General features: G+C 38.5%; 4 protein-coding genes across 5 annotated transcripts; 2 read left to right on the plus strand and 2 right to left on the minus strand.

The window, feature by feature from the left end:
• The first annotated feature begins 2,771 nt into the window (after positions 1-2,771).
• On the plus strand, positions 2,772-11,485 carry LOC121970333 (YTH domain-containing protein ECT4-like). Its single transcript, XM_042520971.1, has 9 exons — positions 2,772-2,992; positions 7,576-7,652; positions 7,845-8,019; positions 8,285-8,361; positions 8,439-8,775; positions 8,858-8,973; positions 9,614-10,141; positions 10,282-10,494; positions 10,714-11,485. Exons 1-9 carry the CDS (start codon positions 2,959-2,961, stop codon positions 11,083-11,085), a joined length of 1,929 nt encoding a protein of 642 aa, XP_042376905.1. The 5' UTR covers positions 2,772-2,958; the 3' UTR covers positions 11,086-11,485.
• Positions 11,486-11,704: 219 nt separating this feature from the next.
• On the minus strand, positions 11,705-16,719 carry LOC121970331 (TORTIFOLIA1-like protein 2). The gene is made up of 7 exons (XM_042520970.1): positions 15,715-16,719; positions 15,111-15,305; positions 14,940-15,042; positions 13,935-14,599; positions 13,120-13,803; positions 12,843-13,024; positions 11,705-11,896 (listed from the first exon to the last, which is right to left on the minus strand). Exons 1-7 carry the CDS (start codon positions 16,363-16,365, stop codon positions 11,872-11,874), a joined length of 2,505 nt encoding a protein of 834 aa, XP_042376904.1. The 5' UTR covers positions 16,366-16,719; the 3' UTR covers positions 11,705-11,871.
• Positions 16,720-17,370: 651 nt separating this feature from the next.
• Positions 17,371-33,737, plus strand: LOC121970334 (transcription termination factor MTERF6, chloroplastic/mitochondrial-like). 2 transcript variants are annotated; one of them, XM_042520973.1, is made up of 8 exons: positions 17,786-17,924; positions 18,020-18,059; positions 28,332-28,469; positions 29,212-29,457; positions 30,187-30,300; positions 31,067-31,249; positions 32,153-32,370; positions 32,951-33,737. In XM_042520973.1, the coding sequence occupies exons 2-8, from the start codon at positions 18,030-18,032 to the stop codon at positions 33,297-33,299; spliced, it is 1,278 nt and encodes a 425-aa protein (XP_042376907.1). In that variant the 5' UTR covers positions 17,786-17,924; positions 18,020-18,029; the 3' UTR covers positions 33,300-33,737. The 2 variants fall into 2 exon arrangements, with proteins under 2 accessions (XP_042376906.1, XP_042376907.1); XM_042520972.1 differs by having other exon boundaries at positions 17,371-18,059.
• A 1,201-nt stretch (positions 33,738-34,938) lies between these two features.
• On the minus strand, positions 34,939-36,136 carry LOC121970335 (geranylgeranyl pyrophosphate synthase 7, chloroplastic-like). The gene has a single exon (XM_042520974.1). It carries the CDS (start codon positions 36,078-36,080, stop codon positions 35,043-35,045), a length of 1,038 nt encoding a protein of 345 aa, XP_042376908.1. The 5' UTR covers positions 36,081-36,136; the 3' UTR covers positions 34,939-35,042.
• Positions 36,137-72,089: the final 35,953 nt, after the last annotated feature.

A 72,089-nucleotide genomic window follows, 5' to 3' on the forward strand; every position in this document is an offset into this window, starting at 1 on the left:
GCACATAAGGGAGACATATACCTCGGCTTTGCCGAGATTCAAATCCCAAACCTCATGGTGGCAACACCTCATGCGCTAGCTACTAGACTCATCCGAGGGGACAGAAAATGAGGAGAGAATGGTAAGAGAGATTGAGGAGAGAGAAAGTATGATGAAAAAATGAGGAGAGTGTGTAATGGGAGAGAAAGTGTCGTGGAAGAGAATGAAAAGAGAGAAAATGAGGAGAGAGAGCGTGTGATGGGAGAGAGTATGGAGAGAAGATGATAGAGAATGTGTGATGAGAGAGAATGATTAGAGAGAAAATATGTTGAGAGAGAAAGTGTGATTATAGAATAAGGAGAGAGAAAATATGATGAGAGAGAATAATGAGAAAGTGTGAAATGAAAGAAAAATTGAATAAATATACTAAGGATATTTTTGTCCAAAACTTAATTCACATTCCTATTCCATCAAAACCCAAGGGAGGGGGTGAGTTTCATTCATACCTAAGTTTTTGGGTTTCATTCCAAAATCTTGATTCCATTTCTATAAACCAAACACAAGGTTTGGGAATGAATCCATTCCCTCATTCCTAAACCCCTAAACCAAACGCCACCACACTTTCTTTGCCGTGACGAACACGACAGCTGGAGCGATCGAAAGTTGTCGGCTCTTGAAAGTTGTTGCCGACATTCTCCGGTGCCAGACCCTGGTCGCCAATGGCTGGACGTGGTCGTCGGCACGGACAACACATAGGAAAAAAAACGTAAAAAGCTGTTGGCTGGCCTTTTGCGCGTCGTCGGCTATAGGTGCGTTGCTGCCCTCCCGGGTTGCTATCACCAACCCCGGAATGTCGTTGCCGATGCCCCTGTGATGCGATTTTGCTTTGATGTAGTTGCCGGCGACGACAATTGATTTAGCATCAAACAAAGGTTTTATTCATGCTTTTACCATAAATCTAGCTCTGATACCATTGTAGCATCTATTTAATACGAATTTCAACATCAAATGTAAACATTTACTTTGAATCTATGTCGACGACAGATCTTTAGTTTCATGCTTACCGTTGGAAGGGTAATCACAGACGAACTAAAAAACCCTTCAAATTTCATGAGCCAAATTGGATCCTTTTCCAATTGTTACTATCACTTCCCTCTCTGGTGCCTTTTGATTGCTCTTGGACACATAGATATATAATAAGATTGCATCGATTTATAACCTATGCTTTAATGGTCTTTCATTGCAATAAATGAAAGCCTCAACGTTTAACATTATAAATTTTCTACAAAATTTCGAATTGTCCAATAAAATCTTACCATAAGGGACTTAGAATAAATAATTTATTTTTTCCGCCTTTTCTCCATATTAAATATTCAGTTAAAATTTAATCGAACTAAATCAAATTAATTGAGACTAGATAAATTTAAATTTTTTAAACAAATTAAACAATTAAATTTTTTAATAAAAATTAAACAAATCAAATTAATAAAATATCGATTAATTTAATTTTTTTTACCAAATTAATTAAATTTTTTAACAATCATATGATTATGGGATATTTACTGATTAATTAGGAATTCAAATGTTCACTTATTTAGGAATTTATTTGTTAAATTTTTTGTTTAAATTTATTCAGAAATAAAAATTTTAAGAACCGAATTAATGAGTATAATTATTTTAAAACAACTAAAATTCTAATATAATCTAATTAAAATTTTAAAATCGTTCGATGTATTTGATTTAATCAATTTTTTTCACCTCTAATCTTGAATACTGCCACAGACGGAGATCGAACAACTAATGCATCGTAGATACCGGCGAGGTTGGCTCGGGGATTTTAACAGTGCCTATTCGGAAAATCAACATATTTCATCCCAAAATCAATTATGTGTGCCATTAGTTAATTCTAATAACTAAACTCTTCACAAATTAGGCTGGATGGATGGGGTTCTACACAAACAACCCATCCCATCATTTACTTATCCGAGCCATTCGTGGCACATGTCAACTTGGTCCACCACTTTCTTAAATCTCAATTAAAGCCCTCTTATTTGAGTTGACCCACTATCTTCCTTTTCTCCTCCACTTTCTTGATCCCTTTTTCTTGTTTTTTTGCAATTAGCCCTTTAAGTTCCCCATTTTACAGACCGCTCCTCTCTTCACCAAATTGCACATAGCCCCAGTATAACTAAGATTTTACAAAGTTAACCCTATTTATTTTAACTTAACCGTCTTTAGTCTATGTATAAATATTTCTTACCTAAATTAATAGCTAGAAAAACTTAGTTTAGATCCTTTGTCTTAAAATCATATTTCCCAATTTTTTTTATCAATCAGATGATCATGACATCTTTGAAATATGTACAATATCTTAAAGATATAATTTAATCTATCTAATCAATAAGGGAAATAGAAGAAATACATAATTTCGAGACGAAGAATCCGAACTCAGTAGAAAGAGAAGGGAAAAAACCTTCCCTTATTATTGTGAATATTTTTTTTTTGATTTGTGAATTTGTATTTACTCAAAATTTAAAATTTATTTTATGAAAAAAAAACTATGTGAAAATGATGAATATTGGATCAATATTGAAAAGTTAAAATTTAATTTTATCTTTGAGAACTATAATTTTTAAAATTAAACTATTAACAAATATATAATAGATTGAGGGGATGCGTGGTAAATTCAAATTTGAGGTCTTATATGGTATTAAATTGCAAAGTCAAGGATACATGTGAGAAAAATGCGTTCATAATTTTAATATATAAAATGAGCAATAAATAATATGGGCGGTGTCTGTCTCGTTCTCTTCCTTTTCTTCACCCAATCCAAGTTGCATCTGGGAGTATCCCCTTCCTCTCGATCTTAAACCTCTTGCCGCCCGTACTGCGAGATCGCAAGGAAGGGATCGTGGAGGCAGCTTATTTGTCTTGCCTCTCTTGTTTGGAAGAGGACCGGACTGGAGATCTGGGCACGAGATGGCGGCGACGCAGCAGGCGCCGGATCGCATCGGTATGCCGTATTCTTTGACCAGATTCATGCGTTCCAGTTCATGTTCTTCCATCAAATTAGCTCCTTTTTCCTGTTTGAATCACAAAGGTGATTGTTGTAGGATTTGATTGGAAGGATGGGAAAAACATGATCTTTTTTGCTTTTGCTTTTATGATTTTATTTCCTGCGTTTTCGTAAAATGAGGGTCGAGAATTCAGGTGATTGATCTTTAGGTGTTTTTGTCAGATCTCGTTTTGACGTTTTTATAACCCCGTAATTTGTATTTACTAGGGCAATTGGAACAATGGATTTCATATTAATCTGTTAGGGGTTGATCTACGACCACAGTAATGGTACGGTGAAGCTATGACTTGGGTATATGGTTATGTAATCTGAGAATCTGGTTTCTACATCTACTCTATTTTATGGCCTTATCTTATTTAGATCAAGTATACTGAAAATCTTCATTTTAGATTGCATAGGTTTCAAATGCCAATTTTCGTGCTATGTCTCAGTACTAGATAGTGTTGGTTGGCATCTATTAAAAGATGAAACAAGAGGACCAGGAAGGAGAAGAGGAGGAAAGAATAGTTGAGCTCTTAAACTACCTCATGTATCTCCCATCATACCAAAATTTCTCTTCGTTGCAACCTAGTTTGTCGCCATATGTAATAGCTTTGTTGTCCACATGTGACATGGAGCCTAAGCTTCATTGTCCACCTCTCCCTCTAGTTCTTCAGATCCCGGAGCTTGTTTTATTTGCCGATGTTTTTATGGGTTTTAATGCTAGTCTCTATGACCTCACTAAGGGGGACAAACATAATTTAAAACCATGTTACATTGGAGTTTCACATTGCAGTGAGTAATTCGGAAAGGCAGTTTGCAATGAGTCCGATGAATTTTTATTATTATATATGAGGCTTAAAGGTGAGGGAAGTGGCCACATGGAATGATGCTTAACCTATAAATAAGAGATGATAGGCATGTACGATAGCTGAGATATAATAATATATAAGTTGATGGTTGTAGTGACATAGTAAAAGATGCAGAATACCGCGTTATACAGTTAGATATTATAAAAATTATTATGATAGTTAGCTAATCAATTTTAAGAATTTTGTGATCCTTACTATATCTTACAACTGCATCTTTACTTTTTTACTTAGGTTTTTCCTTCACTTTTTCCTATACTTTCCTTCACTTTCTCCTGAGAAAGTACCGGAGAAAGTGAAGGAAAAAACGAATAGTCTATAAGGAATTATATATCTGTAAGAATGAGAAAAACTTAAAAAAATATACAATAGCCAAGAAAGAAGCTAAGAAAGCAATGAATAAAGCAAATAATGAAACTTTTGAATGATTATATCGAAAATTAGATAAAAATGGGAAAGAGACATTTATAGATAGCTAAAGTGAGAGAGAGGAAAATAAGAGATCTTATCAAAATAATATATTAAATATGAATGCAATATAAAAAAGGATAGTCCGGTGCACGAAGCTCCCGCTATGCGTGGTCCCGAGAAAGGATTCATTGTACGTAGCCTTATCTGCTTTTTTGCAAGAGGTTGTTTCCAGGATTTGAACCTGTGACCTTTTGGTCACAAAGCAACAAGTTTACCGTTGCGCCAAGCCTCCTTTACTAGTAAATAATGGAGAAATAAAAGAGTGGTGGAAGTTATATTTTCATTAATTTTTTAATGAAAGTTTAGGTGACCAACTTAACATACGTAATTTAAATAGGTCAAATGAGTATAAAAATTTAAATTTTTATCGTACAATTCAAAACAATATAGGGTAAGTACTTTAGTTTCCTTATATAAGAACAAGCGAGATTTACAAAATTGTACAAACTATATGAGTATTAAACTAATAAGTTATACCATAAACTTTGGGAAAGAGTAATAGAAAAAAGATAAAGGAAGGAAAGCACGGTGCCCGAAAATTAATTTGAGTTTATGCATGAAAGGTCGATAATAGAAGCTATACATCTTCTCAGATAACTAATTGAAAAGTATAGGGAGCAAAAGTTCTACACACGGTGTTCATTAACTTAGAAAAAAGCTTATGACACACTCTAGAAATTATATAGAGAATATTAGAAAAAAGAGGTGTTAATGTAGCATATATTAAACTAATTAAGGATGTGTATGAGGATGTAACGATCAGTGAAGATTTCAGATGGATTAATTGAAGCATTTCCAATAAAGATAGAGTTATATTAAGAATTAGCTCTGAGTTCTTATCTTTTTACACTAATCATGGATGAACTCACGGGACACATTCAAGACATAGTATCATAGTGCATGTTGTTTACGAATGATATTGTTTTGGTAGATGAGACACGTGAAGGAGTAAATGCTAAACTAGAATTTCGGCAGAAAACAATAGAAGTGAAAGGTTTAAGGCTTAGTAGAGTAAAGACAGGATATATGGAATTTAAGTTTAGTAATATTCGATGTAATGAGACAATTGTTAAGATAGGAGATAATGAGTTATCTAGAACTAAGAGCTTTAAGCATTTAGGATAAAAAAAAAGGGCAGCCCGGTGCACGAAGCTTCCGCCATGCGGGGTCTCGGGGAAGGATCCATTGTACGCAGCCTTACCCTGCTTTTTTGCAAGAGGCTGTTTCCAGGATTCGAACCCGTGACCTTTTGGTCACATGGCAACAACTTTACCGTTGCGCCAAGGCTCCCCTTCTTTAAGCATTTAGGATCATTTTTGTAAAATAATAGAGTGATTGAGTGATGTCTTACATAGAATACAACATGATAGTTGAAATGAAGGAGAGCGTCGGTTGTATTATGTGATCCTAAAGTACCTTTAAAATTTAAAGAGAAGTTTTACAAAATGGCGGTTAGACCTGCTATGTTATATGACGTTGAATGTCGGGCTATGGCTCGAGTACATGAGCAGAAAATGAGAGTTGTAGAGATGAAAATGTTAAGGTGGATGTGTGGACATATGCGAATGGACAAAATAAGAAATGAGAATTAAAGAGAAAGTCGGAGTTGCATCTATTGAGGGAAAAGACACGCTTAAGATGGTACAATCATGTACTTAGATGGTCAATAAATGCTCTAATTAGGCGATGCGAAACTATGACAAATACGCACATCAAACGAGGAAGAGGATGATAAAAAAGACTTGGTTAATATCAATAAAACAAGATAAAATTTATTTAAGCATAGACTTGGTGAACCTTTGTGACTAAAAGGTCACGAGTTCGAATCCAGAAAATAGTCTCTTTCAAAAAGCAGGGTAAGGCTGTGTACAATGAATTCTTCCCTGGGACCCCGCATGGCGGGAGCTTCGTGCATCGGACTATCTTTTTTTTTTATAGATGATGATATCGTACTAGATAGAGCTCAATGACATAGGAGGATTCATATAGTCAACTCCACCGAATGGGATAAGGCTTTCTTGTTGTTGTATATTCTAAAAAGATATAACTTATGGATTGTGTTGGTTATCCTGATTTCTCAGATGGAAGTGAAAAATTGCATGTAAATTTAGGAAATATGTATTTAGGCAGAAAAACAATTCTGTGGCAACATGGCCTTCAAGAAAATGATTTATTCTGAAGGATGCTAGTGTACAATATTGAGATTGTTTGGTACTATTTACTTTATGTGGGAGGGTCGATCCCCATTTTAGTTAATCCGAGGGATTCAATGATGGGAGCTGTAAACATGAAGCATTACTACTTTGCAACGATAGAGCATCTATATTCTTTTGCCAATTGGTTTGCAGTAATTATTTGATTGTAGTCAATATCTTGAACGTTAATCCATTATACCTTTATGCACTCAATTCATTTACTCAAGTAACATAAGTTCTTAAGTCTATTGATGTTGTTTTTGACCAACTACAGTTAGTTTCTAACCTTTATACGTAGATTTTAATTTTAATTTGATCATCAAGCTCTTGACTTTCGATTATCAAGATTTAATTACTTAACTTATTTTAAGTCAATTTTTTAAACTAATATATTTTACCATGTCTCATTAATTATGCCACCGGATTCTGAGCTTTTAGTTTTGTCTCTTTTAATGAAAATTTGGGAATTTGGATACTACTCACTGTTTTTTTGTAATTTTCTGTATGATGTTCACTAAATAATTTGTCATGGTGTTGCCGAGTTTAATATAATGATTAGGTCTTAAATCTTCATATGCATCTAATTTGTCTAAAGTTTAATTATTATTTTCTCCTATAATATGATCACATATTGTATATCAATTATCTCCATTGTTAATCTATTAGCTTGCTACAAGAATTTTGATATGCATCTTCATTTAGTCACGTCTCTGTATCTTTGAATAATGCATCTTGATAATTGATGCAATGAGTCACAGTTGTACTTTGTATCATACAGTTGCATGCATGATTTTGCATTTATGAGGAATTCATAAATGACATTTAGGTTTACTTATTTCTAACTACTATTCACATGTGTACACACATTCATATAATTGTGGTAACTTTCCTTAATTTGTGGAACATCTACATGCATGTACTTGCACTTTTTCTTTTTGTTTGAGTTTGGCTTTTGCGATACCCTGCTATAGTTGGATTAACAAGTTGCTCTGTGTTTCTCTAATAGATTCAGCAGAACCATTGACATCATCATTGTCAAACACTGAGCAGAAAACAGTTGATATTGACAATTCAAGCAAACAGGTATCTTTTCCATTAGCATTTTTTTTCCTCGTTCACATCTTATATTTATTGATATACCCCTTACATTATTAACCACAAACACCAAGCATAAACCAGTCAATGTTGATAATACAAGGAAACAACTAACTCTTCATTAGCACCTGCTTTGTCTGATGTATAATATAATCACAGAGTTTTTTTCCCTTCTATCAGCCACCATCTACCAAAAATGAGAAAGCGGCAATCTCTGATGCTTCACATGGTCCAAGTGACATGGATCACACGAGAGATGTCCAAGGGAATTTAAGTTCATCTGATCCAGTTCATGTGGATAACATGGTGTATCCACAACATTCGTTTGCACCTCAGGCACAATCCTTTTATGGAGGTCAGATTTACTTTACCATAGCACTTTAAGTGTCTTGCTAATATTCATGAAAGACTGATTACAAGCTCTACCTTTTACATGTTCATATTTGTGACATTGCTGTTTTTTATAGAATATTTTTTTGCCCCAACGTACTCTAGGGTATTTGACTATGAATTTGAATTTTGATACAAACACAATATTTATCCCAATATAATTTTACATGATTTGATTATGAATTTGAAATGAGGCAGAAAGATGTTTGATCATTTTGCTATTTTTTCAGGATACGAGAACTCAATTAATGATTGGGAAGGTCAATCTCAGTTTCTAAATCTTGAAAACCTGGAAGTTGGTCAAACTGTGAGTATGAATATTTATATGACAGCTGTGTCTCTGTTTTATTTCTGTGATAAAATTTTATGATACTTTTCTTGTAGGGCATCTATGAGAATCCTTCACTGGTCTACACCGGCTATGGTTACAGTCCTCAGATGCCATATGGCCCATATTCACCTGTCACAACACCTCTACCTTCGATTAATGGAGATGGCCATCTTTACTCCACTCAGCAATTCCAGTTCCCAGGCACATATTACCAGCAGCCATCTGCCACCAACATTCCATATATCTCTTCTGCGACTCCTATTCCACAAGCTGATTGGAGATTTCCAATTGATCAACAGGGTGCATTTCCTGCTGATAACACAAATTTCAATGCCCAGCTATTCAGTCCAAGACCTGGGTATCAACTATCATATGGTTCTTTTGGTGGAGGTATATTATTGATGCTTGTAATAATACTTGCGTTTTGGTTTGCCCAAAGATTGATGGTCTTTTTTCTCTTGCATTTTTTCAGACTGGTTGAGATCCCCGGATGTAACAAGGTCTGCAACTCCGTTATTATCACCTGCTGCTTCGCCACAACCTATTGGCGCTCACTCTTTTGGGCAAAGCACAGTTCCTTTTGGAATGGTAGTTTCTCATTCCTTATTTGTTATCTTATTTTATGAAATGGAAATTGTGTAAATATGTGGTTTCAAAATTCCTATTTTTCTTATGCTATTGCAACTTGAATTTTTTTTTTTCAATTTGATCTAATACCTTTTATTTGTTAGGAAAGAGACAAATGAACATTTCATTTGCGTGAAAGATATTAATCCTAGATGAAATTTGAAACTAATTTACTATTTACAAATTTCCTTGCTGCAAGTTAATATTGGTTGTGGTCACCGCACTTAGTTCTTTCTCTTCTTTTAATCATGGTACAATCACTAAATTGCATGCATTAATATTGTACCACAATATTGAGATTGTCAGAAAGCTTATTTCCATACTAGGACAAGACTCCATTGTTCATGACTGGACTTTTTTTAATGTTTTTTGTTCTGCATTTTATTAATGAGCACTGGTCAAGTCGGAATCTTAGTATTTTAGGATTTGAATTGTCATTATTGCCACTTAGTTATGTTTTAGCTAATTTGGGTGTGATTGTCATCAATTCTGTTTCCATCCTTTTAAAATATACAGAGATTGAGTTTATACTATCTTACAACTAGTTATTTATGCAGAAGAATTTTAAAGTGTATTCACTTTATTATTCTATTGATTTCAGGGTTCACAGCAGCAGCGATCCTCATATGGTTTTGGATCTTCTATAGGTTCTGTTGATAGAGGATATCCTCATGCTGGTGTATATCACGGTAATACATTTGGAACACCTTTTATGAACTCGGGAATTAAGGATTGGGGAGCAGTTACTACAGAGAAAGGTAGGAGGCAAGGAATCGGAAGTGCTCTGTTATGTAATTGCAATGGCACTCTTGATTTCCTTAATGAACAAAACCGAGGGCCACGAGCAAATAGGGCAAAGAATCAGATGAATGAAAAGAATCCTTCTGTGGACAATCCAAATAATAGTTCTGCAAGGGTTGATCATAGTCTTTATAATAGCCCCGATTTTATGACAGATTATAAGGATGTCAGATTTTTCATAATTAAATCGTACACTGAGGATAATGTTCATAAGAGCATCAAATATGGTGTTTGGGCTAGCACTTCCAATGGAAATCGTAAGTTAGATTCTGCATACCATGAAGCAAAGAAGAAAGAAGATCCTTGCCCAGTTTTCTTATTTTTCTCGGTAACTCCTTGCACTCTCCTCTTTGCTCTATCAAATTTCAATACTAAATTTGGTGATTTTTTTTTGTAACTGTTTTTTTGTGGTTTATTTATACTTGCATATTACTAATTGCTGTTCAAAATATTGGTAACCATAAACAGGTAAATGCAAGTGCGCAATTCTGCGGGGTAGCTGAAATGATTGGACCGGTTGATTTTGAAAAAAGTGTGGATTATTGGCAGCAAGACAAGTGGAATGGCCAATTCCCTGTCAAATGGCATATAGTGAAAGATGTTCCCAACAATTTGTTTCGACATATTATTCTTGAAAATAATGATAATAAACCTGTCACCAATAGTAGAGACACCCAAGAGGTATGTTTCTCCAATCCTGCAAATTTTGATCCAAAGTATATTTGAAATCATTCAATTTTGAACTGGTTTGACTGAATTTTTGTTGGCCCCTCTTTTTTGTCAAGTAAACATGACAATCGAAGAAAATTTAGTTTTTCTCTTGCACTGAACTGATTGTTTACATAGACAATTCATTTTGCACAACATTTGCTGGTCTGCTAATATTATTTTATTACACAGGTGAAATTAGAGCAGGGACTGGAGATGCTTAACATATTTAGGAAGCATGAATATGAAGTATCAATCCTTGATGATTTCGAGTTCTATGAGGAGAGGGAGAAGGCCATGCAAGAGAGGAAGGCCATCCAGCATCAGCTATCCAACTCAGCAGGGCCTATCCCAGCGGCGTTTCGAGAAGACCAAAGGAGCCCAGCCCCCACGTTCTCTGGCAGCCTTATCGAACAGATTTCAAAGAACTTTGCCCATACGATGAGATTGGATGAAATTGGCGACCCTGGCCTATCAAATGAGAAAACTAACTCCTCGAGCAGTGCTGCGGCCTCCAAGCCCGATGATACGATTAAACCAGCAACTTTGACTCCGAGTAGCTAGAAAGAAGTATGAACCTCTTGCCAACTTTAGTACAGTGTAGTAGTCATTGATGGGCTGCTGAATAGCCTGAGTTCTGGTATTGCAGAAGCAGTTGTACATTTTGTTGGCCACCATAACTAAAAAGAAAAAAAAAGAAGGAAAAATCACATCTCTCCATTTTGTTCCTTTTCCTGTAATTTAATTTCCTCTTTTACTGGCAACTTGAGCAGATGTCAACCAGCTTCAGCTTCCCTAAAGTCATTCTAATGAGAGATGAATAATTTGGCCTTTTGTTTTACTCCCAATCCCCAAGTCTTAGCATAGCAATATCTGTACCTCATTAATCACTCTGAAGAACATGAGATGTTGGAGTACAGACACTAACATTTATTTATTTAAGGGATTCTTGCTGCTTCTTAAATATTTCCTTTTTCTCTTTAACACATCTTGATCTTGTTGTGGTAAGCAATACTTAGTTTATTGTTTTCATATCCACTCAAACTCCTTTAATTTCATCTATGATTCAAGCAAAATAGGCGACTACTTTTCATTTTCTCTCAACTTTTTTTCAGTAGTATTGAGCTTCAAGTTATGTCTGTTTTTGAGCTTCTCTTGTTCTTATCAAGCATAGTACTGCAAATAAGAGTTTAAACTATGAGACAATAAATTATTAGAACAAAATGACATTTTGTTTGAGAAACAGCATGTTCCAAAGTTCTCAAGGACACATTTGGAAAACTTGACATAATGCAAAAGAAGAGATCAATCCCACAGGACTAGAAAACACATCCCTTGCTCCATTGTGATTTATCCTCTTGGTGGAAGGTTCCTCCTGCAGCACCAAGTAACATCAGTGAGCAAAATTGATTTCACTTGTTGCACTGCAATTTGCAAATAAATTTTGGCTTCAATGAATGCAAAAAGAAAAAAAAAACAAGAGATTTCACCATCGATCAGAGCATCAGGATAGCAAGATTGGAATTATTAAATTATATCATCAAGATAGCAAGACTGTATAGAATGATACAACACAAAAAAATATTCATATCTTTTATTTATATCCATTTTAGTTTCAGTTGTACCTATTTAAGTTATTTAACTGAGTTCTAAGAGAACCATTTGACCTAATCTAAAATAATTATAGAATTCTTCTCATTCAAGCAATTTCTATTATTTTGATATTAGATAGGTATACCTATTAATTCAGATGTATATTTATTTTTATATTTTAGTGTCCTAAAATTTTAATTTAGTTGATCTTTTGATTGCTATAAATTTATATTTGAAGGTAAATCAACAAAGTAGAAAGGATTATAAACTTAAAAAATATATTTAAGTTATTTCTAGATTTTTTGAAGTGTATCATGTATGGAAATGGCATGAGATTGAAATGGTACTACTATCTCAGTCGAAAATGAAAGCCCCAACATCAATCCATACTTTAATCCTTGCTACAATCTATCTCTTTTAATCAGCTTCAAAAACAATAAACACTTATCAAGTATAATGAGAGTACTAGTCTTGTTTCATCTCGGACAACAGGTCAAGTGGGTTCAAAAATTATGTTTGAGTGACCTTGAGTACTCAATTCACTTCATCACTGACATGATCAATAAAAATTGAATGTCATAGAAGAGGAAAAGGTCTGTTCGATTCACTCTATCACTATCAAGAAAATTGAATGTTATCGAAGAGGAAAAGGTCCATCAATATAAATCCTTCAATATCTTGTAATAGAGAAGTTTGTAACACTTTTGAAAGGGGAAAAGCTTACTTACCTGCATGGAGTCTCAAGCCACAGATGATGCAATTTTGCTACAAAAGGAGAAATAGACATTCTCAGTGCTGGATCAGCTGTCACTCTAGTTGCTGCTTCCTGTAATGCAAATAAGAACTCTGTCTGTGCTTTTGTAGACAGAAAAAGTTGCCTCAACCCATTTGCCTTGCTCAGTTCAACAACCTACAATGCATAGCAAGAAAAAAAGGAAGTTATTTTGTAGTAAAAAAGCATTCAGAAGTTCTGATTCATCTTAGATAGTAGGATCAGCAAATTACTTGTTGCAGCCATGGAATTGTGCGTTCCAGAAATCTTTGATCAGCAAAGTTTGCAGCCACTAAACTGAGTACATCATTGGTTGTCTCCAATGACAATCTATCTAAAACAGGGCCAGTTCTATCCATAAGCTGGACCAAAGTAAGATCATCATTGGAAAGAATGGCTTCCACGTATGCTGACTCGATATTCCCCATATTAAGAAAGCTGTCAACTCTTTTCCAAATTCCAGACATGGCTTCCAAGTTGCTAACACTATCAGTAACATTGTTTCTATCTTTTCCATGACCTTTTACAGATCTAAGATTTCTTCCAGAGTTATTTGGTTTACAGGTGTCTATTGGATTCCTTTGCTTGTCAAGTGCTGAATCCTTAAAAAACTGTGCTTCTTTGACTGAAATGTTTGATCTACCTATAGGAGAAATGTTTTCCCCCCACATCCCCATGCTTTTTGATGATAGTGGTGAGCGTAGTTTGTGTTTATCCACTGAAGCCCTAGGTGTGAGTGTGGTAAGCTTAAGGGATGAAGTAACAGTTTGCTCTTGCTTGACAAGTTTTGAGCATGCCAGGCTTGAAAGATTTTCACATTCAACAGAAGAACGGGTTACTCCATCTACTACATGTTCCAATTTCTTCACCTTAGAATGTAGCTGTAAGAGATTATCCATTGAATTTTCAGTGAGCACCTGTAATAAATAGAAAACTTAGAGATACTGGATAAAACATACCACTATATATCAACATCAGGTTCACAATGATAGCATTTCCTCACGAACTAATCCAAAAATCAATCAAGTCTACTGCATTAAGAAAGTACCTTTAAGAGATCCAGTAAGTTTGATTGCTTAGTTTCAATTTCAAAGAGTTTTTGCTTGATGAAGGACAATTCATTTGCAGCACGTAAACAACATCCATGCATACTGTTTGAACATGAGTCTGTAACAGTGGAATCCACACTCTTCCTATCCGGGTGCCCTGTGCAATCCGGTCCAGTGTCCTCAGCAGTTGAAATGTTGTTTCCTGTAATATGTGTGGAACCATTATCGTCACGACAGTATTGGGATACTATTTCATGCTTCATCCCATGACTTCTACTGGCTAGATCTGATACGCACGATAAGTCGGGTTTATCATCCACAGATCCACAATCAAAAACTGTATCATGCAACTGAGTGGAACTTAATCCCCTTCTTTCAAAGGCATTTCTCGCACGAACCCTTGAAGGTTCTCTACAATCATCAGTAACCAGTGACATAGCACGAGTCTTTGGGACTGAGATCTCAACCTGCCAATCGCTCAACTTCATGCGTTGACCATTTGGTGTATTACTTTTACACAGTTTCCTGACAGGTGGAGGAGCTGTCTTCTGCGTTGAGGAGGTAGAGATTCCACTTAGAAAAGAAACTGAGCCAGTCTTTCTGAAGGATGAGTCTCCCCATCCATTATCGCTAGTAACATCATTGATATCACCTCCAAAATTTTCTGTTATGAAAGAGAAAACTACCATTAGTAAAATCTATGGAAATACAAACTTTTGTTATATATAAGGGATAGTGGATTGTGAATCACAAACAAAAGAAACAGGAGCAAGTAAATTACTAAGTAACTTGCTCAATGCAAGCTAAGTAAATGCAGAAATAATTACTAACAAGCTTTAGCACGTAAACGAGCAAACAGTAAAACGAAAATGGAAATGTTAGCTAGTTAATAAAACTACAACTGAATGAATGAAGGAAAGAGAGAGAAGATATGCTTGACTATGAATGATATAGCAATCATATTTTAGTTTTTTTTTTTGCCCCCTAAAATGCAGTCTTCAAACCTTTTATGGATGATCCAACTTCTGATGGTACAGGAGAACCACTCCCTTGTAGCACTCTCCAGCATTGTATTGCATGCAAAACCGAGTCACGCACAGGTTTGACCTGAAAAATAGCAAAGTTTTGCATCTGGAGATGATGCTCAAAACACCTGAAATCAGTAAAGAACTAACCTTGTCGAATCTGCAGGACTCGAGGGAACGGATGCAAGAATTTCTCAACGGCGCTAAAGAAGATCCAGGGTTTACAGCAATAGCAGCCAATACTAAAGATGCAGTTTTGCGTGTTGCCCAATCATTACTTTTGAGAGCATCAAGAATGCTATTTACTGCTGCAGACAATGTCTGAGTTGCTAAAGCAAATCCTGCCTGGGAGCATAATATGGCAAGTTTTTCTTCAGTAAGAAAGACAAAGAAACACCAGGAACCCGTAAAGTGAGAAGAGAATGAAATCACTACATTAGTAATCTCTTATGAGAAATTTGTACCGGCAAGGAAATAAAGTTCACTTCAGATGAATCAAACTACTTCAGTTGTTAGAAAATGAAGCAGATTGTAGTCAGCATAAGAAGAAAAAACATACATTCTGATCCTTTTCCAAAAGTGAGATTCATGGTATTACTCGTATAGAATTTAAATGATACCCAGTAATATCGGATCAGATAAAACTACTAATCGGAGGATCCCAGGAAATTAATAGCACAAAGACAAGTACCTAAAGGAAAATGAATTTATAAATTGCAAATGACTCTTGCTGGAATGAAGCACAATTCTGAACCTGTATGATGCTTCTGATCAACTCGATGATCGCCGGCTTGGCCATGAAATGCTGGTTCTTCAGCAATTTTATAATACGCGCAAGCATTTGAGGGAAGATGGATTGAGGAGCATCGCTAGCCTCATCAATGACCCTCGCCAAGCACAGGGCGGCACCCACCTGCACGTATCTGTTTTGTTCTCCCAGGGCTTCGAAGAGGGGTTTGGCCAAAGCCACAAACACAGTCTCTCCCTCACCGCCGCCAGTACCCGCCATACTGGTAGCGAGAACACCGCAAGTCTCGATGCAAGCGTCCCGCACAGCGGAATCCGTGTCCTTTAGCCGCCTAAGAATCGAAGATATAATTTTTCCGCAATGGGGAACGAGCAGCGTTCCGTAGGATCTAGCGAGGGTGCCCATCACCAGCACGCTGTCCCGGCGCACAGCGCTCTTCTGATCGGAGTCAGTCTCGGCGACGCACGACAGAAATGGAGCGACCATTTCGGGGCTCAAGTTCTCGGCGAGCCGCTCGAGCTCTTCGAGGCCGATCCGGTGGGTATCGCGGTCGGCGAGCTTATTAAGCGACAGCACCACCCGCTGCTTCAGCTCGAACACTGCTTGCTGCATCGGCTTGGCACCAGGCCGAGCCTTGGAGCTGGACCTTGTCGCCATTACTCAGGCTACCAATCTCAGAAGCTATGAGCTTCTAGATTTCGATTAGGATCCAGGAGAGAAACCTCAGCGCCGTGAAGCCCATGGAAGATGTGGCAAACACAAAGAGTAGAAGAGTAGTGACCTTGAAGGCGTCAAATTAACTGCTTTTGTCAGAAAACATTGCTGCCAAAGGCAAAAGAGCAAGGAAGAAAAGGAACTGGAACACAAGGAGAGCGAAGCAGCACTGAATCAATGATCCTTACTCTCTCAGAAGAAGACGATGAAGGAGGAGATCAATCAAAGAACAGATCAATAGACAGTTCAGAATTCAAATTCGTCCATCTTTAGATCAGCACGCGAAGCAAGGGAAGACAAAAAGCTCGAAGAAAGGAAGAGAGAGAGGAGAAGTGCTGATCTCGAGAAAAATTATTTTCTCTCAGTTGAAGTTGCTCCTTAATATACCTGGACTCATATTCGTCGACAAAGCGGTCCCATCAGTGGGGACGCGATATGGTCCAATTAAAGAGAGGGTCGACACGGAGTTAAAAAGTTGAAGTAGGAATGGACTTTCGCCGTGAAACATTTTCGCGCTATCACTTCCCGATTCGAACTCCAACTGGGGAAGCGCAAGAGGACAATCAGTGAGGATTATAAAATAGTCCACCAACACGAAACAGGCATAGTGCGATGATTTCTGTGATTTTATTGGGCGAAATACGTGGTCCCGTCCTCATTGATAACGCGTCGTCTTTTGATTGAATGGGGTTAAGGATTTGGTGTGGGAGTTCCTTCATATCAGCTTTCCCCACGGATCCAGCGTACGACTGCGTCATGATATGATTTCAACCCATTTGCCGTACCTTCATTGCGATTTGCAGTAAGTCCATGGGCCAATTGCAGAACTAAACAGCCCGCTAAATTTAAATACTTGTTTAATAGCTTAATTAATATATTAGTTTAACAAAACAGAACTAAACCTAAATTAAGACTGACACGTGGATCACATTACAAGTAATGGCTCGAAGCTGGTCGACGCGTGCGATGACGAACGGTGAGTTCTTCCAAGGATTTTGTGGAGAGTTAGGGTTAATCCAAACCCTAGAGAGATCGATCATCCGGTAGCCATGGTTGCATGCTCCCTTCCCTCTTCCATGATCGCAATCCCAAATCGCCGCTCTTCGCCGGATCTCTTCCGCTCATGGAATCTCGTCTTTGTTCCTTGTCTCCGTTCGAATTCCTCTTCTCGCTTTGTCTACTCGGCTTCCGCATCCTCTCGCAGCATCAGCCGGCTGCGAGGTGCGCCGGTGCGGTTTTCATTTACCGAAGGCGACAGGGGCTCATCGTCGGCTGCCGATTCATCTGCCGCCGAAGAAGCACAGGAGGCCGTGGTGGAGATTCTGCGGGAATGCGGAGCTTCCGAAGAGGAGTCGGTTTACATCGCTTCCAATTCTAGGGGTTACTTGGAGATGCTCATTGGGAACGTCCAAGAACTGGACGAGCACAGCCTATGGGGTTCTTGGAATAGGGAGATTGCGGAAGAGGGCGTTGATTTGAATAGTTGCAGTTTTAGGCAGAAGGTATACTATATGGCTAGAAGAAAAGGAGATAAAGGCATTCTTCCATTTCTCGAGAGCATTGGCATTAAGTTTTCATCTGCTTTGCTTATTGCTAGATATCTGTCTATGGAGAAGCTTCCTGAGCTAATCAAGAAGGTTAGAGTTTTTAAGTATGATAAATTAATGACGCATGATGCAAAATTATGCTGTTATGTATACAACTCTATCATTTGTTTTGATGAATTACGACGATAGATCAAATCAGATCCCTTAGTGCTATAAGTTTGAGATTGTCACCTCCTGGCTTTCGTACAATAGACCTGTGCATATGCTATTGCAGATGTAACCATGTATACTTGCGTATGATCAAATTAATGAATTCATGTCAAACAGGAAATAATTATGCAATGCATATATTTTGCTTTAGTATAAATAGACCTGTTCTTTTAAAGTAACCATTTATGCTGTCGACAATAGATAGACATCCTTATTTTAGCAGCAATCCAGGTACATAATTAATTCTGTTATTTAACTGAATAAAATCACCTTGTTATGGGTGACTGTGGGCATACGTGGCCAGCTGATGCGACCCCTAAACTTGAATTTTTTTAATCTCTCTCTTCCTTCGCGCGGGCTTATTTGTTCTCGTTTTCTTCCTTCGCTCGTCTCTCTCTCCTAAAACGAAAGCCCTAAACCCTCTTCGCCGCTCATCTGCTCCTCTCTTCCTTCTTCCAACCCTCGATACAGGTCATCTTGTTCAACTCTCAACTCGCACCAACTGAGTTAGGTTTTCGCTCACAACTATACTGGTCATCTCTCTCCTTTCCTTTTTCTACTTGTGTTTTAGAATGACGCAAAAAGGTGTTACGAAGGTATGTTGAGTTTTTGTCTTTTACCCATTGTAGTTTCTAAGAACCAGCTGTGTAAAGCAAGAACACTTTGACACTTGATTTCAAAGAACATGATGATGCTGGTTTTAAAAAAATTGTAACATTAGTGACGTTGGTACTGGTTTTCAAAACTCATTGACTACACGTTGGTGCTGATTTTTACAAACCAGTAGCAACGTTGGTGTTGCTTTGCAAAGACCAGCACCAACGTTGATGCTGGTTTTCAAAAATCCATTTACTACACGTTGGTGCTAATTTTTGGAAACCAACACCAACGTTGGTGCTAATTTTTGGAAACCAACACCAACGTTGGTGCTGATTTTCATGTTGGTGTTGGTTTGTAAAGACTAGGACCAACGTTGGCGTTGATTTTCAAAAACCCATTAACTACAAGTTGGTGCTGATTTTTGCAAACTAGCACCAATATTGGTTATGATTTTTAAAAACCCATTGATTACTACATTGGCGATGGTTTTAAAAAATGAACACACTGGTGATGGTTTTAAAAAATCACCACTAATATGGTGGTGGTTTCGCAAAAGCGGCACCACCCAATTTTGAAAAACACAGAAGTCACACCAACTTGTTATTTTATGTCTGAAAAAACCAATATCAATGTGGTATTGCAATATGAAAACTAGCACTACCTCAACATATTGATAAAGACAAAAGTCAAAAACATATTGGTATATCAATGTCAAAATCTTAGAACCATTATTTGTGCATATGTACACTTGTTTATTTATGTTAATAATGTACACTATGAATAATTTCAGTCATCAGTTGATGTTGCCATAAACTCCAATGGCCTAGTATTTTAGGTCACTTTAATGATTTTTTTTTGCCGTCCAGTAATGAAAGGACAGGATCACGGGTTAGTTTGTTTACATGATCGACACAAAGCGATCATTAAATAGTCTCCTTTTGCTATTTTTAAGGACATACAAGATATTTAGTAAATTCATGATTCATGGTCTACTGGTCAATATATTTCAAAGTTGGGATTCAACATTTCAAACTTTTTCAGGTACATTTTCTAGTTTTGAAAGTTAGAAGCACATAATAGAAAAGTAATCATTGTAAATTTGCAGGTGATACTTTCACTAGAAGAAATGTATCTATGTTGGTTGGTATTTCAGATAGAGGCGCTTCCTTTCCTATGAATTCAACTAATGCATTGTATCAGATGACCTCTTTCTTGTTCATTTCTTTAATAAAAAAGAACTACCTAGATCAAGAATTGAGGAGTTGCTTAAACTCTATTTTCATAGAGTTGAAGTAGATCATGATGTTTTAGTATTTTGTAAATTATGCATTTTGTATATATTTGTTTGTGTGTTGTTTTCTTCTAGTACATACAAGGTTCCATTAAGTCATGTAGATATTGTAGATGATTTTGAAAATCTAGGTAGCTTCAATTGGGTTGAAGTGATTCACCAATTTATTGCTCCCCAATGACCTACCATCGGGGATCTTTTTTCATCAAGTTAGACATATCAAACGACCACTTCCTTTCCATACCTAAAGGAATTTATTGGTCTTTGGCTGTAAGTTTTTTTTAATAATAAATGTGATTTGTTATATAGACTTTAATATCTATGTAAGATTATGTATATTGAAGCAGACATATTTTTTGGAGCATGTCCCAATACATAAACCATATAATATTAAAGGTCCACGAATAAATAAGTGAAGGTTTACTTCTTCACATATTAGTAAAGTGAGAATTTTGTTGGACCAACTGAAGAGGTAAATATTGAAGACCATCACCCAACTTTCATTTGTAATGTCTAAATAATTATTTCTAATTTGATAGGTTTTTAGTGACCTAGTCCCTACCCATTCTGAAAATATATTGGTAGAAAATCTTCCTTACCTTGATAATACTCTGTTACGATTCTGCAAGTGCACGGATTAGTCGTTAGTAATATAAAAGATTGTTGAACTCACAAAGACTGGTTATAAGTACTAGTGATGGCACACTTAGGATTAGCTACACTATCGATGAGTGTAAGTAATCTAAGAAAAGAGACTAGAAAGCGGGGGATGAGAACTAGCAACGAGAAGAAATCAACCTGGTTAATGAAAAGTTCTAGGAGTTCGGTTTCATTGTCGTGGTATTGATGTGTCTCATACTATCCTATACTCATTGTCCATCAGCATGCATTCGCCGAAAGCTAAAACAACTATTCTTGAGCACCAAACAAAGACGATCCCTATGAAATCCTGTTACGGTTAACCCCTGTCACTAGGGCGCCTCGGTAGATCACAAGGACACGACTCTTATTGATGCCATCAAAGATAGAATTAAGAAGCTTAGTTTGGTCTTTTACTTCCTTGTGGAGGCGTCGCCTCTCCTTTCAAAGAAGTACCCTAGATGTCTGTGAATGGGTTACTCCTGCCACCAGGGCCCCTCGGGTGTACGATCTAAGGTATTCCCTCTACGAGATTGGCAATCCCTACACAATCAATCAACACGACAAAGAGATTGAGTAGTCGAAATAAAGCAAGCGAAATCATCCAATGATTATAAACGTAATATGAGTTTTACATCAAAACCAATCCACAATTACTCCCTCATCCTAGAACAAGGACTCTACTCCATAGATGCTGGAGAAAAACTCGAAGACATAGTAAATCTAAACATACAATCCTCAAAAGCAAAGAGAGAAAGAAGAAGTAAGCTCATCCAATGACGATGAGTGATCTTCGGATCCAACCCTTTGCTTTTGGAGTTGATGTGGTGATGAAAGGTCGCTGGATCGATGTCCTAGACGGTGTGGAATGGCACCAAAGCGATTCTCCTCTTGTCGGCTCGCCTCCCGGCTCTCCCCCCTTCGGAAAAGGGATTAAAATTCCTTTTATAGGCTAGGGCGCGACGCGGCGGCACGACCGTGCAAGGATGACACGACCGTGCCGTAACTTGGCTCTGGATGCGTTGCACGGCCGTGCCGATTGGCACGACTGTGTGATGCTAGGACTCGGCTTCTGGGGCATGGCCGTGTAGTGTTGCACGGCTGTGTGATGCTTGGCCTCGGTAATGGGGGGCACGACCGTGTAGGGTTGCACGACCATGTTCTGATCCGCCTCTAGATTGGCCGCATGGCCGTGCAAGGGTTGCACGACCGTGCATTTCTCCTCTTCTGGTTGGCCACACGGTCGTGCAAGGTTTGCACGGCCGTGTTCTCTAGCTCACTTCGGTGCGACGACAAATGTTGTTTTCACTCCGAAAGTTGCTCCTGTCAATACAAAACCAAACAAAGAGCAGATATCTGTGCAAAAGAGTATATATGATGAATACATGATAAAAGAGGCGATCATACAAAGGATACGTACGTATAAAGCAAGCGAATGTGCGTAAAAGCATGCATAAACTATCGTAATATTTACGCACATCATACTCCACATCCATTAGAGACATCACCGGTACATGATATAGAAGTCATATGTCCAAGTGATAGTGATTGTCCTAATTGTATTATTTGTTAGAACCGAATTAAGAAGCTAACAATGGAAAATATGCAGCTAAATGAAAGAGTGAAAGAATTACTTGAATTAATAGAAAAGCAAGGTATCTTGGTTGAATCAAGCGACCCTATAGTGGATCCTCATCCTAAACCAGTTGCTTCTAGAACAAGGACTAGGAGAGGGCGTGATTGTTATGATTACACTCCTGTTGATAATCCTATGTGGTCCAAGCTTTTACCTCAGAAGAAGAGAAGCAAGATAGAAATTTGCAAGCCTTTTGAGAACATCACATGATAAGGAGCTGTTCTTGACTGGGGAAAAGAAAAAATTGATCACTACGATAAACAAGAAGAGAGGAGAGATTATCTCAATTCCTAAAGGAAATTATGAAGAAGAGGCCAAGGAGGAGGTTGAAAGAATTGCTATACTTGACAAAATGTGATTGCAAGCCATTGCAGTAAGTCTGTATTTACACATCAATTAGTTTGAGTAATTTGATTTCATCACTAATTATAATTTTTTTTGTTTACAGTGGTATGCAAGAAACAATTTAAAATTCCCCATAAGAAAAAATAAGATGAAGATGTGACCTACTTGTTAAATACATTGGAAAAATTAAAGTATGGTCAAACTCATTATTTTAAAAATTAACAACTAATAATATTTATTTATCTTATTGAAAGTTATTGATTTACTTTTCAGGCCCACAACGGAACTTGATTGGGAGGAAGCACCTTTTTGTTTAACTACGGCTTCCTTATTATTTGGTGTAAATGCTAATATTTTTACAAGACGAGAGTTAATTAATATCTTTTGTTCGATTCTATTTAGGGGACATCCTCATCTAGTATGTTATACAACAACTCTATATATATTTCAACGATCTTCACCGTAAGGAATTTAAATTATAAGATATTATATAATGGTTGAATATGTTGTATTAATTGGTTACTTATTGTAGTCAACATCAAAATTTTTATATAAGTGTCACGACACAAATCATAAAAATCGATATGGTAGAGGGAGATGTTAGGTATGTATTTATACTTTCACTTGCTCTCGATCGACACAAAAGCAATGACTTTCAATCATTACAACTCTCTTGGATATCATGGTAAATCATTATCAGATTTTGAAGCATTAGTGAAATACAATATTCCTGTTTCTGTTAGTATTCCAGTATAAATTACATTTGATGTTAGTTTTTCCATTTCATTCTTATAAGTATCCGAATTAAAAGAATTTTATCTTGAGAAACTTGCTGCCATTCAGTCTGGTTTAGAATATCACCATACCTTTGACAAATGAGTCAGTGTCACAGTTGATTGTCCACAACAAGAAATCAGGTAAGTATAAGAGAATATGTAAATTTATCTTAAATTTGAAATGCTAAATTTCTCATGTTATTTATAGTAATAATAACTAAGACTTCTTTGTGATGCAATACATTATATGTCTGCTATATGATCTGAAGATGGACTTCAAACAAGCAGACATAAAAAAATATATAATAAATGTATCAATATCAATTTTGAGAGACAAGTTCTCAATATTTTCAGTCTAATTATCCATTGTGTTGTAGCATGGAAACTTGGGTATGGATTGCACAGCTAATATTGTGTACTTATGATATTTGTATATATGTATTTGTAAAATATAAAAGAGTTATGGTTTCATTAGTCTTTCTATATTTAATTTGTAACAATCTTAGTAAATGCAACTTATAGTAAATGTAATGGAATACTTGTGATATAATTGATTTGGTGTTAATAATATTGTTAATTGATTATTGAAGATTGTTGTGTATGAAATGTGATTCATATAGCCAAACTCACCTAGTGGGAAAAGACTTGGTTGTTGTTGTTGTGTATGAAATGTGAACTTTATATTGAATATTCACATGAATCAATTTACTGTCAAGCCAAATAAAATACACAATGTCATTAGCACGGTGGTGTTGATATGCGAAGACCAACACTAGAGTGGTGCTGGTATTATGAATTATGATACTATAACTTCTTATAGGATACTCAGAACCATGACTTCACAACATCTCTACCTTCTTCACACTCATATCTTCAATATTATGGCAGATCAACGTGGTGCTGGCTTTGGAAGATCAACACTAACGTTCGTGCCACTTGGCATGTAGTCATATATTCTTGTGTGAATCTCAGAACCATAGTTGGATGACATATATATATTATATACAATCACTCCTTCCATCCCATTCAAAAATTTTAGAAATCCAAGGGTTTTAGGTCAATCAATGGGTTTCGATCAAAACTCATTGATAGATTTAGATGACTCTAATCAGACTCATTTTAAGTCCTATGAGTTCATATAGGTCACAAGAGTTTGAAAATACCATCATTTACTCTTTTTAGACATTCCTAGTGTTGTTCCAAACTATTTGAAATTTTATGTACATTGTGGTGCTGGTATGAGAAGATCAACACCACGTTGGTGTTGATCTTCGGAAATCAACACTAAGCTTGATGATCGGAAGCCAAAGCCACAGTGCTGCTTTTGTAAGAGCAGCACCACGTTGTTGGTGCTGGTGCTACTTTTGCAAGACTTGCACCAACGTGGTGTTGCTTTTGCAAGAGCAGCACCAACGTCCGTGCCACTTGGCACGCGACATAACTTTGTGGGAATCTCAGAACCATGGTTGGAGGGCATATATCTATTCTACACACTCACCTTTCCATCCCATACCAAAATTTCAGAAATCCAAGGCTCCTAGTTAATCAATGGGTTTCGATCAAAACCCATTGATGGATCTAAAGGACTCTGATAGGACACATCCCAAGTCCTAGGGCTTCATACATGTCACATGAGTCCAAATATGTCATTATTTACTCATTTTAGACCTTCTTAGTATTGTTTCAAACAATTTGAATCTTTTTTAATCAATGGGAGCACTACGTTGGTGACTTGGTGCTGATCTTTGGAAATTAGCACCACGCCTGGTGATAAGAAGCCAAGGCTACATTGGTGTTGCTTTTACAAGACAAGCACCAACGTGGTGTTGGTGCTGCTTTTGCAAGAGCAGCACCATGTTGGTGCTGCTTTTGCAAGATTAGTACCAATGTCCGTGTCACTTGGCACGCGGCCATAACTTCTTGTGGGAGTCTTAGAACCATAGTTGGAGGGCATATATACATTTTAAACACCCACCTCTTCCATCTCATACCAAAATTTTAGAAATCCAATGGTTATAGGTCAATCAATAGGTTTCGGTCAAAATACATTAATAGACCTAGACGACTCTGGTCGGACTCATGCCAAGTCCTATTGTTCATATGGGTTATAGGAGTCTAAATATACCCTCATTTACTCATTTTAGAACTTCCTAGCGTTCTTCAGAATTTCCTTCAGGAATTGAGATAATCTCTTCCTTTTCTTGCTTATTGTAGTGATCAATTTTTTTTCCTCGGTCAAGAACAGCTTTGTCTTGTGATGTTCTGGCTTGTAAATTTCTATCTTGCTTCTCTTCTTCTGAGGTAAAAGCTTGGATCACATAGGACTATCAATAGAAGTATCTGTAATCATAGCGATCACATTCTCTCTTAGTCCTTATTCTAGAACCAACTGGTTCAGGATGAGAATCCACTACAAGGTCTCTTGATTCAGCCAAGATGCTTTGCTTTTCTATTATTCCAAGTAATTCTTTCACTATTTCATTTAGCTACATGTTTTCCATTGTTAGTTCCTTGATTTGGTTCTAATAAATAATACAATTAGGGCAATCACTATCACTTGGGCATTTGACTTTTATATCATGTACCGATGATGTCTCTAATGGATGTGGAGTGTCATCGAGATAAGGGAGATTTTCTACGAATGTATTTTTAGAAGGGGTAGAGACTAGTTCACTAATAACCTATCAAATTAGAAATAATTATTTAGACACTGCAAATGAAAGTTAGGTGATAGTTTTCGATATTTACCTCTTCAGTTGAGACTTGGTCCAACAAAGTTCTTACTTTACTAATATGTGAAGGAGTATACCTCCACTTATTTATTCGTGGATCTTTAATATTATATGGTTTATGGATTGGGACATGCTCAAAAAACTATGTCCGCTTCAATATACGTAATCTTACATACATAATAATGTCCATATAACAAATCACGTTTATCATTAAAAAAAACTTACAACCAAAGACCAGCAAATCCCTTTAGGTATGGAATTGAAGTGGTCGTTTGATATGTCTGACTTGATGAAAAAAGATGCCCAATGGTAAGTAATTGGGGAGCAATAAATTGGTAAATCACTTCAACCTAATTAAATTTATCTAGATTTTCAAAATCATCTACAAGGCCTAATTGAACCTTGTATGTACTAGATAAAAAAACACACAAACAAATATATACAAAAATGTTAATTTACAAAATACTAAAACATCATGATCTACTTCAACTCTATGAGAATAGAGTTTAAGCAACTTCTCAATGTTTGATCTAGTAGGTTCTTTTTTATTAGAGAAGTGAGTAAGAAAAATGTCACTTGATGCAATGAGGAACGGAAGCACCTCTATCTGAAATACCAAACAATAAAGATACATTTCTTCTAGTGAAAGTAACTAGGACACCTGCAAATTTACAATTAGTTTTCTATTATGTGCTTCTAACTTTCAAAACAAGAAAATGTATCTGAAAATTTAAATATTTGAGATGTTGAATCCTAACTTTGAAATATATTCACCAGTAGACCACGAATTTGTTGAATATTTTATATGCCTAAAAATATAGCAAAAGGGGGTTTAACGGTCGCTTTGTGTCGATCATGTAAACAAATTGATTCACCATCCTTATTGTTGGACGGCCAAAAAAAACCATTACAGTGACCTAAAATATTGATCCATTGGAGTTTATGGCTAATATCAACTGATGACTGGAATTATTGAAAGTGTACATATGCATAAATAATGATTCTAAGATTTTGACATTGATATACCAATATGTTTGCTTACTTCTATGTCTTTATCAATATGTTAGGGTGGTGCTATTTTTCATATTGGAGTACCACATTGATGGGTTTTCAGACATAGAATTACAAGTTGGTGTGACTTTTGTGTTTTTCCAAATTGGGTGGTACTGGTTTTGAGAAACCACCACCACATTAGTGGTGATTTTCTAAAACCAGCATCAATGTGTCCATTTTTTAAAACCATAACCTATGTAGTAATCAATGGGTTTTTGAAAATCAGAACCAATCTTGGTGTTGGTTTTTGAAAACCAACACTAATGTTGATGCCATTGTTTGTAAATCAGCACCAACGTTGGTGTTGCAAAAATCAACACCAATGTGTAGTAAATGGGCTTTTCGTGTTGATCTTTGCAAACTAGTACCAATGTGAGTGCTGGTCTTTGCAAACCAGCACCAATGTGAAAATCAGCACCAACGGTGATGCTGGTCTTTGAAAACCAGCACTACTGTTGCAATTTTTTAAAACCAGCACCATCATATTCTTCGAAATCAAGCACCAAAGTGTTCTCGCAGTGATTTTTACACAGCTAATTCTAAGAAACTATGATGGGTAAAAGACAAACACTCAACGTACCTTTGCAACACCTTTTTACGCCATTTTGAAACATGAGTAGAAAAAGGAGAGGAGGGAGATGACCAATATAGTTGTCAGCAAAAACCTTAACTCACTTGGTGCGAGGTGAGAGTTGAACAAGATGACTTGTATCTAGGGTCAGAAGTGGAGGAAGAGAGGAGCGGATGAACGGCGAAGAGTTGTTAGGGCTTTCGTTTTAGGGGGGAGGCAAGCGAAGGAAGAGAAGGAGAACAAATACACCCGCATGAAGGAAGAGAGAGATTAAAAAAAATTCAAGTTTAGGCCGCGTCGGCTAACCACCTATGCAGTTGCCCATATAAGGGCGTGCAAGGTATCCAAATTATATTTTGCCTTAGTACAAATAGACCTGTTCTGTTGAAGTAACCATTTATGCTGTCAACAATAGATAGACATCCTTATTTTAGCAGCAATCAGGTACATTTTAATTCTGTTATTTAATTGAACAAATTACCTTGTTATTTTTGTGTATTTTCTTTCAGGTGAATTTTGTGAAAGGAATTCTGTTTCCAAGCACTAACAATGAGGCATTTATTGGAAAAAATGCAAGAAGAATGATGATGTATTTGTCAATTACTGCAGATGACGATGTTCAGCGCACTTTGTCTTTTTTTGAAAAGGTAAGTAATGGTACGTGCCATCTGTTTCTAAGATGAAGCCTTTTATTCTTCTCTTAGTTGCTAGGCGATCCTTTGAAAAAGTGCCCTAGGTGGCTAGAGAGTTTGCATATATTATCTAGGCAGGTCTAAGGAAAAAAAGTCAATTTGTTTTTGGCTTAGTTTTCCCCATCAGCCCACTCGACACCCCCTGCATGCCCTAGCCTCCCACCCAACACAACTTTTATCCACGTTTTCATTCAATATCGATGGTTTGCAAAGATTTTTGGTTTTTTAGATCATCTTTTCTTCCGTCTATACCTTGGATGTGATTTCCCTTTGCCTTTGCCCTTGTCATTTATTTTTATTCTCATACAATGCTAAATTTTTCATCATTTAATCTTAGCATTCAATGTTTCTTTTCTTTGTGGTATTTTTTTTTGTTGCTGTGTGAAATAAGGAATGCTTTTTATTGTTATGTGATTAGTACTTAATTATTAATTATCACTTGTCTGTTTGTAATTGTAAATTTGATTTGATTGATTAAGGATAGAGTTGTTATGTATTCCCTGTGATCACTCTTAATTTAATATATTTTTTTATTTTAATATTGAGCACTTAGGACCCCCCTATACCCTGCCCTATTGCCTAGGCATTATGCAGTGAGCCGATTCTGTTCCATTTGAAACTGTTTTTTAATATGTAATTTGTTATTATGATAGTGATCACAAAGATGAATATATATCCTAAATAATACTTCATGCAGATGGAGGCAAGGCAAGGCGGCCTAAATATGTTGGGTAACAGGGATGCCTCTTTCTGCTACTTGATCGAATCATTTCCAAAGCTTCTTGTCTTTTCAGTGGATAACCATTTTAAACCATTGGTCAGCTTCCTTGAGCTAGTTGGAGTTCCTAAAGAAGGCATTTCAACTATACTGTTGACATTTCCTCCTATCTTATTCTATGATATTGAGAAAGATCTGAAGCCAAAACTTCATGGATTAGCAAAGGTTTCATCTAAAATAACTTTATTTTTTATGTTTGACAATTATTGAGTTTTCTATTCACTATATTATCTTCTTATCAGGTCAGATTTATAGACATGAAAATTTGGTTGCTCTCTCATTATTTTTTATTCTTTTTAGATAGTATTTCCATAAGAGCTGGAACGATGATTCTATCATAGTAATTTCCCTGGGTGGCTTGCTTTGAACACATGTTTTTCTCGTGTAATTAAGTGAAGCTGATAAGTCTGATATAACGAAGATATATTAACATTCTACTTTATCTTATCAAATTATGTCACAAGATTCTTGAAATTTTACAATGATATTTGCTAAAAACTAACTCATGCTGCATAAAACATGGTTGATAGTCGTTGTTATGCTAGTTGCAACTTTCATGTATTAGATCTAACCTTTTCAGTTTGGGAGCTCTCTCCTTCCTTGCTCCCTTTGGTTATTGTTTAGAATCATAATGCTTTAGCATGGAAATGGGGAAACATGGACTATCTTTTGTAATTGCACTCGGTTTTTTTATGCCCTAGCATAAAAATAACTAATGTTGAAGATTTTAGAATGGGAATTTTGAGATATAGAAGCATATATAATAAATACAACATAACTGTAAAAATTTGTATTCTTACTCTGATTTATAATGAAAATCAGCAATTTTTTTCCATTTCCAATGAGATTCTGTCATGGATGTCTGTAAGCATATTTATATCTTTGTTGCTTTAGGCAGGTGCCGAAGAGAAGGATATTGCAAAGATGATATTGAAATATCCTTGGCTTCTTTCAAACAGCATTCAGAAGAATTATAACAGGCTGCTAGCATATTTTAATGTAAAGAAGGTAGAACTGATTCTATTTTTTTGCTCCATATTTGAACTGATTATTGTACTCCATTCTGAAGGAAATTAAATATCCACTATAACATTGAGCATTCTATTATAGTTGGCAAAAGGCGATTGCTCTCGCCCTTAGCGCCCCCGTCAACCCGTCGAGAGCCAACACGGAGGAGGTAAATCACGGGTGACTATTAGCCTTTGGAATAGTGACTGACACATGAGGAAGATATTTATCGGCTATGCCGAGATTTGAACCCTGACCTCAACTTGGTAGCACCTCATGCGATAGCCACTAGACCGACCTGAGGGGACAATTGAGCATTCTATTAGAGGGAAAGATGGAAGGTGGAGAGGGAGACGAGAAAATTTGAATTATTCTATAGTTGAGTTTGGTTTGAATATTACTAGTGATATAATCTTGTTTAGAGCTCAATGGAGGGAAAACAATTCATGTGGATGATCACAAATAGTTGGAACAACATGGCTTGATGATGAGGATTATCTATTTACTTTCTGAATTTCAATCCATAGCATTAGACTTATTTTGTCAGACATTTTTTGTGGGCATTAGTCCATTTGTGTTGATGCTTAACAAGGGTTTTACCAAAATTCATTTATTTCAAATGTTTCAGATTATTAGCTTTGTGAACGTATTGAAGTTCACATTTTTTTTAACAAAACATCTTAATTAGTATACTTTTCTTGCACTACATTTGTTATTATGTTTGCACCATGATTTTCTTAGTGCTGATAATCTCATTTCATATCAGATTCCAAAAGCCAGCTTTGACATTGCAATTAAAAGTTGGCCTCATGTATTGGGTTGTTCGACTTCAAAGATGAAGTCAATGGTGGAGCAATTTGCTGAACTTGGTGTTAGTAGGACGATGATGGTTCCAGTTATTACTTCCAGTCCACAGCTTCTTCTCATGAAACCTACGGAATTTCTTGAGGTACACTATAGAATTGCTACTCTATGTGAGATTTAAAATTTAAATTGCTATTGGCACGTCATGTGAGGTATCAGCGAGTACACTAGTGACCAAGAGCCATTCAAGCCGCCCAGTCCAATTTGACCTCTCCATCAATGATCACCCCTTAGGCAATCCCCATCCCCTCCTGGCTAACTAAATCTCAGCTTATACCTCCCAGTTTATTCCATGCCTTATACCTAACTCCACCATCCTTCCTTCAACCCTGTAGGAGAGTTGTTCGAGGAGCATCATTTGGAATGAAGCAGCGACACGTGACAGAGAGCAATTTGGCCTTAACCTGGTTCCTGCAGTGTATGTCTTATTGACATTAAAACACATGTCCATTGCAAACACACATAGAATCTTTGCTGCATTCTGATGCTACCTTTTGCAATTAAACCAGTTAATGAACAGTTTGACTGACTCCAAATCTTGGTTTCCTTGACCTCTGCCAACTGTACCTATCTGCATGTCTATACTTTGTCAAAGTTGCAGATCATTGTGGATACTTGATCACTGGACACTAGATAGAGACAGCAGAGATTTGTGTGTTATTGATATATTTAAAGAATTGTTCCAGCCACAGCATCTTTGCAATTCTAAGTGATTTCATTGGGACGACTCTTTTAATCTTTATCTTCATTTTGCAGTTATTTCTTTGTACAGACTCTGGTCCATCAATCTTGGGTTTTAGATTTTCATTTGGGTTTGGCTTATTTTTTAAAATCAGGGTTTTAATTTAAAACTGACTGGATTCCGAGCTGCCCATAACCAACAATCTGTTCTAGGTTTGAGCGTTTGTAGGATCACATGTCATGCTTAAAAAAAAATTATTTATGATTATGTTTTTGTTATGTTGTTTAATACTTTATACTCTCCTAGGTTGTATCTTTCATGGAAGAATTTGGTTTTGATAGTACAACAATTGGTAGAATCTTATGTCGCTGTCCGGAAATATTTGCTTCTAGTATTGAAAATACACTCAGGAAGAAAGTCCAATTCCTTATGGATTTTGGTATCTCAAAAGACCGCCTTCGTCGGGTTATCAGAAAATATCCAGAGATGCTTCTTTTAGACACAGATAATACATTACTTCCCAGGTATAGCAACAAATATATCTCCATGCAGATGTTGTGTTTATTCATTCTTTTATAATTATATATTTTTTTTGTCACATTCAAATTGTTTTACTTCGTCTGTCTCCAAAAAAGGATCCCAGCAGCTTGTTTTTCAAATTCTGTATCAATAGTATGAATAAATGACACTTTTTCATAAGCCTATATTCTGCCTGTTCTATTCCATTTTCTTTTTATGCTAGCCCTGATTTATTTAGACCAAGCTAATTGAATTGAACAAAAGTGTAGTTTTGGTTGCCCCCTATCTAGCTTCATTATCTAGTAATTTTATCAGCTGAATTTTCATCACTTGGCTGGAACCTTTTTGTCATTTGGTCTGAACAAGATGTTGCTAGAGCTTCCAAAATACTTGATTTATCTATATAATCCTTACCTACTAAGTTTTTTCCTCATTGCTACGTACAAATAATCCCTGCTATATCAAGTAATAACAAACTTCCAAGTTGACATTTTCTTTTGCGCTTCTCATTTCTGAACCGAACAGTCTTAATTTTACATGGTGCAAAATTTATACAGTTGCTCATTTTGTTTTCTTGTGCATCAGATTGAGATTTCTGATGAAGGTTGGGCTGTCAAAGAAGGAGGTATGCTCCATGATATGTAGATTTTCCCCTATCTTAGGTTATAGCATTGAAGTTGTTTTAGAACCCAAGCTCGAGTTCCTCTTGAGCACCATGAAAAAACCACTCAAGGAAATAGTTGAATATCCAAGATACTTTAGCTATTCACTGCACAAGAAGATAAGGCCCAGGTTCTCGGTGCTGAAGAGTAGAAATCTTGATTATAGTTTGGAAGACATGCTATCTAAGAACGATGAGGACTTTGTACGTGTGTACATGGATGTTGATGTGCCTCTTGTGGTGCCCTCAGTTACGTCAAAAGATGCTTCATAGGAGAGGGATGTCAAATCATTTTGGAAAAATCTCCAATGCCATTGAATTATCATATATTTTGCAGAACAAGGCTTGTCTGTTCCACCAAATTTCCCTGAGGACGGTCACGATTATGTGCAATCATACAAAAGGGGTGCTACTGATGAAAAGCCACGCCGGTCGATCTAAATGTGACCCTGCTGCCCTATGTACTGGCTCGAAGATAGAAATGTTTCAGATATTTCAGTGCCCTGAGTTTGCAAGGTTAAACGAATCTGACCCTGCTGCAACATGAATAATGAGGTGGTGCGGGATAAAATGTCTCAATGAGTGTATACTTCTTTTACTCTAGAGAAAAGAACAAAGCGTGGAGGCAAATCAAACAATGATCAAGTATTGTTCACCTATCATATTTATTAGGTTTTGCCACGGGTTAGTGAGAATCTGTTTGTTTTGCAATAGGAACTCTTCATGAAGTGCCTTTGAAATTTTTGTCGATTAATTCTAAGCTCATCTCTTCATGAGCTGAGATAGAGTAATTATAATCAAAACAGTTACAACAACATTAACAACATACATAGGAAATCCAGTCAAATTGCATTTGATTATTAACTGCTGTGGATCCAGTCAAATCTGGGCAATCTAGCAGATCAATCACTATGCTATATTTTTCAGTTCATGAAATAAATTAAAATAAAATAAACAGGCCATGTGAAGGTCTCTTAATTGTCAAGCTTTGGCATTTATTGGTGATTGCTAATTTTATAAGTGGAATAAAGTACATGAAGACTTGCAATGCTTGTTTTATATGTATATTTATAGATTTTGGATATCTTACACCTTATGTCCTAAATTTCTTTTATAAGTTCCAAGTCCTAAATAAATTTCAAAAAACTAATATTAGGTGATCACATTTTTTTTTATAAGTTCTAAGTCTTAAAAAATTTAAAAATAATAACATTAGGTATTCACGGGTGATCGGAAAAAAATAATAATGATTTTTATATTGATATAATACATTGGCTCCAATTGTTATGTTATTCTCCCATTAAGGATTTGTCGGGATGAACATAAGGACTTGATACCCCAACACCTATTATTTGGTGGTGTGTGTGTGTGTGTGTTGGGGGGGGGGGGGGGGGGGGGGAATTCTTCTCTTGTTGTAATTTAAGTTAGATTTATATTTGATGTTAGTGATTAAGTGTATCAATTAGTCATGTTGAGTGTAGTAGATAGAGATTGGAAATTGATTTCGTGATTATTTTCCTTTACATGATTTAAAGATAGATTCTAGGAACATTTGAGATGAACATAGTTATTTTTATTATAATTAGATCAAATTTTTTGATAAATTTTTTAAAACTCAAAAACACGAAGAAGAAGAAGAATAATAATAATAATAATAATAATAATAATACATTATCATTCACATTAACTGCTATATTACGAAGAAACAGGGGCGGATCTAGAGGGGGGGTGGGCGGCATCGGCGGTCGCCCCCTCTTGCCGGTAATGGAACCCCTAGTAGTATGGGGTTCCATCGGTGGAGATAAAAGATACCATCTCTTGTTCTACTTAAAAATCATCCCTCTATACTTGAATTTCTAGATCCGTCACTGCGAACAAACACACACTTCAGATATTGTAAGAAACCATGACAAAAAAAACCCACAAATTTATTGATTTTATTAACGGACATTTAAAAAAGGCACAAAGTTATCATTTTTAGATTTTAATAATTTAATCGACCAATTATGGCATGATTCAGTTATGGCGGTGGGCGATGTAGCGGGCGAGGTGGCGTAGCGGCCGCGCTCTGTTCCTGTCGAACCCCTGCAGTTCCTCCTCCGCCTTCGCCGCCAGCTCCTCCGCCAGTAATCGCGCCTTCTCCAACCCCATCAGCTTCGGGTACGTCGCCTTCCCTTTCGCCAAGTCCTTCCCGGCCGTCTTCCCCAGCTCCTCCGACGTCCTCGTCACGTCCAGCACGTCGTCCACCACCTGGAACAGAAGACCCACCGCCCGCCCGTACCTCCTCAGCCTCTCCACCTCTTCCTCCTCCGCACCGCCAATGATTCCCCCGCACGCCACCGCGGCCTCCAGCAGCCTCGCCGTCTTGTGCAGGTGGATGTACTCCAGCACCTCCAGTCCCACCTCCTTGCCCTCGCACTCGATGTCCACGACCTGCCCCGCCAGCAACCCCTCCGCCCCCGTCGCCTTTCCCAGCTCCGCCACCGCCCGGAGGACCTGCATCGGCGGTACCCCCGCCGTGGCCTCCGCCGCGTGCGCGAAGGCGAAGCAGTGCAGAGCATCGCCCGCCATCACGGCGACGCCCTCCCCGAAGACCACGTGGTTGGAGGGGCGCCCGCGCCGGAGCTCGTCGTTGTCGATGCAGGGAAGGTCGTCGTGGACGAGCGACATGACGTGGAGCATCTCGACGGCGCAGGCGAAGGGCATGGCGGTGGATTCCTCTCCGCCGACCAGCTCGCAGGCGGCGAGCGTCAGCACCGGGCGGACGCGCTTTCCGGGGGCCAGGAGGGAGTAGCGCATGGCGGCGAGGAGCCGCTCCGGGTGTCGGAGCGGCAGCGCACGGTCGAGGGCGTCGTCCACGCGCCGGGCTTTCTCGGTCATGTACCGCTTCAGGTCGAACAGGTCGGCCTCATGAGCCACCGCCTCAGGAGCAGAGGAGGCGCATCTGACGCCCGGAAGAAGGCGGCGCGGGCGAGCGGCGACGCCCCATGACGGAGACGAGCAAGAAGTCATCACCTGAGCAAAAGCCGGGAAGCAAACAAAGGCGTGAGCCATGATATGATACCGCTCCTCGATCACTTCCGCTATGTTCAGATGGAGGAGCCGGCCAACGTATATATAATATAAAACCCCTTCATCTCAATTAATAAAATAAAATAAAATAAAATAAAACAAAATAAAACAAAACGTCAAATTATATCATTAAAAAAAGATAATTTGTTTTTTTTTTTTTTTAAAATGTCTCCTAGTTTTCGATCCCAGTGTCAAACAAATTTGGACAAAAATGGAGGAAGTTCAAATTAAGAGGAATATTATATGAAGATCTTCTTTTTCATAAATAAATAAATGAATGAATGAATGTTCCTATTTTATCTCAAAAATACTTTTGGATTCAATGTTATTATAAAAATTACTAGATAGTTGATACAAAGTGTTTAAAGTGAGAAAAATTACTTGCTAGTTTATAAACATCGAAGACGCTAAGCAGGATAGTGATCCATGTTCAGATAATGTTTATTTTATTTAAAATATGATGGAGTCAGGAACTTATAGTTTATTTTGTTAATTGGAATATTGTTTGAAATAATTTATCACTCTCTAATAATAAGGAAAATTAAAATAATATAATGACATATAGAAGCTAACAATTAGTTGTTACACGTTATAAAAATTATATATTAATTTCGACATGGTCGATTATAATTAAATAATATTTATTTAAAATATATTAAATATCACGAACATTTCATCATTTATTTTGTTCATTGAAATATTATTTTAGTTAGGTTATTATTTAGAAAAGTAAAATAAAAATGATATAAAATTATTGTTCTAACTTATGTAATGTATAGAAGTTGATTGTTAGTTTTTATTCTGATACGATGATGAAGAGGAGTCTCATTAAAGATGACTCAAAGTAGGGAAGAGCGGTTGATATAGAGGTCAAAGTCAAAGAAACAAGGTTCACAAATCAGGCGATGTCGGCAGAACGGGCCAGCAAGGCCAGAAGAACGGGGTGCCTGATCCGAGCGGATGAGCATAGTTCCAAATGGATGAAACTGTCCGAACGGACAGTCTTTGAAAGCTAGTGACAGAATGATAGGGGCAATAGTAACATCCCCGTGCCACTAGCACAGTCGATCGTGATATTCGATTACAAGTGACATTAACGAGGAAGGAGAATGCATGATTAAAGGGCATGACCAAGTGTACTTGGCCTTAATGGTTAGGGATTTGAGTGGTTTTCGAGAATTATGGTAATATCAGCGGTAATTAAAAGACACTACGTGGGGGGGGGGGGGGTGAGCAGTCGGAGCAAAGATCAAGAGGAAGTTAGAAAAATGGCTAAGTGTTGTCCACGATATAGTCGAGCAGCGACTCTAAACCCTAGCCTCTTCGATAGGAGAAAAGTCAGCTTCTTGTCAAATGGCAAGAGCGGTGAACGACATAGCCGAACGGTGGCTCTAAACCCTAGAACACCTGATCGGGAAGAAGAGTTCCAGAAATACTAATTGTCTAGTTAGTTGGACTTGCAGCCTCCTCGACTATACTTGAGAGGAAGACTTGTGAAACGGTGATGAAGAAGAGCTCCACCAGAGATGAGTCAAAGCAGGGAAGAGCGGCTGACATGGAGGTCAAAGTCAAAGAAACAAGGTTCGCAGATCAAGCGATGTCGACCAAAGGAGGCAGCAAGGCCAGACGAACGGGGTGCCCGATTCGAGCAGATGAGCATAGTTTAGAATGGATGAACCTATCTGAATGACTAGTCTTTGAAAGCCATCGACGGAATGATAGGGGCAACAATAAAATCCCCGGGCCACTGGCCTAGCCGATCGGGCGTCACGACCGAGCGACTACCGATCGACCTACAGTGGGTACTCTTATATATCTTATCGTACCCTTTTGGAGGTTTCCGTTACTGATAACAGAGGATGTCTAGCAGACAAACCGTACATTAGAAGCTTCTAGCCTGTCACATCAGAGACGTGCATGCTCGCTTAAGGAAAGGTGTCAAGGATACTTTTTGACTTGTCTTTTCCTAGGGCGCTTTGTAAAACGTGTGCACGCTTTGAGATGCGTGTACAGAGGCTACAATGACATTATAAAAGGGGGTTCCCATCCACAGACGGAGGGATGCGATGATTCACCATTGAACACGCTTTTGCTACAGCATACTTACTGTTCTTCTTCTACATTTGTGTGCATTACTGACTTGTTGAGTATCGGAGGACTAACATCGGGAACCTTTCTCGGCCTAGTACTAACGCCATTCGTGTTGCAATATCGCATGGAGTCTTCGCTTCGTCAACCTTCGAGCCACATTCCTAGCTTGCCATCTTCTCTACTTTCGGATAGGATAATATTTGGCACCGTTTATGGGAATCCTACTTGAATCCGAAACACGAAGATGGAGGATGCTGGATGACTTACTATTATAATGCTAACGCAAGAAGACTTAGAGATGTTGATACAAGCCCGAGCTATGAAGATAGTGGAGCAGCAATAGGCAGCAGCTGACTGCCGATCGAATGCTCTCGCAGCGTCGGTGATAGGCCAACAAGCTGATCCCAAAGCCTGAGCGGAAAAACCCTGCCATTCGCAGACCACACAATAGGTTGACTGGCTCCTTCAAAGAAGCTCCAAACACGCCGATCCCCTATCACCTAGCATTATTTCGTACACTCTCATAGGAATAAGGCCGAGCGAACAAAAAATAAGGGTCCTTGTCAGAAGACGCACCCCTCTGGGATGGGCGAAAATGCAAAGCACACGACTCGATGACTTGCCCGAGCAGATCAATAGGCAGTTCTCTCAAGAGATCTTAGTTGACCAACTACCACTTCACTACAGACAACTGACGATCGAGGAATATATGGGGGCAACCGACCCTAAGGATCACCTGATCAAGTTCGACAACTTGGCCATGCTCCACCAGCATATTGATGGAGTCAAGTGTCAAATATTCCTCACCATGCTCTCCGAATCAGCGCAGAGGTGGTTTAGGCAATTGTCGATTGGGCCCATATGTAGCTTTAAAGACTTCCAAATAACATTCCTCCAACACTTTGCAAGCAGTCGCCGCTATCAGAAGATAAATGTCAACCTGTTCGCGGTCAAACATGAGCCCAAGGAAGCATTGTGGCCATATATTCAGAGGTTCAACAAAGTGACCATGGAAGTCCCATTACAAAATCTTGGTAAGTTTTTTTCCAAGGACTATAGATGGCGATTTCTTTCGATCACTCATTTGGAAGCCCCTGAGAGACTTGGATCACTTGCTCGGGTAGACTACCAAATATATCAACGTCGGGGAAGCCCAGGTAGCTTGGAAGAAGGAAGTAATTCCCGAGCCAACTGTTGTCTTAGAGTGCCAAGTGACCCATACACACTAAACACATAAGGGATCTTGAGTGGGAGCAACGCAGCCATAATAGAACCTCGAACCCATGCGGTCCAGCATGTGAAAGCCGAGCAGATGAAATTTACTGAGTCCCAACAATGGACACTGCTGCACTGTAGTTACCACCGCCCGACGACTCATAACATGAGAGATTGTTACCACCTCAAGCCAAAGCCATGCCGACCGACTTCGTCGAGATTCCACTGCTAATCCCCATCTCCTGATCGACACCATCATCATCGATTGAGAGAACAACATGACGAGAGAAGGCCATCGACCAAATAGCACCGAGACAACCCCTACAAAAAGATTATGAGAGGCCTGCCCCGACATTAGTCAAGGGGGCACGCCCATTAGCTCAAGAAGAAGAGAATCGTAGCAACGCTGGCCGAGGTGACATAGGCATGATCGCAGGGGGTCCGATCGACTATGATTCCAATCGGCTTAGAAGTCTCACGTTCGATGGTTGAAAATCCACGTTATCGGATGTAGCACAGAGAAAGCAGAGGAGCCAGAGATAAGTTTTGATCCTAAGGACCTAAAGGGAGGAGAAATCTCTTATGATGATGTTTTAATTATCCGAGTGGTAATTACTAATTATAATATACACTGAACTTTTGTAGATACAGGTAGCTCGGTGAATATCATATTCAAGAAGGTATTCAACCAACTACAAATCGATCGAAGCGAATTGCAGCCTATGCCAACTCCCCTATATAGGTTCACTGGCAATGAAATACTGCTGATCGACCAGGTTCGGTTGGCCATATCCCTCGGAGAAGAGCCACTGAAGAGGACAAGTATGATGAACTTTATTGTGGTGGACGTCTCGTTCGCTTACCATGTCATATTGGGTCGACCAACGTTGAATGAATTTCGATTGGTCATCTCCACATTCTGTCAGAAGATCAAGTTTCCCGTGGAGAACTCGGTCTGGGAAGTAAAGGGTGACTAGCTAGGGACCCACCGGTAGCCCAACGGATAGAGCCGCGTATCGCTCGAAAAGCCCAGTGGCTAGAGGTGAATGTAATTTTGAAGGAATCTCCCATGCTGATCTACGAGGAAAAAGAGAAGGTCCAGGTTCATCTTAGTTGATCGGAGGCTGCTACCTTTATAGCGGCTGACCTAAGCATGGATAAGAAGGAGGAGCTGGTTGCTTGTCTAAGGCAAGATCACGATGTGTTTGCATGGGCAACTCATGAGCTCCCAAGTGTATTGATGACCATAGCACAACACGAATTGCACGTTCGACCGGACGCTAGGCCAGTGAAGTAAAAGAAAAGAGATTTCAGTTCAGAGAAGAATCAAATCATTCGATAAAATTGGAATGATATAGAGAAGCTACTAGTATAACCCCATTTCACTTAGTATGCACGCGCGCGCGCGCGCGCGGGGGGTGGGGGGTGGGGGGGGGGGGGGAGTAGCAGTGGTGTCGGTCGAGGTAGGAATTAAGTCCGATCGGAGGCATCTATACGACGAGGAAAATCCTTAGTGACGTCTTATGGAATTAGACGAAATCAGGGATAAAGCAGTCGTGCGACTAATGACATACCGGTAGAGGATGAAGCAGAACACAGAACTACAATAGAAGGGTCATTCCCAAATTATTCCAGGTTGATGACTTAGTTTGGAAAAGAGTCAAGTTGGTTGACGACGTTGCCAAACTAGAAGCCCCTTAGGGAGGACCATATAAAGTTATCTAGAAGCTCAATTCAGGATATTATTGTTTACAAGATGAAAATGGAAGAAACTTAAAACAACCTTAGAGTGCAAACCATCTACTGCCCTATCAGGCCGGATAGTAAGTTTGTGAATGAATTCATGTAAATTGTAAAACTATTGGTTCTGTGAATGCAGGAAAGTTTAAACAAAAATTCACTAAGTTTCAAAGACTCACGTGTCATTCGACCATGTTATAAGTATAAGCGAGCGAAGCCCTCGTGCCAAAGGTGTCAAAGGTGTCAAAGACTCACATACTGTTTGACCGTGTTATAAGCGAGCAAAGCTCTCATCCTAAAGGTGTCAAAGACTCATATGCCGTTCGACCGTGTTGTAAGCAAGCAAAGCCCTCGTGCTAAAGGTGTCAAAGACTCATGTGCCGTTTGTGTTGGAGCAATCTATGCGACCCTAGGTTTTGATATTTGGGTAAAGGTTTAAGCTAGGTTTATTGTTGTATTTGATATGCATTGTGAGTATGCAAGATGTAAGTATAACAAGGAAAGCCCAAGTGTGATCTTGGTAAAGGTAAAAGTCTAAGTTAGAGTCTTGGCGGTGTAAATCCAAGCTTGAGTCTTGACTATGTAAGTGCAAGTATGGCTTGGCAAGGATAAAGATCGAGGCCGAAGGAAGCTCTTAAAAGTAAGGCGTGAAGGATGAGGAAGTATCCGAGGGATGCAAGGTTGATGGAGAAAGCTAGAAGGCAAGGTCATAGGGAGACTTGACAACAAGGACAAGACTGATGGAAGCTCCTAAAGACAAGACGTGAAGGATGAGGAGATATCTGAGGGATGCAAGGTTGATGGAGGAGGCTTAAAGGTAAGGTCGAGAGTTGTGCAGGTAAAGACGAGTGTATGAGTGATTGTACTCGGGGGTAAATATTGGTTGCTATTCGGAATACCGTTCTAGTTCCCTTGTACAAAAATTTGTACAAACATAGAACTATCCTATCTACCCATGTGCTCTACGATGCTTAACATTATTAATCCAAATTTTCCTTTAGAAGTTAAACTTGGATTGGAAATGATACTTAACATTTTTACTCCAAGTTTAACCGATGTGATCTTCCTAAGTTAAACCATATTACAGAAGTTAATCAAATATCTATTTCAAAGATCGGCTTCCAGGTTAAACATGGCGAGGCATTAGACCTTGTTGGGTATGAGATCATCCACCACTTCCTAGACAAAGGTTCACAAAGAAATCAGATATTTAACTTCTTACAGTAGACTAGGTTTAACCACATAGACCTCAATAGAAGTACATTATCAAAACATGAAATCAAAAAATAAAATCGATAATAAAAATGATAACTTAAAACCGATAACCTCTTGTGTTTGATTTTTCAAGATCTATATAAAAGATGAACTAGTTATGATGCGGAAACTAATAACTAGTTATACCTTTTGTAACTTATAGACTTCTTGATCTTCTGTTGTATTCCTCTCATTCTCTTGGACGTCGTGTGAGCGACGATCTTCCAAGATGAAATCTACCCAAGCTTCTTCCTTTGCTTCCAAGATCCGGCTACCAACTAACCTCCAAGGGATGCTAGACAAAAGAGCTTCCTTCTCTTCTTCTTCTCCTTCAAGCAACCGACCACCAAGAGATCACCACACTTAATGCTGCCGACCACCAAAGGACTGGAAGAGAGGAATAGAAGATGTGTTATCTCATGAGGCACCCTTCCATCTCTTTTATAATCTTTGGTCTTGGCAAAAAAGGAAAGTTTTAACCATAATTAAAACTTCCTTATATTCATTGCCAATGACTAAAAAGGAAAGTTTTAAAACAAAAAATTAAAACTTCCTTTAATGCTTGTCATGACCGACCCTATACATATGCTCCAAACAAGGAATGTTTTAAACATAAAATTAAAACTTCCTTATTGGTTTCCGATAAGAAATTTTAATAAAAAAATTTCTCTTTTAAATCCCTTGTTGGTTATAAAAGGAAAATTAAAATTTCTCTTTTAAAACATGTGGATGGTTACAAAAAAAGAAAGTTTTATCAAAAATTAAAATATTTCTTTTAACTATAAATAAGGAAAGATATCAAACCTTTCTCTTAATCCTTTGTAGAAAGCTATAAAAGGAAAGATTTTAAAATTTAAAAACTCTCTTTTAAAACCATGTCTTTCACAAAAGGAGAGATTTTAAAATTAAAATACCCTTTTAATTTTTATTTGGCCGGCCACATAGCTTGGGCTCCAAGCTTGGCCGACCATAAACTTGGCTCCAATCTTTGGCTTGGCCGACCCTAGCTTGGGCTCCAAGCTTGTCTTGGCTGGCCACATCAAGATGGGTAAGAAACTTGGCTTTAAGTGGATATAATACTTTATAAATAAAAGGCTACAACAGGGACTGAGAGGAGGAATTGGTTTTGGTCTCCCGATGAGCTTGAGCATCCCGTGTTCGCCCCGAACACCCAACTAAAGTTCATCAATAAAAACTCATACCACTAAAGAGTTATTATTACACTACAGCACCAATCCCATATTACAATATGGGCTCCTTCTTATCATGAGTGCGTTAGTCTCCCTGTGCTTAAGATATTGAATGCCCACTAATTAAATGAGTTACTGACAACTCACTTAATTAATATCTAGCTCCAAGAGTAGTACCACTCAACCTTATTGTCATGTCGGACTAAGTCCACCTGCAGGGTTTACATGACAATCCTTATGAGCTCCTCAAGGGGGCATCATCAACCTAAATTTCTAGGACACAGTTTCATTCTATAATCAACAACACACCATATAAATAATATCATTTCCCAACTTATCGGGCCTATTGATTTAACGAACTAAATCTCACCCTTTGATAAATTAAAGAAATAAATATTAAGTATACGTGCTTGTTATTATATCATGATTAAGAGTACACACTTCCATAATAACAGAGGTTTTGCTCTTTTATGTAGTTAGTATAAAAAGAAACTACCTCAAATGGTCCTGCTCAATACACTCATAGTGTACTAGTGTAATTTTATAGTCAAGATAAACTAATACTAAATTACACTACAACCACTCCAATGGTTTGACCTATTCCATCTTGGTCGTGAGCTAATATTTATAATTTATAAGAAACTGATAACATGATCTTCTGTGTGTCACCTCACACCATGTTATCTACAATATAAATTAAATGTACAACTACACTTAGCATAAATATAGACATTTGACCAACGTGATTCTTATTTTAAAATAAATGTTAATACAAAAAGCTAGACTTTTATTATACATTCTAATAGTAAAACCCTAAGTTAGGATTTACCAGTCGATTGGTATATGTCTTAGTCAACTGGTGGTTGAAAACCAGCAACTCAGAAGGATGTAGAATTTATGGGTACAGAGTTATCAGTCGACTGGCAGAAGTACTAGTCGACTAGTGCAGTCGACTGGTAGCGAAGAGAATATTTTTGTTCGCTTAGCCCATGAAGACCAGTCGACTGGTAAGTATGACAGTCGACTGGTATTGAGCTGTTGGTGTGTAACGATCAATTTTTTCATAGAGACCAGTAGACTGATGACTTTACTAGTCGACTATGATAGGAAAAACAGCTTATGTTTTCTCCCAAGCTCTATTTAATAGAGCTCAGGGTGACCAACCATGGTTGACGAAATAGAGGTAGTTAACCCCTATTAGAGTCTTCCAAGCTCTCATGTGGTCAAGCGTGCTTGTGCGAGGTTGTGGCAAGGTTTCTCTACCTATAAAGATCTACTTGAGCTAACTAGAGTTTTCCGGGGAGTCATCCACTGATGAATCAGGATCGTCTACCTTGCAAACAGTCGTGGAGTAGGAGTCCTAATCTCTGAACCACATTACATAAATGTGTCATTGGGTTTGTGTTTCTTGTCATTGTATTGTTTAGGGTTTAGCTTCCTTGTTAGTATTTTATTTTGTATTTTTGCTATGTACTAACGAGTGTAGGAATCGACGATTTGGGTAAAAGGATATTCACCCCTCTAGCGGACACAAAAGTCCAACAAGTGGTATCAGAGCTTGGTCGCTCTTCATTGGATTCATTGCCGAGGGAGCAAAACACTAGAGGAATATGAAGTCAGAAGAACCATTAGGATGAGATATTCGGATCCCACCTCCATATGAGAATGAAGATGCATATTGGAGGTTGCGTTTGGAGACATGGTTCCAAATGGATTGGGACCATTGGAAAGCATTAGAAGATCCTTTCGAAGCTCCAACGAACAAGAAAGGGAAACACCTCTAACCTCGGTGTTGACCAAGGAGCAAATGGAGTAATCGGAGGCGGATAAGGAGGTAACACAAATTCTCTTGAATTTATTGCCTCCTAACATTTTGTTGAGTGTAATTAATTACGAGAACAAAGATGATCTTTGGAAAAAGATCATTGCATTCCATGAAAATCCTACAAAACTCTAAGAAGTGGAGAAGCCTAAAGAGAATGGCTCATTGATCCAAGAAGAGAAGAACCAATTGGATGTTGACACATGTTCAACATTCGAGGAGGAGGAAGATGAGGAAGTGCCATCCACATCTTCAAGGGAGGAGGATGTGGAATCGTCCACATCTTCGAAGGAAGAAAAAGAAGAGCAATCCAAGGAAAAGGAGGTCTTAGAAACTCAACCTTCAACTGCACCCATCAAGAAGAGAACTAAAGCCCACATTAAGTGCTTTGAGTGCGGGGATGTGGGATACTAAAAGAGTAGGTGCCCTTCGCTCAAGTTGGTAAAGGAGGTAAACCCTAAACCTTGTAAAGTTCTTTTGAAGACTAACATGGGTTGTAGGGATGGTGCCAAGGAGAAGGGGCACATTCGATGCTTCACATGTGGTGAGTGGGGTCACTACCACACAAAGTGCCCAAGGAGAGGAGAGCTCAAGAAATTGACACACTTGAAGAAATGGGAGAAAAAGAGGAGCTCAAGTCAAAGGAGAGATCCAAAGGTAAAAGGGAAGGTAATTCCTAATTTGAAGTTTAATACAAGTTTAAATTCCTTCATGCTTGTTAGGAATAATAAAAATTATGTACCCATGCATAATTATGGATTTAGATATAATGATATGAATAGAGTTAACATGGTAGATAACTCTAGGAAATCATGTACTAAGGTTAGACCTAACAAGAAACAACCTACCATGCCTAAGGAGAGAAAGGTGGTTGAAAACCTAGGCATTAATTCCAAGAAGGGGGAGACATATGCCTAGGAATGGTAGGTCTATGAATGTCCAAGGTGGACATGTTAATTATAGGGTTAGAACCTTAGAATTGGAAAATCAAGTCTTGAAGGCAAGGCTTGAGGAAATAGAGAAAGTTTTAGATAAGTTCATTATTAGACTTAGAGGACTTGATATATGTTTGGGTGGTCAAAGATCCAAAAATATCAAATTTGATCCCTCGAAGACCAAAAGGAAGTTAGATGCTAGGGTGGCATATGACATTGGTAAGGGAGGAGTGACCAAGGACAAGGGAGAGTCATCCAAAGCTAATAAGAAGAAATATGCTAGGGTTGCATATAATTATGGCAAGGATGAAGTACCCAAGGTTAAGGACAATAAGAAATTAACCAAAGACAGTCTAAGGTTAAGAAAGTCAAGTTTGTAGCTCAAGTATCACCCGAAGTGCACTGAACTGGCCTACGTATAGTGGATGAGTCACCTAGGGAGATTCCTAAGGCTAAGAGCTCTAGGGGAGCTCAAAGAGTATTTGTGACATATGATAAATGGATCTCAAGTAGACCATACTTGGGACTCAAGATGAGTCATCAAATGTGTCAAAGTGGTTTGGAGACGGACTTGAGTCTCAAATCTAAGAAATTACCATAATTGAATTGAGTTTCATGCATGGAAATATGAATTGAGTTTATATTACATGAAAATTGATTTTTAATGTATAGATGACATATAAATTAATGCTAGGGATGCATTATGGTTTAGTATGGGTAGATACATCAAGAGAAAGTCAAAACTAGGACTTTAGGTCAAATTTTAATTAAACCATTTAGGTAGTTTTGGGTTTTGTATCAATTTTGGATTTGTGAGAAATATATTTTTGTATATATTTTTTCCAAGTAGATATTAGTAAAATAGATCTCTCCACAAAATTTAAAATTTTTTGAAGCTCTATACAATTTATGGTGCATTTCTCAAATTTGGTTTAGAATATAGTTTGGGGCTGAATAGTGTACCAGTCAACTGATATAGTTACTGGTTGACTGATAACACTGTTCACAAGCACATAATGTTTCTGTGAGCTCGTTTGAAGAGTGCAGTCGACTGGGATCAATGACAGTTGACTGATACAGTCTGAAAATATTTTTTAGTATTAAAAAATGACCAAAAGAGTGGTGAACATGTATGTAATCTTATGGGGGATTAATACATGATATTTATGATCATTAGAGATTAAAACGTCCAATAATTGGGATATTGTTGGAGCTCTTTTTAATTTATGGCAAAGGGGGAGAAGTGTTGGATTTAAATGAGAAACCTACACACCTTTGCAAGAAGTCCTATCTCAAGGGGGAGCCTAGAGATTTAGGTTCCATTATTTATGCATGAGTTGATTTGCATATGTATTATTATATTATTTTCCTAACTTAAATGGGTTGCTAAACATCAAAAAGCGGGGGGATTGTTGAAACAATCTATGTGACCCTAGGTTTTGATATTTAAGCAAAGGTTTAAGTTAGGTTTATTGTTGTATTTGATATGTGTTGTGAATATGTAAGATATAGGTACAACAAGGAAAGTCCAAGTGTGATCTTGGCAAAGGTAAAAGTCTAAGTGGAGTCTTGGTGGTGTAAGTCCAAGCTTGAGTCTTGACTATGTAAGTGCAAGTATGGCTTAGCAAGGATAAAGACCGAGGTTGAATGAAGGTTTTAAAGGAAATGCATGAAGGATGGAGAAGCATACGAGGGATGCAAAGTTGATGGAGCAGGCTAGAATGCAAGGTCATCAAAAGACCCAACAACAAGGACAAGATTGATAGAAGTTCCTGAAGACAAGACATGAAGGATGGGGAGACATCTGAGGGACGCAAGATTGATGGAGGAGGCTTGAAGGTAAGGTCGAGAGTTGTGCGGGAAAGGACGTGTGCATGAGTGATTGTACTTGGGGGTAAAACCCTAAGTTAGGGTTTACCAGTCGACTGGCATGTGCCTCAGTCGACTGGTGGTTGAGAACTAGCAAATCAGAAGGATGCAGAATTTATGGTTGCAGAGTTGCTAGTCGACTGGTGCAGTTGACTGGTAGCGAATAGAATATGTATGTTTGCTTAGCCCATGAAGACCAATTGACTGATAAGTACGACATTCGATAGATATCAAGCCGTTGGTGTGTAACGATCAATTTTTTCGTTGCGACCAGTCGACTAGTGACTTTATCAGTCGACTGGTAGCGAAAAATAGCTTGTGCTTTCTCCCGAGTTCTATTTAATAGAGCTCAGGGTGGCCGGCCATTACCGACGAAATATAAGTAGTTAACCCCTATTAGAGTCTTCTAAGCTCTCGTGTTATTAATCGTGCTTATGCGAGGCTGTGACGAGGTTTCTCCACCCACAAGGAGCTATTTGAGCTAGCCGGAGTTTTCCAGGGAGTCATCCACCGACGGATCGAGATCGTCCACCTTACGGATAACCGTAGAGTAGGAGTCATAATCTCTGAACCACGTTACATAGACATGTCATTCAGCTTGTGTTTCTTGTCTTTGTATTATTTAGGGTTAAGCTTTCTTATTAGTATTTTGTTTTATATTTTTGCTGCATACTAACGAGTGTAGGAAGTGACGATTTGGGTGAAAAGCTATTCACCCCCTTTACCAGACACAAAGTTCTTAATAGTTCTTCCGTGTTATAAGTGAGTAAAGCCCTTGCGCTAAAGGCATCAAAGACTCACATTCTGTTTGACCGTGTTATAAGCGAGCAAAGCCCTCATGCTAAAGGTGTCAAAGGCTCATATGTCGTTCGACCGTGTTAGCGAGCAAAGCCCTCATGCTAAAGGTGTCAAAGACTCATGTGCCATTTGGTCGTGTTATAAGCAAGCGAAGCTTTCGCGCCAAAGATGTCAAAGACTTTCGACTTGTTCGGGCGAGTTATAAGTGAGCTAAGCTCTCACGCCTCCAGACTCTTGAGCCGTTCAGCCAAGTTATAAGCGAGCGAAGCCCTCGTGCTAAGTGTCAAAGACTCATGTGCCATTCGACTGTGTTATAAGCGAGCGAAGCCCTCATGCCAAAGGTGTTAAAGACTCTTGACCCATTTGGGCGAGTTAAGTGAGCTAAGCTCTCATGCCTCTAGACTCTTGAGCCGTTCGGCTAAGTCATAAGTGAACGAAACCCTCCCGCTATGTGTCAAAGACTCATGTGTCATTCAGCAGTGTTATAATCTAGCAAAGCCCTCATGCTAAAGGTGTCAAAGATTCACCCCCCTTTACCAGAGCTATTCACCCCCTCGTGCTGCATACTAACGAGTGTAGGAAGTGACGATTTGGGTGAAAAGCTATTCACCCCCCTTTACCAGACACAAAGTTCTTAATAGTTCTTCCGTGTTAAAAGTGAGTAAAGCCCTTGCGCTAAAGGCATCAAAGACTCACATTCTGTTTGGCCGTGTTATAATCTAGCAAAGCCCTCGTGCTAAAGGTGTCAAAGATTCACATGCCATTCGTCCGTGCTATAATCGAGCAAATCTCTTGTGCTAAAAGTGTCAAAGACTCAAGTGTCATACGATCATATTATAAGTGAGCACATCCCTCACACTAAGTGTCAAAGACTTTTGACCTATTCGGGCGAGTTATAAGTGAGTTAAGCTCTTACACCTCTAGACTCTTGAACTATTCGACCAAGTTATAAGTGAGCAAAGCCCTCATGCTAAGTGTCAAAGACTCTCGCACTGTTCAGGTGAATTATAAGTGAGATAACCTCTCATGCCTCCATACTCTTGAGCCATTCGACGAAGTTATATGCGAGCAAATCCCTCGCACTAAGTGTCAGAAACTCTTACACTATTCGGGCGAGTTATAAGTGAGCCGAGCTTTCACGTATCTAGACTCTTGAGCAATTCGACCAAATTATAAGTGAGAAAAGCCCTCACACTAAATGTCAAAGTCTCTCACACCGTTCGGGCGAGTTATAAGTGAGCTAAGCTCTCACGCCTCTAGACTCTTGAACTGTTTGGCCATGTTATAAGCAAGCAAAGTTCTCGCGCTAAGTGTCAAAGACTCGCGTGCTACTTGGCTATGATATATGCAAGCGAAGCACTTGAACTAAGTCCCCAAGATGCATGTGCTACTCGGCCGAGCTCAACTCCTGTTCTACATATTATACGGACAAATATAAAAAGCCAAGTCAACTACGCTAAGGATAAGCTAAAAGATAGCAAGACTCTAGAATAGAGAACTCAAAAGCGTCGAACGGGCGTGCAAGCATTCATACTTAGAAAATTTTTACAGAGTTATTTGGGCGAGTACAAGAAGCTACTCACAAACTTATAAAAAGAATTGCGCAAGGTAGTCAAGCACGTCGTTCGGGAGCGAATCCATGATCTTCTCTCGTTTTATAATTTTGGTCGATAGGTCAGGGGAGAGGTAGCCACCTCCCTTCAGTTGTTGGAGGGTTCCATCAATGTCATAGTCAAAGTGGCAGAGAGTCCGATCGGTGAACATTTGGTTGAAATCGGGGGAGTGAAGGTACTTCACCCTGAAAGATTCCATCCGATCGGGATCCCCTCCTTGAACTTATTGAGTTCATCCTTAAATGCCTCCATCTCAGCCTTCAGCACGATTAGCTCAACATCTTTCTCATCAATTAGTCATGGTGATCCTCGAGCTGGAGCTCGCTCTCCATCTGCTCCGTGGTTTAGCTAACCTGCTCAGCCGCTAACGCAACTTCTGCCTCTTCAAACTTCTTTTCTAAGACCCAAGCCTCCTTATTTTTGATATCCAAGTTTTCAATGGCTTGGAGCTTCCTAGCTTTGGCATAATTAATCTTGGATTCAAAGTGATGAGCCTGCTTGGTTAGCCGATCGAGCTGGAGGGCCTGTTCGTGATTCTTATTTTTTTCTACCGTGAGAGCCCACTCTGACCCCAGCAGCTGCTCAGAGCTGGTGTCTAAGTCTTTCTTCAGTTGGGCTACCTCCGCAATTAGCTGCTCAACCCAAGCTTGTGAAGTGTAAATTTGCTTGATCGGAGTTCTCAACTGCTGGTTCTCGTGCTCCAGGAAGGCCAACCTTTTGCACATGGCCAAACTCTCCACCCAGAACTACAATCGAAAGAAGCCTGTTAGTGCCGATCAAGGAGAGTAAGTCTTTCTCAGCTTCTGGTGTCTAAGTCTTTCTTTAGTTGGGAGTAGTTAGTTGCTTGACCTGAGCCCGTGAGGTGTCTGCTTGCTCAACCAAGGTTCACAGCTGCTGGTTCTCGTACTCTAGGAAGGCCAGCATCTAGCACATGACCAGACTCTCCACCCAGAACTACAATCGAAAGAAGCCAGTTAGTGCCGATCGGGGGGAGTAAAGAAAAGCTTCGGCTAAACTTACCCTAGTTGTTTTCCGATTAAAACCATCAGCAAGCTCCTTAAGCAGAATGATCATCGCTCTGGCTCTAGCATTTACCCAGGTCTGTGCTAGGGGACCTTGAATTTTGATTTGGTGCTTTGGAGAACGCGGCTATGTATTGTTTGGATGGCACCACTCATCGGTGGGCAAACGGATGATGGCCCTGATATGTCTCCTACCGCTCAGATTCGAGGGCTTTGAGATCGCCTGACCCTTGGACTTGGACACGGGGGAGGAACAAATGATGGAAGTGGGGCCCTTTGTACGGACCTGCGTGGGTAGCAAATAGGAGATCAGTGATGCGACTATCGTCCCGACCTGCAAAGCTCGCCCCGCTCGGATAGAGGAACAAATGATGGAAGTGGGGCCCTCTTGGGAATTGTGGAGGAATAAGTCTCGCCTCGCTCGGACGAAAGTCGGGGAGTTGCTACGGGAATGGAGGCCTGTAAAGCTGAAGTTGCCGAGCGGGAGGAAGACTCCGCCCGATGCCTCTTGTGGCACTGGATCAACAACTTGCTAAAGGTGGCCAACTCTGACGGGACTACGGTCGACGCCATAGAGGGGCACTCAGTAGGAAACTCGCTAGTGTTGGCCGCCACGTCGCTGGCCACAACCTGGCTTCCCCCTGCTTCGCCGGTCGACTCTTTAGAGTGTTCGACTGGCAGCATACCACGATTCTCTAGCTCGACAATGCCTTTAGTGTTGATCTTCACATCTGCAAGCTTACACTTGCTGCTCTGTAGTGCCCTGTTCATGATTTGTTCCGCAAAAAAGTGAGAGAAATCAGTTAGATTCAAATAAAACAGGAAGAAAAATGATGTACCGAGAGGGGCGGGCAGTCGTGTTCGGATAGGGCTCAACCCGAACGCATACAAGACTTCCTCCAAAAGCAGCCTATGTATATGATATTTCTGACTGGCCAGACTCACGGCTGCTTGGAGGTAAGCCGACTGGCCTCGATATCTCTCGAGCAGAGGAGGTTTTGACAATTCTATTTGATAGCCGGTCGAAAAAATAGTCTGGCGAGGGAGACGAACGAAGAAGTAATGTTCTTTCCAGTGCTTATTGGAAGAGGGCATTTTGTCAAAATGAATGGCGCCCACTTGGGCTCGAAAAAGAAAAGTGTCAGGCTCGGACAACTTTGGATAGTAAAGTAGTGAAACATAAGGGGTACAAGGAGAATCCCGTACAAACGGAATAAAATAACACCCCGCATAGTAGTATAAAGGAATTGGGCACTAACTGATGCAAGGAAATGTGAAAGTATTTACAAATCTTAGAAAAGAAAAGATGGATGAGAAATCATAGGCCAGCAAAAAATTACTCCTTAAAGAAAGGGAGAAAATCGTCTGGAGGAGTATGGGGGTGAGCATAAGTAGAGAAGATGACGATTTGATAATCGTCGGAAATATGGTAAATCAGTTTCATCAAATTGATCTCGTCGTTGTTAAAATTAGAGAGAAGTGTACCATAGCCCGGGAACAATTCGCGAGGGGAGTTTGATGTGAACCGGAGGTTGGAAATCGAAGATCCAAAGTGGAAAAGAGGAAGGAGCTTATTGAAGAAAGATTGTTGGTGACAAACAGAGGTAGAAAGTGAGAAGACGAAAGCGACACAGGGGATCGAAAGGAGAACGAAGAGTTTAAAAACCTTAGGGACGACTGCTCTGAGTTGTCTGATTCAGGGCTTAATCTTGGCCGTTGATTTTTGAAAAAGTAGCCGTCGCGTCAAATCCAAATAGTCGCCTGTCACATCACACATGCGGCGGCAGGGAAAAGCGACGTGTGACATTCGATTATAGGTGGCATTAATGAGGAAGGAGAATGCATGATTAAAGGGCATGCCCAAGCCTGTTTAGCCTTAATGGTTAGAGATTTGAGGGATTTTCGAGAAATTATGGTGACGTTAGCAGCAATTAAAAGACACTACGTGAGGGCGAGAAGTCAGAGCAGAGATCAAGAGGAAGTTAGAAAAACGGCTAAGTGTTGTGCACGATAGAATCAAGTGACGACTCTAAACCCTAACATTCCAATTGGAGAAAAGCCAACTTCTTGTCAAATGATAGGAGCGGTGAATGACATAGTCGAGCGACGACTCTAAATCCTAAAACACCTGATCGGGAAGAAAAAGATGTCAGGGATACTTTTTGACTTATCTTTTCCTAGGACATTTTGAAAAACATGCACACGCTTTGAGATGCGTGCACAGACGCTACAACGATATTATAAAAAGGAATTCCCATCATAGGGAGAGGGATGCGATGCTTCACTATTGAACACACTTTTGCTACAATATATTTATTGTTCTTCTTCTACGTTTGTATGAATCACTGACTTGAGTGTCAGAGGACTAACACTGGAAAACCTTTTTCAACTGATACTAACGCAGTTCGTGCTACATGATCATATTAAGTCTTCATTTTATCAACCTTCGAGTCGCATTTCTAGTTTATCAGTTTTTCTACTTTTAGATAAAATTATATACGATGGAGATGGAGATGGAGTGATCAAATAATATAATAATATTATAAATAGTTCATATTAAATGAGACGTCTATTTAAAATTGACTTTAATCGAAAAACGTTGATGGCGATTTTGTAAACGATGGCTCCTTTTGATTTTTTTTGTTAAAAAAAAAATAAAGCAGACGGAAAATGAGAGGCTTAGAAAAATAAGTCGCACCCAATTTTTAAACGGCCACTGTTGCAGAAAAATGTAAGCCACGGCTTCCCAATGAAAGACAATAACTTTATGGTCATCGCAAACATGTCAAACACGAAATCGAAATAATAATTACAACGTGCTTCACGGTGGCAAAAGTGACCTCGGAGGTTGTATGCCTAAAGCAAAGTAAACGCTGAGTAATGATTAGTGTGTAGGGTGGATAGGAACCTGATCATTAGTCAGGAATTAATCTTCACATCAGAATACTCATACTTGTCAATTGTCCGTACATAGAAATCGTAACATGCTTCGCACACACGAGTGGGAACGCGTAGCCCTGTTCTAACACCTCGAGGGTTGGTTTTTGTGAGAACTTGTGCGATACCTTCCATATTTTAGGACGGCAGGGCATGCCTAGGTGGTCTCTCCACGTAGTGGTGAAAAGATTCGATTAAATTGAAAAATTCAATTTTTATTGTGTTATTTTAAAATTTTGATTTTTTAATTAAAAAATATTAATTATTTTAGTTAATTAGACAGTGCCTCGATTTTAGGATTTCTAATTCCGTTAAATAATTATATCATCTCCAATGATATTATATTTTTAAAATTGTCAATGGCAATGATAATCAGGCGTACATGCTCAAAGTCATCAATTTAAAAATTTAAATCAGATATAAATATATCATTATTTAAAAAATTTAATTAATTTAATTAAAAATTAAATTAATCAATATTTTATTAATTCAATTTGTTCAATTTTTATTAAAAAATTTAAAAATATTTGATTAAATAAATTTATACGATTTGATTTTGAACTGATTCTTCAGTACTCCTAACTCCACACACCAGCATTATTCAGAGGTAAACCATTTCAAGCCAAGTCTAGTCCGTCAAAATTATCGAATCAGACGCTCTTTGCTCTTTCAGTACATTTCATTTTCCCTCTTAAATTCCATCAACGGAGGAACTAATTTTATCGAATGCATCCGGCGCGTGTTATTTCATACAAATTCGCTTATATAAACGGGAAGAATATTTGTCACTAGCGTCCAAATTTGTAGCTAAAATTAACAAATTCGCCACTAAAATCCACCAGGATTAGCAATGAATTCAGGATAATTTGTAGCTAAACAGACACTGTTAACTATGAATTAGGAGGTAATTCATCGCTAATGATCTTGTCCGAAATATGAGTCAGACGAAGACAGACTGAGATAGTGCTGGTATTGGTGGAGAGACGACTTTGACCCAACTAGTCTATGTGCACCGGAAAAGTGAACCCCCACGTGGAACTCAAGGACAATGGTACTTAGGCTCTACGCACATTCAGACAAGCACACGGAGCATTAGAGACCGAAACTAGAAAAAAAGTCTCCAGCGTAGGCTCTCCGATGCTCAAGTCAGGTACTTTTTCCCCAGAAGAACAGTGTACGAAGGAAAAAAGAATTGTAGAAGACGAGTGCGAATGTGTGCGCGCTTACCTAACTAAGGGAGATGACTTCCCTTTTTATATGACGCTGTGTACCTTCAGAGCCTGCATGTTGTCAGAGAATGTCGGGTGTCAGGACTTATCGGGTGAGAGAAGATGTACGGTGACCTCCTATTGGTGGAAGGAAGGTTCCATTCGCAGGTGATAACAGACCACTGGAATATTCCTTGATGCATGACAGTTATTCTTTGACAGGAGGTTACGATTCCCTGATATTGTTTGTCGCTTAGCGCTTTCTATTCCGCCCGGGTTTAGCTACGGACAACTCGAGATGATCGTTTAGAGGTACCACCTGACTTGAGTCTTGATGAGGAGGTTGAGCCGTGGCGACCCACCCGAGCTTTATTTGTTATCTATATCTGAGACTGTGGCGAGGGATCCATTCTTCATGCCTTAATCGCTATAGGGCCGGTCGTGAGTTGTTTTAGTGAAAGTACCCGGCCTGCTCACACGACCCCAGCTGGGGAAGTCCGATCAGTCGGGGGCAGGTTAGGAACTAATCCAGGGTGCCTCTTCCGTCTCAGATTTGGGGACCTGCCCTGCTTGTGCCCAACCAAGAATTATGCGACTGATGACATGAGACGATCTAACTCCCTCTTTCTCCTAACTGTTGACTGCCACGTCTCCTTGACTTTTGACTACCCTTGACTGTCACATCCTCTTAATTTTTAGCTGCTTGGCCTTATGGGGTTCCGCCTTTATACACTATATCATAAGCTTCCCCTCTAAGTCTAGTCGAAGGAGGCTTAAGTCTGACTGACTAGACCCAAACTCGAGTTTCATTTACTTCGCCTTTATGACTATAAATGCTGATCTTTCCCCAAACCATCAGTATAATAACATATTTAAGTGCTCAATCAACCTCGGGCGAAGGGCCGCTTTAATCTCTACAAAAATTGACTTTTCCCATCCTCCACTTTAAAAGGGGCTGCCCCCCATTCACAGATACATACTTTCCTTTAATAGACGTTCACTAATCATGGTGTTGAACTCCGAGTTTGATGAACTACAACACCTTTGCTAGTAACTGGCTCATATGTCCCAATTGCTTGCCGAGAAGGACACGTCTTTAGCTGAGATGACGCAGGAGAGGGATCTTCAGTCTTCCCTTCACAGGGAAATTGAAGAACTTTGGTTAGTCGCTAAATTATGGGCATGTGCCGAGGTAGCGTTGAAATAGAAAGCCTATTCAGATTTGGAGAGCCAAGCTCAATGCATATCTATTTGAAAGAGAAACATACCTCTTCCATGTCTCTTATGCAGGAAGAAATAAAAATTAAAGATGAAACAATCTCTCAACAATGGCACACTCTTCAGTTAACCCAAGCTGAGCTAGAACAGGCTCGAATCCATTTCGAAAAGCAGGTTAAGTAACACGCTTTTGCCTAAGGTGCCAACTCATAACTGGCACTGGAAGAGAATCTTAAGCACTTAGATGACTGACAACCATGATTTTACTGTATTATTTTGATTCATACATGCATGGTTTAATGTTATGTTCATAGATGAAACCTATATTTGCATCATATTTCATGCATTGTATGCATTCTTGGACTTAATTACAAATTATCTTATTTTTATATTATTTGATGCTAATATTTGATTCTTATTGTGTAGGCATCAAAGGATCTTGGATTTAGATTTATTCGAACCGAATTTGTGCTCGAATCAGAGTTCAAACGAGAAGATCAAGCTTTAGAGCATTATGGACCGTTCATCAAGAACAAGAGAGATTTGAGCCATCCATTGAAGATTTGGTCCATCCGACCTAAGGAAGAGTAGTTCCAGACCCTTGATCAAGATTAATACTTTCGGATCGGATTTTAAGTGACTTTCCACCGTTGATCAAGATCCAAATCAATCACAACCGTCCATTCAGATCTCAGATCTGATTTAAATGAGAAGCTACAGTAGCTTCGTTTCTTTGTTGATCTCCACAGACAGTGTTCGCGTCACACGACACATCTCGGCAATTCCGACCCCTTCTCCACTTCCAGATCCATTTTCCAGCAGACTTCATCGGCAACGATGTTCTCAGATATTTGCGACCAACTTCCGGCCATCTGACCTCGCTCTAAGGTGTTCCTGCGGCGGGAATTCTAATATGTGATTCCCTATTTCTACCACTAACCGACGACATTCTTCCGGTGATAGTGGTTCCGTTTCCCATCAGATAGCATTGGCGGCGTTCCTCCATTGCTACTGAACCTCTTTCGACGACAATCCGACCATCATCTACCATCCAACAGATCCAGAGAATTTAGATCACAGAATTGCAAATTTTCCGAGTTTGGCAGCTCTGATATTCATCAGTTTCGCTCGGAGAGGTTTCCTATGGTGCCCGTGAAAGTTGAGCTGAGTTTAGTTGCTGAGATCGTTTTCCCCGATTGCTGAAGTAAAGTTTCATTGATCTTCCTTGTGTGACGGCAAGGAGAAGTTGCCGTGTAGTGTGGTTTGGATGAGGAGATGGTTATCTTTGTTTCTTGCATTTCTTTAATTCTAGAATAGCTTTCAGTTTGTAATTGTTCTGCTTTTATTAAGTAATCTAGCATTTCTTTATCTTGTTGAAGTTTAATTCATGTTAAGTAGTTAGAATTTCATTGATGCAAATTAGTTTAAGACTTGTTTAAGCTTGGTTAATTGTTAGGTTGTTATGTTTTAAGTTAGGGTTTTAAATTGGTGTTTTAAATCAGATTTATCTTATGTCTTGTTATTTTATTCTATGCTTAAGATTAGATTTAATTGTGTCTTTTATTTTATTCTTAGTTAAAGTGTGTTGATGGTTACTCATAACGTAAGGTGACAATGCGTTGTCGATTGATTGTTGGCTCCTAGGTAGATTTCATTTATGCATTATATTAGTTTCTTATTTGTTGTGTTTTTCATTTGTTAGATTTAGATTCAAAGCTAAAACCGTCATTTTCATGTTAAAAACCCCAAAAATAGGAATAACATATAATCCTAGATTACATCCTACCGTTAGTTCCTCGAGAGATTCGATTCTGGGCTCGTTATTACAACATCATTGTGTAGTTAAGGGGTTCAGTGGATATAATTTGTTAATTTGATTTGCGGGTGTGACAGATTGCGCTCATCAAATTTTGACGTCATTGTCGGGGATTATGTAGCAGTGTTTGATAATCTTAGGATTGTTCTTTATTTTGAAAACTTAAAATTTTTTGTTGTTTCAATTGCTTTCATGTTCATATATCCATGTGTTTGATTTTATATGTTCTTGAGTCTTTTGATTTTATTTGCTAGTTGTCAGTGTAAGAACAGGAAATCTATTTGACCATGAATCCATATTATCAGCATTTTGAAGATAGAAGTGAGAGTTATTATTATCAGCCTCAGACTCAGTTCTATGAGCCTGAATATCAGTACTACCCACCTATGGAGCAGCAGAATAGGTATGAGTCATTGCCTAATACTTATAATTCTAATAGGGTGAATGTTTCACATTTCAGGTATGAGGATGCACAAGTACAATTTGCAGAGTCAACATGGAAATTCAATGAAATTATGCAACAAATGAGTGAGCATCAAGAGCAACAATTTACGAGGATATAGAACATACAGATTCAGTTAGATCAAATTACATCATCCATCAATCAGTTACAAACACAAAACTCCAGTGGGGAGATGGAAAGTAGAGATTCTGTCAGGCCTGACACTGCATCTACTATTTCACTAGATTCTTTAAGTACTTTTTATTGTTGTGATGATTTAGTTGAACATACTTTTGATTTTACTGATATTGTTATTGTAGATGTTGGAAATGATGCAGGTATTGATGTTGAAGATAATTTAAGTGTAGGGGAATGCTTATTGGAGGCATTACCTCAAGAATCACTTGGATTTGATGATGATGAAGAAGAGAGTGTAAGGACTTGTGTTATGGAGCCAAGTACCCAAGAATCACTACCTTTGGTTGTACATTCTCCTGATCCAGAACCTGAGCCATTACTTGATGAGAAAGAGGTAACAATCACCACTCTAGGTACCTTTCAACATGATAAGGTTAGTATTTCTTGTGATTTTCCAGGAAACTTCTTTAAGGTACCTATTTTTGACTTTATAGCATGTGATACTCATTTTTATCCATTTGGTTTAGACACTAATTGCATTTCATTTTCTCCTAATCATGTGAGTGCATGGAAGGTGTTTTTCTTTGATCTTGCAGGTAGCCATAGGATTTTGAAATGATTACTTGATCTGAACCGCCTCCGTCCTCCAGAAAGAATTTGCAATGGAAAAATGAAGAATAAAAAAGATTTGTCTATATCCACGATTACTCTACTTCCGGGGTGTCTTATTCTTTTAAATGTTCTTCAACTACTGGGAATTAAAGGGGAGTTGGTTTCAATTTCACTTTCTTTTGCATTTTAATTCATGCTTTGTTTTAATAAATTCTTTTTTGTGTGATTTTCTTAAGTTTCATTTCCTTACACTTGCATTTTGCTTCCATACTTTACATTTTGTTTAGTTTATATAGCATGCCATTTTGAATAAAATTCTCCATGAATTGTTTAGTAATATTTTTAAGATGGTAAAAGTTTCTTAAATTTGATCATCAATTTTAGATCATGTGTCATGATTGGATGCTCTACTTACATGATATTGGTTAGGGTGGTGGTGGATTCTAATTTGACTAATTGAGCTTGATTGAATGAAAATTACCTAGAGAGGACCACTTTAAGCCTAATCGTTATTTTTATTTTTGTGTGGCATGTACTCATAGCAATTGAACTCCAGAACTTGCTTAGTTTCTTTTCAAGGTCACAATAGCATTTGTGTACATGGAGATAAAGGATATTTGCCATTCTTGTTCCATCATAATTTCTAATTTCTTTCCTCACACTTTTCTTAAAGCATTCTTATCTAGTGTTTTAATCCTTAATCATCTTTGTTTGTCATTCTTTTATTAAGAGTTTTTGTTGAATCCTTGATGAGTTAGACTTTGCAAGATGACAAAGGATTAAGTGTGGGGGAGGTGAGTAGTATTTTTGAAGGTTTGGATACACTTGTTAATGGTCGGGATTAAAAGTCAAGCCAATGATGGAGTTTCTACTGTTCTGAAAAAGAAATGCTGAAAATGATGTTATGAATGAAGTGCTCTTAAGATTGTATGTTAAAGGTATCCATTTCTTGAGCTTTATCGTGTCAAAAGCAAGCTACAATTGCTTTGGATTTTGAGACTTGATACTATGTTGATACATTCAAAACTCTAGGAGAAATATGTTGGAAGAAGATGTTGAATCTGATTTCTGAATTTGAAGTTGCTGGAAGAGGTTTGTGCTAAATGAGAATCTTTGTACTTGAGATACATCTTGAGTTAAAAAGGTAATGGAATTATAGTTGACATTAGTGAGCTATTTTGGAATACAAACAGAAATATTGGAAATGAAAGTTGCTATTATGCAGTAAAATTGGAAGATTACTGAATACAGGAATTGAACATTGCTAATATGTAGTAAATCCAAAAGCACTCAAACAGTAGAAAATGCTGAAATCTGCACCTTGCTGTGCAGAAAGGGTTTAAAGCTATTTGTTCATGGAAAAATTGGAACCCAACTTTTGTTTTAGTGTTGATATATGCTAATCTTGCTTCACTAGAGTTCACCTGGTTTTTAGACTGAAAATTGAATATAAATCAGACTCACAGTTGGAGCTGGAACTTAGTATTCGATTTTGCAATCTGGGTTTGGTTACTGAATTGCATTCTTAGGAAGTGCAAATCTTGCCTTCCAAAACCTCTTAAAACTCTAGAGAGAAGAAATGCAAAAATGGAGATTTGCTGCTGTGCAGGAATGGAAAGCTAATAAAGACCATCAAATTTGGAAACACCAAATTTCATCAAGAATTGTTGGAAGTGACAAATGAGTTGTTATTCTTTTCAAGCTTCTTGTGACCATAATCTGGAATCTGGAAACCAGATAAAAATCAGTTGTATTTCTAAATTTGGCATGATTCATGAGTCCATTGGATTCTAGAAGCACCGTAGCTGCTGAAGGTAGCATCTTAATAACTCTGTAGAGTTGAAATTCAGTAAAAGTAAATCAGAAATGGAATTGCAGAAAAGAAAATTCAAGTTATGTACAGTTTCTTTGTCACACCCCGAGAGTAGGTTGTCCGACTAAAATCGGACAGCAACTCCCCTGTAGCGGTGACAAATGAACTAGTATACATCGCTAACAGATAAACATATGCAAAATATAGCCAACACGACAAGAACTAAACACAACCACGCAGATAATAAGCAGCCCACTCGGCTGGTAAATCAAACACAGCGGAAAACAAAATAACAAGTACCCAAAAATATCAAAAGAACTCACCGTGGGCCGGCCCGGCTTGACTCCTCGACAAAGCAAAACCAATCACAGAATAACATCAAGTCCCAAAAAGGGTTATTACAATATCAAATTCAAATGTTCAACTCACAACCATAAATCTAAACAAAATCGGAAATTTGTCCTCGAAAGCGACGTGGGACTGGCAGTCGGGATCCTCCTCCAAGTATACGACGTCTACTAACGGCTACCTGGTGAAGTTACCAATGTATAGGGTGGTGAGTATAAAGACTCAGCGGGTAAGGAAATAGATAGTGCATGAGTAACATAAATAGCCAGAAATACAACAGGATACAGTATCGGAAAAATAAATAGCAGATACTACTGTGTAATCAAAGTACATATCCATACCTGATTCCATAACCTAGGCTAGTATAAGGTCTGAGGTAACATAAACTGCTATAGTACTGCTCACAACTACCCAGATCACATGTAAGGTATACTATCAAAGTAATCAGTGTCCAAGCATATACATAATAGGTATGAGATAACAGAACTGTATAAGTAAGCATATAACAGCATAAGCAAATATAACAGTATATAGCGTATGCACGGATGGTCACCCCGCCCACCTCTCTGTACCACGACCCCTGTATGGTCGAGAGGCCGGATCGATGACGACTGTACCACCCAAAGGCCGCCACTACTCTCGAGTGACCGGATGGACAGTTGCATAGTAGCTGAATAGCTACGTCTACGACGGGGTCCCTGCCGCCCACGACTCCAGCTACCACTAACCATGAGTGTGTGAGTGGGGGGCACGACAGGACAAGCGGCATGCTCCAGCTACCACTACCCATGAGTGGCCGAGCGTGCGGCCCAGGACAATGACCGTCTCAACCACAAGGGAGCCAGTGTCGCCAGCAATGCATGCAATGACATGATGCGAACAATGCAACAGTAATCATATATATAAATAGAAATCAGGTATACTACATGAAGCCAGCATGCTCAATAAGAAACATGAATAGATAACAGTCAACGCAAGTAACCATGGTATCTGGTATCTATCTATCCAGTATCTAATATCTACTATCTGGTGTCAGGTATCTGCTAAATATCTTGAATAGCAACGAGAGACTGTATAGATACAGAAATGAGTATCTCAAAAATTGAGTGGATAATGTATCAAGCACAAGAAATAAGACGAGTGGAGTCAAGATAAATACTACATATATGAAACTAACTCATGCACTAAGATCGATAACTAAAGAAGCAAGTCAAGAAGTACCCGCCTCTAAATGTAAGTTGAATCTGATGTCACTTCATCACGGCACCGGCCTCGATCAAAGTCCTGCGTCAACATATCAATTTTAGCTAATCTAATATACGAGACAAATAATTAATCCGACTCATTCTTTACCGAAATAATCCCCTCTGCTCTATCCAAAACCAATCCACACTCCAAGTTTACATTCTCTATTCCCACAACTCCGGTAAAACCTTAACCTTGCTAAAATTGCTAAATCACTAGATACAAATAGACATCTACTGAACAAGGTTATCACCTCCTTAAACAAAACCAATAGCCATCAATCATTTGAGCATCCATCAAAACAACTTCCCATTTGCTTCCAATATTCCAATTTCTAACAGAATCAACATACCTTACCTAACTCCCCACTGTTGACTCACTGCCGGAAGGTGGAATTGCCGGCACAGGTCCTCTGGTGATACCTGTTGCCAAGATCCTCAAATAGAGCTCCTACAGAGCCTACATCCATTGCCATCACACAAATCAACACAATTCGAATTGTATCCAACACCTAGAACCACAGATCTACCGTTTAGAGCTGTAGATTCCTTATCTACTAATCGCCAGATAAAGAATAATTGCTGGAAATTATGGCCGGGACTGCTACCATGTATCACTGCCAGAACAACATCTAAATCAACATATGCGTGCATCCTGGCTTCAAATCACAGCCTCTATAGCTAAGAGAAAACCCTAATCCAACAATCCACATCTCACTTACCTCTGTGACAGCCTTCTCTCAAGTGGCGAAGAACATCCGACTGTGGTAGCTTGGCATTGGGGCAGGGGATGTCGTGACCACTGTTTGGAACACCCCCTCAACTGAGATCGAGCTCGTGGTTCCGGCGATTCGACCCTCAGCATCTCCGGTCTTCAGCTCTGCTCCTCTTGCCCGACGGTCCTCGCACGAAGCAGCAAATCCACAGAGAGGCGTCCGGTGACGCTGTAGCCAAGGGGTAGAGGACTGGGGTAGAGGACTGGAAGGCTTCAACGAGGCTTCGGCGAACTCTGCATCGCCGTGAGCTCGGGTGCGAAGTGCCGTTGCGACTCTGGGTCGGTGGAATCGGGCGAAGGGTGAACAGGAGGGGAGACGACGTTTTTAGGGCTTTAAGTCCTGTAGCTTCTAAATATATAGGTAGGGTTGTTAATTAAGCCGCTTACAATTAACTCCTCACTTGGCCTCCTGTAATAGTGATTTCTATTACCACCTTATGCTTAACAATTATCCCCTTAAACTCCACCATAGGACCTCCAAATAAATCTAGAAAAATACCTAAAAATTCCTGAAAAATCCTACTTAGTTATTACTCTAATAACCCATATTATTAAATGGTCGGATTTTACATTCTTCTTGAATCCGACCAAGATCTTTTTGAATTCAAGACTCTGAAACTAAGGATTCAGGAATCCAGAATTCAAAAAGGGAAGCTTTAATTCTGAGTTCTTTGTCCTAGAATTATGAATTGATTTCCCAATCTATGAATTGCAGAGATTAATTGGATTTGAAAGCTTCATAACTGATGTTGGCAACACTACTATGATTTTGAATAAGTTTAAAGATGTAGTAAGAGGAAAAGACAAAACTTAACAAAGGTCTGGAAATTTGCAAAATCTGATGTGGATCCTTGTAATTGTAAGAAAATCAGAGAACTCTGATTTTGGTATAAATTGTGGACCAGCAGCTATTGCATTAGAGTTCTTATTCTTTTGAAGTTTTCTATAACTTGAAGCATATGACTACTTTGAGTCTGATTCCTAGAACTAGAGTTCTAAAACTGAATTCTTTGAATCTGGTTAACGAACTGTAGATGAGCTGGAATTTTGCAGAATTGCAGAGATGAAACCAATGTACCAATAAGTACATGTGTAGTGCCAAATATTTTCATTCCAGCATCAATTGATACCATTAGCCCTGATGAAATGTATATGGGTTGAACTTAAGCTACCTTAGGTTTCCAATTCTGAAACTTATGCAACAATTCTGAATTTACAAATTTTGGTTCAGTATGAAAATTGAAGAGAAAATAGTTCAGCTGCAAAGGGCAGATTGTTTCTGTGCTAATTGAGGTTGAGGTTTCTGATCAGTATGGTTTGGAGACAATATCCTGTTTATTTAGTGTTAATTGAGATTCATGAATAAGCTTAACCACACATGATTCGAGCCAAATTCTTTTGAATTTCAAGTTCTGAAATTTCTCAACTAGAGTTGCTGAATTATGTCAAACTTGTTTGGTTTATTGAAGTATATCAGTTTAGAGACTCTAATTGAATGTTTTGCTACTTGTTGAGTTCCGAATCAGTTTGATAGAGGAGCTATACAGCAACACTGAGATTCCAACTACTATTTCATTCCTTAAAGAAGCTGAGATTTTCAGAATCTGAATTCTGGAATCAGTATTTTGCCTAGATTTAACAGATGGCTTAATTAGTAATGTGTCTAAGCCTATTCCTTTGAGCTAGATCTCTGTAATGGGTTCAAAATAAATAAGAGGTGCAACTAAATCCTACCATTGAAATTCTTGGAATTAGAATTAAATTTCTAAAGATATAGTTTCATTTCTGGATTCTTTCTGTCTCATGGAAATTTGATTTCTGAATTTCATAGTTCAACTAAGGTATTTGAGCCAAGTCTCTTTGAAGTTTCTTGGCAGTAACAATTTCAAATCAGACTCTAATCAGCTTAATACTGAATGTTATGCTCTAATAAGATGATTTATTTTTGCTTCAAGCTGAAGTTCGTTTGAATTCTGATTCTGAAACTGAATTCTGGCAACCTAAAAGTCAGAAAGTAGCTCTACTTATAGAGTTCTTTTATATGAAATTTGAATTCGGTTTTGAACCCATTAATTGTAGAGAGGAATTCAATTTTAGAAACTTCTTAATTGCTACTGGTAGTGTAACCATAATACTAGAAATTAGGATCAGTGGAGTCCAAGGTTCTGATGGGAGAAAAGGATAGATCACCTTTGTATTGCTGATATTCAAGTAAAGCCACTTCGAATGTTGTTGCCAAGTCAATTCTACTTGACATTCAGTTTTGATTTTCTGAAACTGGATTTCGAAAAGGCTGAGGATCTTTGAGGTTGAGTCGGAATGTATATCAAAAGTTAGACAAGAGATCAACCCTATTTTTGTGCCAACTCATCATGTTACTCCTGATTAGAATATGAACTGAACTCAAGCTCCTATCATCTCAGTGCCAAATGATTCCCTTTTTCAAGCTGAATTCTGTGTAATTTTAATTGGAGCTACCATGGAATCACAATTCAGATATGGATTTCTGAAATGTTTCAGCTGGTTGCTGTAGGAAGTTGTGGTTTACTAAAGTTTACTTTTTAAACTCTTAAATTGGGAACTTTGGAAAACCAGAATTCTTAAATCATTTCTGAACTCAAGAGCTGTTGGTTAAGAATCTGAATTTTAATAGAGAAAATGGTTATTATAGTAAGTAAACTTTGAAAAACTGTAAGTTGTAGAAATAGATTTGAATTGCTAGTTTTGGAGCTATGATTGATTGATGCTGAATTTTGTGATCAAAGTTGCTATTGGTGATTAATGGAATTTGATTTGGTTTTCCACCAATGCAATAGAGATGCACATCTTTAAGTGCTGGTTTTATTGAATCTGCCAAAGACAGAAACAGAGAAAAGAAGAAGAAACTGTGCTTACAAAAGGCAGTTACAGATTGTGTGCCACATGTGCATGTTCTTTTTATGGTACAAACTTTTTAATCTATTTTCTGATTAGGATCAAGGTGTATTCAATTCCTTATTAGTGCAGCACAGAATGATGTTGTTTCCAAGCTTAATTCTTTATGAATCCAGCTAGGACCTCTTTGAATTCCTGGTACTGAAATTGAGCTATAGATTTCAAAATCTAGCAATGCATTTTGAATTGATCTGTGAAGTGTTGGTTTTTGATTGATATTTGAATGTTCTACCTTTTTCAAATCTTTTGTGTGTAAAACTTTGAGGCTGCAAGAAATCAAAGTGCTGATACTTAACCTGGAAAACATCCTGCTGAAAGTGTATCGCTCAAGCTGAAAATTGAGTATACAGTTTTTGAAACTTTCAGAAAATGAACCTAAATTCCTATTTCAAATCTCAAGCAAAGTGAAAAGGGGTGTTAGCTACTTAAACTAAAAGAGATCAGAAGAGCAAACTTTTCAAGTAAAAAAAATAGAAGCTTAAGAGGAGTTGAAAGTTGAGCTGTAAATTGGATTTGCAAATTGTTTGTGCTAATTCCAATCTGTGGAGTGCCCAATTCTTTGTGCAGTTCTTTATAGCTTGAGTTGGAATTTAAGAGCTGTAACCAAGTATTATTGAAATCTTTGATAACAACACGTTAAGAGGATGTTCCTACACTTCTACTATATAATTTTAGAACCTGTACCATGATGTAGAGCATGCAATTCCAAAGATGCAGATTCGACTGCACTGCAGTGAAGCTATATCTTTTCTTGCTACTGATTTCTGGAATTTGCCAGCTACATTTAAGTGCTGAAATCAGTAAGTTTGGATGCTTAGTAAGGGATTCAAATGGAATCAAATCTGCAGGAATGAATTCGAAGAAGAAGGATGCTGATTCTTGAAAGGTTGCATGTTGTTGTTGTTTGAAATTTAACTTGATTTGAGAACACTTACTCTGTTAATCAAGGGATATGATTAACCTAAAATTTCCAGATTTTTGAAATTTATTCTGTGGAGTTTTAAAACAAAAGAGCAAGAGTGTTGATTTTCTGAATTTAATCATGATTCTGAATTCATGAGTTTAATTTCTTGTTTCTTTGAATATGAAATTGCTTAACTGAACAATATTGCAGAAGAGTGACTTAGAATAAGTCATAAGTAGGAGTGACTCCAATAACAACAAGAAACAGAAAGAAGAAAACATTGGCTAGATATGTATCAAGTTTTTGGATACATGATGTGTTGCTTTGTCCGAGACGACCAAGGTTTTAAGTGTGGGGGAGGGAATTCTTCTCCATAAGGTGATTTGAGATTGTTTTGGTTTCAAAGTGTTGGAATTGATGTATAAAAACAGTAAGAAAAAAAAACAATGGCAAGACTAAGTGTATCAAGTGTGAAGATAGAGTATCAAGGTTTTTGGATGACCATCAAATTGAAGGAGAGGTTAGCTTGATCTTTTGAATTGGTAACGACAAATGGTATTCATCTCTTTTCACATCAAATTGGTCAACTCATCAAGTATATTTCTCCAATACTCTCATCTTCTCATTTTCTTCATTAAATTCTTTTCTTTTGCCTATTTCATCCACTTTAATTATTCTTCTTGATTCCATTTCAATTCTTGATAAATCCTTTTGATTTATGTATGCTATGTTTTATAGTGGTAGAGAATTAGAAAATAAGCAAGCTTATGGTAGTGAAATGTTGTGAGTTGCATTGAGTGAGCTCCACTTATACATGTTTGAGTGTGAGAGATAGAATATGTGAATACCTTATAAAATTACAACTTGCTTAATTTTTCACTTGGATTGAAACTACCATACCTACTGATTATTGTTTGGATTGTATTCATGATTGTTTGTGATCTTCAGATGGTCTTAGTTAAATTCCTTTTACTATCTTCTAAGTATTGCTAGGGAATTTGTGGAGAGATGATTTTTAGTTTTCTTGACTTTCACAGGACGTTCAAGATGAAGTGTGGGGGATTTGATAACCATGATTTTACTGTATTATTTTGATTCATACATGCATGGTTTGATGTTATGTTCATAGATGAAACCTATATTTGCATCATATTTCGTGCATTGTATGCATTCTTGGACTTAATTACAAATTATCTTATTTTTGTGTTATTTGATGCTAATATTTGATTCTTATTATGTAGGCATCAAAGGATCTTGGATTTGGATTTATTCGAACCAAATTTGTGCTCGAATCAGAGTTCAAACGAGAAGATCAAACTTTAGAGCATTATGGATCGTTCATCAAGAACAAGAGAGATCTGAGCCATCCATTGAAGATCTGGTCTATCCGACCTAAGGAAGAGTAGATCCATACCCTTGATCAAGATCAATACCTTCAGATCAGATTTTAAGTGACTTTCCACCATTGATCAAGATCCAAATCAATCACAACCGTCCATTTAGATCTCAGATCTGATTTAAATGAGAAGCTACAGTAGCTTCGTTTCTTTGTCGATCTCCGTAGACAGTGTTCGTGTCGCGTGGCACATCTCAGCGATTTCGACCCCTTCTCCACTTCCAGATCCATTTTCCGACAGACTTCATCGGCGACGATGTTCTCAGATACTTGCGACCAGCTTCCGGCCATTTGACCTCGCTCTAAGGTGTTCCTGCGGCGGGAATTCTGATATGCGATTCCCTATTTCTGCCACTAACCGGCGGTATTCTTCCGGTGATAGTGGTTTTGTTTCCCATCAGATAGCATTGGCGACGTTCCTCCATTGCTACTGGACCTCTTTCAACGACAATCCGACCATCATCTACCATCCAACAGATCCAGAGAATTCAGATCACAGAATTGCAGATTTTCTGAGTTTGGCAGCTCCGATCTTCATCAATTTCGCTCGGAGAGGTTTCCTATGGTGTTGGTGAAGGTTGAGCTGAGTTTAGTTGCTGAGATCGTTTTCCCCGATTGCTGAAGTGAAGTTTCATTGATCTTCCTTGTGTGACGGCAAGGAGAAGTTGTTGTATAGTGTGGTTTGGATGAGGAGATGGTTATCTTTGTTTCTTGCATTTCTTTAATTCTACAATAGCTTTCAGTTTGTAATTGTTCTGCTTTTATTAAGTAATCTAACATTTCTTTATCTTGTTGAAGTTTAATTCATGTTAAGTAGTTAGAATTTCATTGATGCAAATTAATTTAAGACTTGTTTAAGCTTGGTTAATTGTTAGGTTGTTAAGTTTTAAGTTAGGGTTTAAATCGATGCTTTAGATCAGATTTATCTTATGTCTTGTTATTTTATTCTATGCTTAAGATTAGATTTAATTGTGTCTTTTATTTCATCTTAGTTAAAGTGTGTTGATGGTTACTCATAACGTAAGGTGATAATGCGTTGTTGATTGATTGTTGGCACCTACGTAGATTTCATTTATGCATTAGATTAGTTTCTTATTTGCTGTGTTTTTCATATGTTAGATTTATATTTAAAGCTAAAACCCCCATTTTCATGTTAAAAACCCCAAAAATAGGAATAATATATAATCCTAGATTACATCCTACCATTAGTTCCTCAAGAGATTCGATCTTGGGCTCATTATTACAACATTATTGTGTAGTTAAGGGGTTCAGTGGATATAATTTGTTAATTTGATTTGCGGGTGTGACAAATTGCGCTCATCAATGACCTCTATATTTTTACTGATTTAAGAATGAGATTTTTAGGGACATTTTCTTGTAATTTATCAATTAAATGTAGACCTGATCGTGTTTCAATCTTTATTCCCGCCCTTTAACCTTTTTCCCACTAGAACTCCCTTGCTTCATGCAGACACCTTTAACAAAAAGGCATTTTGGAATAGAAGATGCTCCCCGAATTACGTGACGGTAGCGACATTAATCACCCCTGGTTTAAAAAATGAACGCATGATGTGCTGATGAAAAAGGCGGGTGCTGAGCAAGACTATGTTGAGGAAGCTATCTCATTAGAGAAACTACTTCTCTGAGCCATGGCGAGGGCCCTTCTCATCTATCACCTATACTGCGGTGAGTTTAAAATATTGACCGACAGGTAGTTGATCGCAAAGGCCTTGCTCGCTTATAACTCGTATTGGGGCGAGAGTTTGGAATACCAACTGAGAGGTCATTGGTCATGAGAGCATGCTCACTTATAACTCGCGCTGGGACGAGAGTCTGGAACGCCGACCGAGAGGTCGTTGGTCGTGAGAGCATGCTCACTTATAACTTGCGTTGGGGCGAGAGTCTGGAACTCCGACCGAGAGGTCGTTGGTCATGAGAGCATGCTCACTTATAACTTGCGTTGGGGCGAGAGTCTAGAATGCCGACCGAGAAGTCGTTGGTCATGAGAGCATTCTCACTTATAACTCGCGCTAGGGCGAGAGTCTGGAATGCCGACCGAGAGGTTGTTGGTTGTGAGATCATGCTCACTAATAACTCGCGCTGGGGCGAGAGTCTGGAATGCCGACTGAGAGGTTGTTGGTCGTGAGAGCATGCTCACTTATAACTCTTTCTAGGGTGAGAGTCTGGAACATCGACTGAGAGATCGTTGGTCGTGAGAGTATCCTCACTTATAACTCGCACTGGGGCGAGAGTTTGGAACCCCGATTGAGAGGTTGTCGGTCATGAGAACATGCTCACTTATAACTCGAGCTGGGGCGAAAGTCTAGAACGTCGACTGAGAGGTTGTTGGTCATGAGAGCATGCTCACTTATAACTCGCGCTGGGGAGAGAGTCTGGAACGCCGATTGAGAGGTCGTTGGTCGTGAGAGCATGCTCACTTATAACTTGTGCTGGTGCGAGAGTCTAGAATGCTGACCAAGAGGTCGTTGATGATCAAGGGAAATGAGCCCATGGACCTAGCCTCCGCGACCCTTGAAGCAATATGCAATCATGACTTATACCTCACTCCCTCGCAATTAAGCTTTGACCAAATTTGTAACTCCCCGGCCTCTACTGACTAAGCTATAAGATCGGGGGTTACGGTTGCTAAACTATTC

This window comes from Zingiber officinale, chromosome 4A, assembly GCF_018446385.1.
Source record: "Zingiber officinale cultivar Zhangliang chromosome 4A, Zo_v1.1, whole genome shotgun sequence".
Taxonomy (NCBI): Eukaryota; Viridiplantae; Streptophyta; class Magnoliopsida; order Zingiberales; family Zingiberaceae; genus Zingiber; species Zingiber officinale.

Coding starts and splice junctions, on each gene's coding strand:
- LOC121970333 (XM_042520971.1), top strand. CDS start 2,959: ATGGCGGCGACGCAGCAGGCGCCGGATCGCATCG. Junction 8,974..9,613: donor GCACAGTTCCTTTTGGAATG/GTAGTTTCTCAT, acceptor TATTGATTTCAG/GGTTCACAGCAGCAGCGATC. Junction 10,142..10,281: donor CAGTTTTCTTATTTTTCTCG/GTAACTCCTTGC, acceptor AACCATAAACAG/GTAAATGCAAGTGCGCAATT.
- LOC121970331 (XM_042520970.1), bottom strand. CDS start 16,365: ATGGCGACAAGGTCCAGCTCCAAGGCTCGGCCTGGTGCCAAGCCGATG. Junction 15,043..15,110: donor AGTCCTGCAGATTCGACAAG/GTTAGTTCTTTA, acceptor GCTATTTTTCAG/GTCAAACCTGTGCGTGACTC. Junction 14,600..14,939: donor AGTTGGATCATCCATAAAAG/GTTTGAAGACTG, acceptor CTTTCATAACAG/AAAATTTTGGAGGTGATATC.
- LOC121970334 (XM_042520972.1), top strand. CDS start 17,472: ATGGTTGCATGCTCCCTTCCCTCTTCCATGATCGCAATCCCAAATCGC. Junction 31,250..32,152: donor AACCTACGGAATTTCTTGAG/GTACACTATAGA, acceptor ATACTCTCCTAG/GTTGTATCTTTCATGGAAGA. Junction 32,371..32,950: donor GATAATACATTACTTCCCAG/GTATAGCAACAA, acceptor CTTGTGCATCAG/ATTGAGATTTCTGATGAAGG.
- LOC121970335 (XM_042520974.1), bottom strand. CDS start 36,080: ATGGCTCACGCCTTTGTTTGCTTCCCGGCTTTTGCTCAGGTGATGACT.